This window comes from Trichosurus vulpecula, chromosome 2 (assembly GCF_011100635.1).
Source record: "Trichosurus vulpecula isolate mTriVul1 chromosome 2, mTriVul1.pri, whole genome shotgun sequence".
NCBI classification, from domain to species: domain Eukaryota; kingdom Metazoa; phylum Chordata; class Mammalia; order Diprotodontia; family Phalangeridae; genus Trichosurus; species Trichosurus vulpecula.
The window spans coordinates 402,374,107-402,446,195 of record NC_050574.1 but is presented as its reverse complement, the minus strand read 5'-3'; positions in this window follow the sequence as shown (position 1 = coordinate 402,446,195).

The window sequence follows — 72,089 nt, the reverse complement described above, 5'->3', positions numbered from 1 at the left end:
AAGACCCTCAGGGTTTCTGGGCAAAAGAGAAACAGTTTCTACCTACATTCACTCTGAGCCTTCGAGGGCCCAAAAATTAACCATTAAGGGGTGCTTGGGCAGGGACCTAAATATGCTCTCTTTCAATCAAGTTTCTCTAATCCTGAGTGGATGGAGAATTTTTTTTAAAAGGCAGAGGAAAGGAATAATCCTATAGTCACTGGAAGGGTATATGACTACCAAAAAAAGGAGGTATCCTGTTTCATGATAAGCTCACTATATATCCTCATTGCCCTCTTTCATTGTTCCATCTTGGGTCACTCTACTATTCAGGATTTACACAGCAATAGAGGGAGAACTCATCTTTTTCAGGGTATTTTGTCCTTCCACACTGATCTGTTTGATCAAATATCTAGAACTGAGTTTAATGTCCAAAAATGGTTTGTAATGTACGAACTCTCATTTATATTTTTTAAAATGACACATGAAATATAAAGGAGAATTACCCATGGGAATAATACTAACAGCATTAATGAAACAGTCAATTAAAATTTGAGGGGCAAAAAATCTACATAAGCACCTTTCCATTCTGCATTAAAACTATATAGCCTATCACTTATAAAAGTCATTCATTCTTAATGCATGCTGATGAAACTGCATACTAATTTCATAAATGCACTAGAGTAAAGCAAGCACATATAGATCTGTAGTCATTTTCCTTTAGGCAATGTTTTTATTAAAAATTCTTGTATATGTGAATACGTATGTGTACATATATACACCTAGTATGTTGTTATAGGACCAGGCATTCCTTGACAAACTTATTTCTTCCTATTCCTAACATGAGAATGCTTCATCGAGAGGAAGAAAAAGTTACCTCTAAGACCTGAGCAGCCTACAGAATTGGTGCTAGATTTTCTTACAGTTTTCCCCCCTCTTCTTTCCTGCTTTCTTCTCTCCTCCTGCCCCCAGTCAATAGGAGATAGACCCAGGACAATGCTGTCTCTAAGAACTGGTGGACCCAGCTCCCCTGACCATCTTCTTGGTCAACTAGGCTTTAAAATTCTCAGACTTGGTGGGTTTCTAAGACTATGTCAGTTACCATACTCTGAAGATCTATTGACCAGAAACTGGCCCATATCCAGAGAAGCTAAGTGTCACTGTGTCCTTGTTATATGTCCTTGCTGTGTTAGGGTAAAAATCAACATTCTTTTTGTAGTGGCAGATGAGTGAGTGCCTCATTTCATCCCAGCAGTGAACGTGCACTAAGAGAGTACTAATGTTAGAGTTTCACCTCCAACAATATATGAGCTGTAGATCCAGAGGAATAGGTTTAATTTCTGCTTCTAATGATTATACTTGTATAGCTTTAAGCAAATCATTTAAGCTCCATGGCACTCACATTCTTCATTTGTAAAATGAGACTTTACTAGATGGCTTCTGTGATTCCTTACATCTCTAGGTTGTTACTCCTAGGATGAGAGAGAGAGAGAGAGAGAGAGAGAGAGAGAGAGAGAGAGAGAGAGACAGAGAGAGAGAGAGACAGAGAGACAGAGAGAGAGAGAGAAGAGAGAGAGAGAGAGAGAGAGAGAGAGAGAGAGAGAGAGAGAGAGAGAGAGAGAGAAAGAGAGAGAGAGAAAGAGAGAGAGAGAGAGAGAATAGATATAGATAGAAAGATAACTGGATATAGATAGGAAGACAGACTCATTAAGAGAGATAGATAAGTGTATATCTTAAGCAATTCTTTTAAATTAAAATTCTTTTTGGAGGGAGGAATTATCCCATGTATATTATAATAGAATGATTGTATTTTGGTGGTTCTTTTAGGTTCAAAAGACTAAGGAGGGGATTCAATATCAGACAAAAATATTGATTTTGACTGGAATTGAAATTAACTTTTTAAGACAGAGTGAGCCATTGGTTATTATTTTTTCTCTGATTAGATCTATTAAGTGTCACTATGTATTGTTACCATGGCAGTGAGACATCATAGAGTAGTTAGCAGAAGTCCAGACTTTGAGTCAGGAAAATAAACCTGGCAGCATTTTGTAGGGTGGTTTTATGGGTATAGAGAATGGTGGTGGGATATACATAGAATATATTACATAATGCAGAGGTCTTGTTTTTTGAGGTTTGATCATTGTGATTTAACTGATACTTAAGGTATTAAAGCTTAAAACTTCACTAAGACTTTTCGAGCATGTGGTATATGTGGCAATGAACCTTTCCACAATACTGCTGACAGTGAGGATATAGAAGAAAGTGCAAGTTCAAGAGTTGTGGGGGACAGAAGGTACAGGATCATTGGGGGAGAAATTGAGTGAAATGGTAGAGAAAAAAATCAAGTTTCAAAAATAGCAGAGAGACAGAATTAATAAAATCAAAAGGAAAAAGAAGATGCAGACGGTTGAGATTGAGGTAGTTGAATAGAACTATGAATATGGAATGAGCAAGTGTTACAGGAAGAATAACTTGAACCTGGAACCCAAATCTTCTTCATTCACAGAAAGACCGAAAGATAGACAGACGGACCAAAAAAACCCTGCAAAAATATGCAGTCAAGAAAAAATGCTGCACTTAGGAATACTGAAAAAATGTGCCTTATTCTGCATCCTGAATTCATCACTTCTAAAGGAAAGAGTGATATTGATATGATTTATAACCTGTAGTCTGAAATCAGGTTTGGTCTTTCTATTGTTCACAGTTTCTCATACTTTATAAATTGTTCTCCTCCTAACATTCTGCATCAGTTTATATAAACTTCTCATGTTTTTTCTGAAGCCATCCCTTTCACTATTTCTTATTATAAAAGAGTATTACATTATATTCATGAATAATTTTAGCCATTTCTCAAAAGATGGGTTCTTTGCCACCATACACACACAAAAGTATCCTTTAAATATTTTGTATATATTGATATTTTTCTTCTTTCTTTGAGCTTTTGGAAGTATGGACTTAATAAAGGATCTTCTGAGTTAAATGGTATTCACAATTTAGTAAATTTGGAGGCTTAATTCCCAATTTCATTTCCAGAATGGCTGGACCATTTCATCGCTACACCAGTAGTGAATTAATGTGATTGTTTACCTAAAAGTGTTCCAACATATCATTTTGTTTTATGTTTTTCAGTTTTGCTAATCCACTGACATTCCATTTTCCTTAACAGGAAATACATATCTATTAACAAAAGACAAGAATGTTAGTAATCTCTCCAAAAACAGGAAAAAAATGTGCTTGTTCACTTTATAAATATCTTTCCCAACACTTACAAGAAAACAAACAATTAAGAAGAATGGGTCAAAAAGTCCCAGAGTTGAAAGAAAAACATGTTCTATTTCAGAGGTCAGCAACTATAACCCACAGGCCATTGGCTGTTGTACAGCCTGGATCTAAATAAGTATTAAAAATAATTGTATCTACAATGTAAAAAGCATTCATGACTCTCAGACCATACCAAGAGAGGTGAAAAAAAACATTTTTAGCTGGCTAGTCATATAAAAAAACAGGCTGAAGACAAATTTAGTACTTGGGCCTCAATTCTCCTACCCCTGGTCTATTTTATAATTACCAAACAAGCTAAAATTGCTATAATATTTATAATTCATTTATTGATTTTCACTCAGTTCTTAATGGATTATTCTCAGTTCTTAAATGGATTATTAATGTCCTATAGGTACATAAAATATACCCAATTATAGTGAAAAAGCTAGATAATTTGATGTCCACATAGAAAACTATTTTCTAAAACATGCTTACAGCATCATAACTTCATGAACAACTTAGAGAAAACACTGCTTATTTCAGGAAACTGTATGAGCTCTTGTTATTTTTGGCTAGCCTTAAAATTTATCACCTCTCTTATTTATTTGTATGCTTGTTTATTTTTATTTTCAACATCCACTTCCATAAGATTTTGCATTCTAAATTTTCTCCATCTCCCTCCCCTCGCCCATCCCCAAGACAGTATGCAATCTGATATAGGCTCTATGTATGCATTCACATTAAACATATTTTCACAGTAGTCATGTTATAAGGAGGAATTAGAACCAATGGGAGAAAACACGAGAAACAAGAAAAGAAAAAATGGAGAGAGCAAATATTATGCTTCAATCTGCATTCAGACTCTGTAGTTCTATTTTTCTGGATGTGGATAGCATTTTCCACCACGAGTCTTTTGGACATATCTTAGATACTTGCGTTGCTTAGGACAGGTAAGTCTATCTAAGTTAATCACTGCAGAGTGTTGCTATTACTGAATTCCATGCTCTCCTGGGTCTAGTCACTTCACTCAGCATCAGTTCATATATGCCTTTCCAGGTTTTTCTGAAGTCTGACTGCTCATCATTTCTTATCTATGTTATTGCTTTTCTAATAAAACCAGCTCTTAGTTTTATTAAGGAGTTCAATAGTTTTCTTAATTTCAATATTATTAGTATCTCATTTAGCTTTCAGAATTTCTAATTTCTTATTTAATTGATGATTTTAATTTGTTTTGCTTATACCTTTTTTATTTGCATGCCCAAATCACTGATCTCTTTCTCTATTTCATTCATGTAAGCATTTAGAGATATAAACTTTCCTCTGAGAACTGCATTCACTGCATCCTATAAGTTTTGGTATGTTGTCTCACTATTGTCATTCTCTTGGATGAAGTTATATATTGTCTCTATGATTCGTTGTTTGATTTTAGGATTAGATTACTAGGATTAGATTATTTAGTTTCCAATGAATTTTTAGTCTATCTTTCTGTGGCCCTTTATTACATGCAATTTTTATTGCATCATGACCTGAAAAGAATGCATTTAATATTTCCACATTTTTGCGTTAGATTGTGAGGTTTTTATGCCCTAATACATGGGAATATTTTGTGTAGGTGCCATGTACTGCTGAGAAAAAGGTATATTCCTTTCTATCAATATTCAATTTTCTCCAGAGGTCTACCATATCTAACTTTTCTAAGATTCTACTTACCTCCCTAGCTTCTTTCTTCTCTATGTTGTGGTTAGATTTATCTAGTTCTGAGAGGGTGAGGTTGAGCTTCCCTATTAGTATAGTTTTGTCATCTATGCCTTCCGGCAACTCACTTCATTTCTCCTCTGAGAATCTGGATGCTATACCACTTGGTGCAATGCCACATAATGTTATTTCATTGTCTACGGTGCCTTTACCAGGATGTAGTTTCCTTCCTTATCTCTTTTCATGAGATGTAATTATGTTTGTGCTTTGTCTGAGATCAGTATTACTTCTCCTTGGTTTGTTGCTGTTGCTGTTGTTGTTGTTGTTATTTATACTTCAACTGAAGCATAATGTATTCTACTCCAGCCTTTTACCTTTCCTCTGTGTGCATCCCTCTGCTTCAAATGTGTTTCTTGTAAACAACATATTATAGAATCCTGGCTTCTAATCCATTCTGCTATCCACTTTTGTTTTATGAGAGAGTTCATCCTATTCACATTCACAGTTATTATTACTGTGTCTTTCTCTCCTTCATATTATCTTCCCTAATGTTTATGCTTTTCTCTTTCCTTTCTCCCTTTTGCTCCTCACTAGAGTTTTGCTTTTGACCATTGCCTCCTTCAATCTTCCCTCCCTTCTATCACTCCCTCCATTTTCTTCCTCCTTTCACATATTACTTTTCCCCTGCCTTCTATCCACCCTCTCTCTTTTCTTTCCCCTTTCCCTTTTTACTTCTTATAGAGTAAGTTGCATTTATATACTTAACTGAATATGTTATTCCCTCTTTGAGCCAAATCTCATGAGAGTAAGGTTCAAATAATGCTCATCTCCCTCCCTTCTTTCCTTCTACTGCAATAAGTCTTTTTGCCTCTTCATGTTATGTCATCTACCCTTTTCTGCCTCCTCCTTTCTGCTTCTCTCAGTACAATCCCTTTTCACCTCTTAATTAGTTGTTTTATCATCGCATCAAAGTAAACTTGCACCAGTGCTCTTTGTCTATGTATGCCCTTCTAAATATCAAAATGAAGATACAGATCTCAGGAGTTAGAAGGATCATCTTCCCAAGTAGGGATGTAAACAGTTTAAACTTATGGAATAACATTTTTTTTTCTTTCCTGTTCACCTTTTTATGCCTCTCTTGAGTCTTCTATTTGAAGATCGAATTTTCTGTTTTGCTCAGGCCTTTTCATCAGGAAGGTCTGGAAGTCCCCTGTTGCATTGAATGTCCATCTCCAACCCAAAAGATTGTCCTCAATTTTGCTGAGTAGTTGATAAGGTCTTTGCCTTAGGAAATGTCATGTTCTAAGCACTCTGATCTTTTTTTATTTAATTAATTTAATATATTTAGTTTTCAGCATTGATTTTCACAATAGTTTGTATTACAAATTTTCTCCCTGGTTCTACCCTCCTGCCCACTCCAAGATGGTGCATATTCTGGTTGCCCTGTTCCCCAGTCAGCCCTCCCTTCTGTCACCAAACTTCCCATCCCATCCCCCTTTCCCTTCTTCTCTTGTAGGGCAAGATAAATTTCTATGCCCCATTGCCTGTATATCTTATTTCCTAGTTGCATGCAAAAACTTTTTATTTGTTTTTGAACGTCTGTTTTTAAAACTTTGAGTTCCAAATTCTCTCCTCTCTTCCCTCCCCACCCACCCTCCCTAAGAAGGCAAGCAATTCAACATAAGCCACATGTGTGTCATTATGTAAATCCCTTCCATATTACTCATGTTTTGAAAGATTAACTATGTTTTGCTCCTTCCTAACCTATCCGCCTTTATTGAATTTACTCCCTTGACCCTGTCCTTTTTCTCAAGTATTTGTTTTTGATTACCTCCTCCCCCTGTCTGCCCTCCTTTCTATCTTCCCCCTTTTTTATCTTCTTCCTCCTTCTTTCCTTTGGGTTAAGATACCACATTAAGTGTGTATGGTATTCTCTCCTCAGGTCAAATCCAATGAGAGCAAGATTTACTCATTCCTCCTCACCTGCCCCCTCTTCCCTTCCTACAGAACCACTTTTTCTTGCCACTTTTATGCGAGATAATTTACTTCATTCTATCTCTTCCTTTCTCCCTCTATCAATATATTCCTCTCTTATCCCTTATCCCTTAATTTGATTTTATTTTTTTAGATATCATCCCTTCATATTCAACTCACCCTGTGCCCTCTGTGTGTGTGTGTGTGTGTGTGTGTGTGTGTGTGTGTGTGTATATACATACATATGTATATGTATATGTGTATATATATATATATACATATATATATATACTCAGTTTTGCTGGGTAGATGATTCTTGGTTTTAATCCTAGCTCCATTGACCTCCAGAATATCATATTTCAAGCCCTTCAGTCCCTTAATGTGGAAGCTGCCAGATCCTGTATTATCCTTATTGTTTTCCCACAGTACTCAAATTGTTTCTTTCTGGCTACTTGCAGTATTTTCTCCTTGACCTGGGAGCTCTGGAATTTGGCGACAATATTCCTAGGAATTTTCTTTTTGGGATCTTTTTGAGGAGGTGATCTGTGGATTCTTTCAATTTCTATTTTGCCCTGTGGCTCTAGAATATTAGTGCAGTTCTCCTTGATAATTTCTTGAAAGATGGTATCTAGGCTCTTTTTTTGATCATGGTTTTCAGGTAGTCCAATAATTTTTAAATTCTCTCTCCTGGATCTATTTTCCAGGTCAGTGGTTTTTTCAATGAGATATTTCACATTGTTTTCCACTTTTTCTTTCCTTTGATTCTGTTTTATAATATCTTGATTTCTCATAAAGTCACTAGCTTCCACTTGCTCCAATATCATTTTTCAGGTGGCATTTTCTTCAGTGGTCTTTTCGACCTCCTTTTCCATTTGGCTAATTCTGCCTTTCAAGACATTCTTCTCCTCATTGGCTTTATGGAGCTCTTTTGCCATTTTAGTTAATCTATTTTTTAAGGTGTTGTTTTCTTCAATATTTTTTTCAGTATTTTTTTAGTTCTCCTTTAGCAAGACATTGACTTGTTTTTCATGGTTTTCTTGCATCATTCTCATTTCTCCTCCTAATTTTTCCTCTACTTCTCTAACTTACTTCTCCAAATCCTTTTTGAGCTCTTCCATGGTCTGAGACCAGTTCATGTTTTTCTTGGAGGCTTTTGATTTAGGTTCTTTGACTTTGTTGACTTCTTCTTGCTGTATGTTTTGGTCTTCTTTGTCACCAAAGAAAGATTCAAAGTCCAAGACTGACTCTGGGTGCGTTTTCGCTGCCTGGCCATATTCCCAGCCAACTTACTTGACTCGAGTTTTTCAATGGGATATGACTGCTTGTAGAGTAAAGAGTACTTTGTTCCAAGTTTGAAGGATGCGCCATTAATTTCAGAGCTATTTCTATACAGCCAGCTCTGCCACAGCAACATTCCTCCTTCCTCAAGAACCGCCAACCTGGACCTGACGAAAATCTTAAGCAGGCTCTGCACTCCTGCTCTGATCCACCACTTAATTCCCCCACCAGCTGGGCCTGGGGCCGGAAGCAACTGCTGCTCTAGTTCTGTAGCTGCACCTCCCCCTGCTGCCCCCAGGGCAGTGGCCCAATCACAAACTCTTTTCACTCTGTTCCCTACAGCTTTTCCCACTAACCTTCTCTTTTGTCTTTGGTGTTTGTGGGTTGAGAAGTCTGGTAACTGCCACAGCGCACTGATTCAGGGTGCTAGGACTTGTTCCCCCTGGCTCCTGGTCTGGTTGGTCCTGACACCGCCAGCACTGGGCTCCACTCCCCTCTGCTCCGTGTGCGATAGACCTCATCCAGTGACCATCCAGGCTGTCCTGGGCTGGATCCCTGCTTTCCTCTGCTATTTTGTGGGTTCTGCAGTTCTACAATTTGTTCAGAGCCATTTTTTATAGGTTTTTGGAGGGACCTGGCAGGGAGCTCACACAAGTCCCTGCTTTCCAGCCGTCATCTTGGCTCCTGACACTGCACTCTGATCTTTTAATGTAGAATCTGCAAGTTCCTGTATAATTTTGATTGTGGTTCCATGATATTTAAATTACTTCTTTCTGAGCTTGCAGTATTTTCTCACTGACCTGATAATTTTGGAATTTGGCTTCAATATTCCCTGGTGTTTTCAATTTGGGATCTCTTTCAGGAGGTGATCAACAGATTCTTTCTATGGATATTTTGCCCGCTGATTCTGGGACCTAAGGGCAGTTTTCCTTAATGATTTCTTGAAAGATACTATCCTAGTTCTTTTTTTGATCATAGCTTTCAAGTCAACCAATAGTTCTTAAATTATCTTTCTTGGATGTATTTTCCAAGTCTGTTGTTTTTCCAATGAGGTATTTTACATTTTCTTCTATTCTTTTCCTTCTTTAATTTTATTTATTAGATTCTTCATGTCTCATAAAATCATAAGCTTCCACTTGCCAAATTCAAATTTTTAATGAACTGTTTTCTTCAGTAAGCTTTTGTGCCTCTTTTTTAATTTGGCCAATTCTACTTTTTAAAGAGTATTTTTTTTCCTCTTCAGTGAGTTTTTGTGCCTCCTTTTCCATTTTGATAGTTATACTTTTAAAAGCCTTTTTTTCTTTAGTGAACTTTTCTTCCTTTTGGCCAATTATAGTTTTTAAAAATTTGTTTTCTACATTCAATTTTTCCAAGCTGTTGACTCTCTCTTGCATACCTCTTATTTTTTCTCAGTTTTTCTTCTACCTCTCTTATTTGACTTTTAAAATCCTCCTTGAGCTCTTCCAAGAAGGCTTTTGGTCTTGAGACTAATTCATATTTCCCTTTGAGGTTTCAGATGTAGGTATATTGACAATTTCATCCTCCTCTGAGTTTGTGTTTTGATCTCCCATGTCACCGTAATAATTCTCTGTTGTCAGTGTTCTTTTCTGCTTTTTGTTCATTTTATTTTTGTTTTTCCTCTCTTTTAAAGTTGAACTCTCCTCCTAGAGTACAGCAGGCACTGTTCCAAGTTTCTTGTGCTGAGGGTGAGTGGCCTGTTCACTGCATTTGTGTGCTTTGGCCTCAGGTGTTGGCAACTGGAGGCTGTAGAAGTCTGGCAGCTTACCAGATGCTCAGCTGTGCTGGGGCCAGGTGTGAATTTTCTACATTTCCCCAGGGCTAGACTCAAGCTGGGATGGGGGTAGGGAGCAAGCTCTGGCTGCTGGATTATGCCTATTCACCAGTGCTGATCTGAAGCATAGGGTGTTTTTGGCTGCTAGAGGACACCTGCCCACCAGTTCATGTGGTGGTTCTCTGAGCTGGAGTCTGCAGGTTCCCCTGGCTCTGCTGTAGCACATGAGGTCTTGGTATTGGTATTTGTATACTCCACCCCCTTGGGGTTCAGCTGGTTTGCCAAAGTGGGGCTTGTCTCTGGTTTGCTTGGCCACCTCCTGTCCGGGACTGCTCCCCATCCACAAGAATGAGAAGGACCTTTCCATTAATCCATCAAACCTCTCAATCTAAAATACTGCTGCACCCAGTCTTTCTGCTTGCTCTGCTCTTCCAGGATTTTTCCTGTGGTAATGTTTTCTGGGTTTTTAGTGGTCAATAAGGGAGAGTGCGAGTGATTTACTGCTTACTCTGCCATCTTGGTTTCCAGAAGTCTATCATGTCTCTTGAACATCACTGCGAGGTATCCAATTTAATGAGTGAGTCCTATCAAAATGTCTTATTATTAACTTTAATGCACATGCATGGCATCAAGTTACATGGCTATACTGAGAAAACTTATTTAACAGCTTTTCTATCTCATGAAAACTGTCTTCATTTACATTAAAATTTCATTGTTAGTAAGAAGAAAATTCTTAGTGTACAAGGAAGGAGAGAAAAGAAGCCTTGAACTTTAATATAGAGGTAAAAATTGAATCAACATTTGAAGGCAATAATTATAAGTACCTTGGTCTCCATCAAACATCAAGGCATTGAAAAGAAAGCTGTAGTTTTGCATGTGTAGTCTTTTATTTTTATTGTTGTTGTTGTTATTTTTTTAAAGACTGAATCTCCCTTTCATATCCATCCTAAAATTACAGATGCCACTCAAGGTCCTTATCCCACTATTGATTGGCATCTATTCTTTGATCTGCCTCATTTCAAGACTGACCAAGTTTAACCCTCCTTAGCCTGTCTGGTGGCTCTTGGTCCCAGGACATTATCATTAGTGACAGGCTTAGGGTAGACACCAGATCAACTTAGTCCAATGCAGCTCAGTACTTCTGATCTCAAGAAATCTTCCCACTTAAGGCTCCCCAGTTACAGCAATTATAAGTGTGTGCCACCATGCAAATTCATCAAAAATATCTTAATGAAATCTTGAAATAAAAGTTGAATTGAAACAACACACTTAAAATAACACCTACATATATGGAATACTGGTCTAACATTCTCTTTTTGATTTATAAAATGGAACATGGGGGGCGGAGCCAAGATGGCGGCGGGTAAGCAGGAACTAGAGTGAGCTCTGTACCGAGTCCCTCCAAAAACCTATAAAAATGGCTCTGAACCAATTCTAGAATGGCAGAACCCACAGAACAGCAGAGGGAAGCAGGACTCCAGCCCAGGACAGTCTGGATGGTCTCTGGGTGAGGTCTATTCCACATGGAGGTGGGAGCTGGGAGCTGGGAGCTGGGAGCTGGAAATGGAGTGGAGCAGAACCCAGCCTGAGCGGCGTGGAACAACCAAACTTGGAGTCGGGCAGATGGGGCCACTAGCGCCCTGAATATGTGAACTGTGGCAGTTACCAGACCCTTCCACACACAAACACCAAAGAATGCGGAGAAGGTTAGTGGGAAAAGCTGCAGGAGTGGAAGGAGTTCCCGGTTTGGCTTCCAGCCCTGGGGGCAGCGGAGGTGGGGCAGCTACAGCTGTTGTTACTTCTGGCTCCAGGCCCACCTGGTGGGAGGAATTAAGTGGCAGATCAGAGCAGGGGTGCACAGCCTGCCGAAGATCTAAGCCCAGTTTGGGTTGGGGGTTGGGGAAGGAGCAGTGCTGGTGTGGCAGAGCTGGCACCTCCCCCCCAAAAGTGGAACATAGAACTCTGTAGTCTACAAGCAGTCATACCCCACTGAAAAACTCAAAGGTCAAGTTAGTTGGCTGGGAATATGGCCAGGCAGCGAAAACGCACCCAGAGTCAGTCTCAGACTTTGCATTCTTTCATTGCTGACAAAGAACACCAAAACATACAGCCTAAAGAAGTCAATAAAGTGCAAGAGCCTACACCAAAAGCCTCCAAGAAAAACATGAACTGGCCCCAGGCCATAGAAGAACTCAAAAAGGAGTTGGAAAAGCAAGTCAGAGAAGTAGAGGAAAAATTGGGAAGAGAAATGAGGATGGGAGAAAACCATGAAAAACAAGTCAATGACTTGCTAAAGGAGACTGCCAAAATACTGAAAAATATGCTGAAGAAAACAGCACCTTAAAAAACAGACTAACTCAAATGGCAAAAGAGCTCCAAAAAACCAATGAGGAGAAGAATGCCTTGAAAGGCAGAATTAGCCAAATGGAAAAGGAGGTCCAAAAGACCACTGAAGAAAATACTACCTTAAAAATTAGATTGGAGCAAGTGGAAGCTAGTTACTTTATAAGAAATCAGGATATTATAAAACAGAACCAAAGGAATGAAAAAATGGAAGACAATGTGAAATATCTCCTTGGAAAAACCACTGACCTGGAAAATAGATCCAGGAGAGAGAATTTAAAAATTATTGGACTACCTGAAAGCCGTGATCAAAAAAAGAGCCTAGATACCATCTTTCAAGAAATTATCAAGGACAACTGCACTAATATTCTAGAGCCACAGGGCAAAATAGAAATTGAAAGAATCCATCGATCGCCTCCTCAAATAGATTCAAAAAAGAAATCTCCTAGGAATATTGTGGCCAAATTCCAGAGCTCCCAGATCAAGGAGAAAATACTGCAAGCAGCCAGAAAGAAACAATTTGAGTATTGTGGAAACCCAATCAGAATAAACCAAGATCTGGCAGCTTCTACATTAAAAGATCGAAGGGGTTGGAATGCGATATTCCGGAGGTCAATGGTGCTAGGATTAAAACCTAGAATCACCTACCCAGCAAAACTGAGTATCATGTTCCAAGGCAAAATATGGATTTTCAGTAAAATAGAGGACTTTCAAGCTTTCTCAGTGAAAAGACCAGAACTGAACAGAAAATTTGACTTTCAAACACAAGAATCAAGAGAAGCATGAAAAGGTAATCAAGAAATGGAAATCCCAAAGGACTTACTAAAGTTGAACTGTTTTGTTTACATTCTTACATGGAAAGATGATGTGTATGATTCATGAGACCTCAGTATTAGGGTAGTTGAAGGGAATATGCATATATACATGTTTATGTGTATATATGTATATGTATATGTATATATATATGTATATGTATATATATATAGGTGAATGTGTATGTATGTATATATCTATGTGTATGTGTATGTATGTATATATGTATATGTGTGTGTTTATATATATATGTATATATATATATATATATATATATATATATATATATATATATGTAAAAGAGAGCAGACACAGGGTGAGTTGAAGATGAAGGGAAGATATCTAAAAGAAAGAAAATGAAATTAAGAGATGAGAGAGTAACATACTGAGAGAGGGAGATAGGGAGAGATAGAATGGGGTGGATTATCTCCCATAAAGGTGGCAAGAGGAAGCAGTTCTGTGGGAGGAGGGGAGAGGGCAGGTGAGGGGGGAATGAGTGAACCTTGCTCTCATTGGATTTGGCCTGAGGAGGGAATACCATACATACTCAGTTGGGTGTCTTACCCCACAGGAAAGAAGAGGGAAGAAGATAAAAAAAAAATAAAAAGGGGGGATGATGGAAGGGAGGGCAGATGGGGGTGGAGGTAATCAAAGCAAACACTTTGGAAGGGGGACAGGGTCAAGGGAGAAAATTCAATAAAGCAGAATGGGTTGGGAGGGAGCAAAATGTAGTTAGCCTTTCACAGCATGAGTATTATGGAAGGGTTATACATAATGATACATGTGTGGCCTAGGTTGAATTGCTCGACTTCTTGGGGAGGGTGGGTGGGAAGGGAAGAGGGGAGAGAATTTGGAACTCAAAGTTTTAAAAACAGATGTTCAAAAACAAAAAAAAAAAGTTTTTGCATGCAATTGAAAAATAAGATACACAGGCAATGGGGCGTAGAAATTTATCTTCTCCTACAAGAAAGGAAGGGAAAAGGGGATGAGAGGGGAGGGGGGTGATAGAGGGGAGGGCTGACTGGGGAACAGGGCAACCAGAATATATGCCATCTTGGAGTGGGGGGGAGGGTGGAAATGGGGGGAAAATTTGTAATTCAACTGTTGTGAAAATCAATACTGAAAACCAAATATGTTAAACAAATAAATTTAAATTAAAATAAAATAAAATAAAATGGAACATGACCCATTGGGAAAGTATACTAATATAGATAATATTGATGAAATAAAGGGTCCCAATGAAATTAAGGCAAGGCTAGTGCTTCCTTGTCAAAAAGGAGAAAATTTGATAATTTTCAGAGAATATGATAAACAATTTAAAAACTTCCCAAAAATACTTTTGGCAAAAGAAGATATCAATTCACTGACAAATAGGAAAGACTGACAAAGTGTACAATCCATGACATTTGTAAAATAAAATCATAAATGGCTTACCTGCATATGGAGCCAATGGAATGACAAAGATTCAAGAGCATAACCAGAAAATTCTCCATGGGTGACATCACATGAACTCAAAACAACATTATGTCAACAAAGAAGCATCGGACAAATGGCTCCATCATGCAGATTTGAATGCAAAAGGGAAATGTTTAAAAAGGTAATACAGGACCAACTTGCTGCCACCATATATCGCTAACAGGTCATCTTTAAGAAGCCTAGACTTATTGAACAAAGCTAATTATGCAAGGAAATTATAGATGCTGTGCATCATAGCAGATTGTTAAATTTTAATTGATGTTTCAATAATACATACTTATGATTTCCAAACTACATGGGATGAAAAATTTACAAAATATAATGACCTGATGAAATAAATCAAAATTGAACCTATCACTCTGTCCAACACTCAAGTTTTCCAAATGATGGTTTCAAAGGACCTGAGTTCACATCCCAATACTTGTGTAAAGTTTAAAAAGAAACACAACTCCATTATTTTGACTCTATCAAGTAGTGCACTGATCAACAATCTACATGTGTACAAAAGCAGATACATATAGTCATGTTTTGAAAATGACCTTGCAAACTACATAAGTAAAAGATTAAACTTGAATTTTTCAGTGTACTCTGTGTGTGTGTGGTGGGGTGTTTAATATTACAAAATTGGGCTACTAGTATTTTGCGGTTGTTATGAATACAAATTAAATATTACATATTTGATATATTACTTTAAGTGTTACATGTATGTATATATGTTACAAATATATAATGCTTGATAGATATAATGAATTGTAAATACATTATCTAATTTCATCCTTCCTACATCCACATCAAATATTACTATCCCTATTTTGCAGGTGAGTAAAGGAATTTGAATCTTAAGGAGTTTAAGTAAATTACTAACACAATTGGCACATGGCAGAGCTAGGACTCAGACCTTGGTCTTCTAATCAAATTCTATGCAAAAACTACATGTAATGAAGTCAGTGTAGCTTAGTCTTACTAATGTTTGTTCTGATAATCTTGTGGTCTCTTAGTGAGCCTGCTCCTGAGAAGTCATCTTTGAACGATTTGGAATTGAAGAATCTGGCTGTACACTTTAGAGTATTCAACATTTGTTTCCTCTCTCCATAAAGTATTGTTAAGAAAAGCCTTTTAATACGTTGCTGAGAAATGAGCCTGCATAATCTAGACATTAAGTAATTAAACCATTCTTTCCTGTAGGAGGTGTAGGCAAGATTTGCTCTAGATTTCTGAATGGGGAGAGAGAGAGATGTCGTGCCGATGACCTGCTCTTCCCCATTTGTCCCAGAATGAAGATTTTTTTTTTCTTGGTTGTATTTCATTCTTGCTTAAGGGATTAATTTTTGAGAGAAACTAATTTGGCTACCATCTTATGAGTTTTGATAAGTTAGAAGTACTACCAGTGGTTGAGAAGCTGGAGTGGATAGCAGAGTTTGTCAGTAGCTGAGCCTACCAAGGAGTATTGTGCCAAAGACTAATCTTGAGTGATCCAGCTCATCTGTAGATTGACTTGGTAACAGACCTTTGGGACACACTGTATATAGATAGTAATTCCCAGACAATACTATATTAGTATGGGGAAATTGTTCTTTTGCTATCAGATAGAGTTTGGAAAGAAAATTTTGTAACAAAGGTTTTTCTTTCAACCTAATTTTTTCCATAATTAATTAAAATTTATGCCACCTCTTCAAGGCAGAAACAGGGAGAAAAAGGAAATAGGAAAAAAAGAGAGAAAAGAATGAGAAATTTGAATCAAGAGAATTTAAATTTCAAATATGATTGAATTTGTCATTGATTTCAAATAAAGTACCAGTAAGGATAGATAAAAAGAATTTAGCTATCCATATGGTCATATTTACTCTACTTTGTGTTTAGAAAACTTATTATTTCTAATTCTTTCTCAATATCTCCTATATACTTCTTTCTTTCCTTTGATCTATCACTTTTCTTTGACATAGTTCTTCCTTCATACATTTTCAACAATGTTCTAATCAGTGACTAAAATGTCACTATATGCCTTTTGACAGTATTTCTGAAAATTTCCATATGTAACTATCCCATTCATTTTCTAGTCCCACTTTTCTGAATAAAAGTTCAAAATCTGACACATATATACAAAAATTGTTGGCACCCTATTCAGATTTAAATTTCTTCCAAATATCACATCTGCATTATACTCAAATCAAGTATGAAAAAAAAAGTTACAATGTGACTTCCTTGTAGATTTCCTCCATAAAAGTAAAGTGCTACACCTTTCTTTTCTATTCAAAAGGAAGGATTTATTTTACTGAAAAATAATACAATGTAGCCAATTTTAAATAGGCTTTCCCACCAAAGGTAGGATTATGTATATTTTTTAGTGACCAAAAGCATTAACTGTATAAAAGTCAAAGATACTACAGGTCAGGTATCTCCTAGTTCAAAATAATTCTGATTGTAAGCCTTCTCATTATTTCTAAATGTACTTTGTATGTAAGACATGATAAAAATACAAATCATTGTGTGGCTGGGCAGACACATCCCAACAAGGAACTTATTTTGATTGATTTGCCTATTTTGTGTATACATTTTGCACTGGCCAGATGCTTTTATGATTAGGAAAAGTATGTCAAGAAATTTTGTAGTTAAAAGGGGGATGTCCAAACTATCTGTTCTATCTTTTCTACTGAGGTAATAAACATTGATCTCATCCAGATTTATAACTCTACACAAACCAGCTTCCTTCTATGGAGAAACTATGACCCTGAGACCTCACTCCCCTGACTGGTGCCTCCCTTTCCTGAACTACCATTTGAAAAGTGCAGTCAATCATTCTCATTTTCTGTTGACTCAATTCCTTTTCCAGACACTTGCTTCCTTTTTTTCAACTTACCTTTATGTTTTGTCTTCTCATATTGTAATATAAGTGTCTTGAATATAGGAGCTGTCTTGTTTGCTTATGTCTGTACCTCTTGTGCTTAGCACAGTTTGTAATACAGTAGACAACCTATTGAAACATAACTTTTTTAAGTACTGAATGATCACTGCTCAATAGACTACATGATCTTATAGAGGACACTTTATCTGGAACCTACTTTTTCTCCCTAGAAATGGATTGCTTTTTCCTTACCTTAGCATCTTTTTGCTAACTAGTATAGTATGGTCCTTTCCATTTGGGAATATGAAAATGTTGTTTAATTCCTCAAATAGGTGACTGGTAGCTAAGCACACAATCCCATTCAATAAGGAAGTATCTGAAAAGTTTCCTTTACTCTAAGTAAGGAATTAATGATCCTGTCATCTCTACCTACTTCCAGGACAAACATTTGTCCTCATAACCCACGTATTTCTAATCCTCAGCATGGTTTAGTGGAAAAGTGTGAGATCTGGTATGAAGGAAAATGGGTAAAAGTTCTAGTTCTATCAGTAACTGTGAGACCCCAATTAAATTTAAGTGTCTTCCAAAAAGGTTATTGACTTCCTCTTGTCCTAATGTTTGACAATGAAGGCACCCTGGAAAGGCTTGGCAGCCTGGAAACAAAACATGTTAAAAAGAAAGGAGCAATTTGAAACTACAAAAGGCTATAAAACTCTGCATACACTTTGACCCAGCAATATCACTTCTAGGGCTGTATCCCAAAGAGATCATAAAAATGGGGAAAGGACCAACATGTGCAAAAATATTTATAGCAGCTCTTTTTATGGTTGTCAAAAACTGTAAATTGAGGTGGTGCCCATCAACTGGAAAATGGCTGAACAAGTTGTGGTATATGAATATAATGGAATACTATTGTGGTATAAGAAATGAGGAGCAAGTAGACATCAGAAAAACCTGGAAAGACTTATATGAACTGATGCTGAGTGAAATTAGCAGAACCAGGAGAACATCATATACAGTAACAGCCATACTATATGATGAATAACTTTGATAGAATTATCTCTTCTTAATAATTCAATAATCTAAGACAATTCCAAAAACTCATGATGGAAAATGTTGTGCATATCCAGAAAAAAGAACTATGGAATCTGAATGCAGATGGAAGCATATTATTTGTACTCTCTCCTTTCTCATGGCTTCTCCCATTGGTTCTAATTCTTCTGTACAACATGACTAGTGTGAAAATAAATTTAATATGAAAGTACATGTTGAACCAATATCAATTTACAGGCTGTCTTGGGGTTGAGTGGAGGGGAGAAATGGGGAGAAAATTTGGAACTCAAAATCTTATGGAAGTGAATGTTGAAAACTAAAAATAAATAAATTAAATTTTAAGAAAAAAAGGAAAGTGGGTCAGAGCCAGGAGAACACTATACACAATAACAGCAATATTGTATGTGAGTGACTTAGTTATTCTTAGCAATAAAACGATCCAACACAATCCGAAAAGACTAATAATGAAGTATACTATTTGCCTACAGAGAAAGAATTGATAATGTCTGAATACAGAGTGATGCATGCTATTTTTCACTTTCTTTGTTTCTTCTTTCTTCCTTCCTTTCTTTCATTCCTTTTTTATTTGAGTCTTCTTGTACAAAATGACTCATATGGAAATTTTTACATGATTGCACATGTATAAACTATATTGGATTCCTTGCCATCTCATGGAGGGGGGATAGGATGGAGGGATGGAAAGATAGAATTTGGAACTCAATTTTTTTTTAAATTGATAAAAATTGTTTTAACATATAATTGATAAAAAATTAAACAAATATGTGTATATATGTATATATGTGTATATATATGTATATGTATATATACATATATGTATATAAATTTTGGAGTGGTTATAAGTTAAGTACTATGCAGTGAAAACTTCTGGAATATTACTTAAAGGACTGAACAGTAGATCCAAGAGCAAAAGTGAAGCAAGTGGGGAGAGGTAAGAAGATTGGAGGATAGAGGTGATGCTCTGGAGAGAAAGGGAGAAATTAAAGGATTGAAAATTAAGAAGAGGATGGATTATAAATTCAAAATCAGTGAGAAAGATGGAAAGGAAGAAGATTTTGCTTAGCTAAGAGAATTCCATATGTGAAGTTGAGCATTTTAGATTATTGACCAAGACTAATATTTGACCAACAAGTATAAAGGTCAGTGATATGAGTAGTCAGGTATCTCTTGGTTCAATAACATTCTTATTATAAGCATTCTCATTGTTTCTAAATGTACTTTGAATGTAAGGTGTGACACACATACAAATGATCATTAAACAGCTAAGTGGTAGAGCCCTGGGCCTGGGCAGGAGGACATGAGTTCAAATGTGGCCTAAGACACAGTACTGTGTGACCCTTAATCCTGTGACCCTGTTTACCTCAGTTTCCTCATCCATAAAATGGACTAGAGAAGGAAATGTCAAACAACTTCAGTATCTTTTCCAAGAAAACACCAAATGGGTTCACAAAGAGTCAGACACAGATGAAATGACTGTACAACAACAAAATATTTGGCCACATGCTTTGGCGCTTGAAATGTACAGAAGATTTTGAGAAATAATGAAATCGAGTCATTCTGAGGACAAAGTGTTAGAAGGACACTTATAAGGATGTTGAAGACAGTGAGAATTATGACAATGAATAGAGTAGATAATACCATGAACCAGGTACTGAAGTCATTGAGAAAAGTTGGAGGTTGACCTGAAGATTTATAGATTACAATGAAGTTCATGAATAAAGGGTAGATAGTGGTATCAAAATTAGGCTGCTTTATTAACAGAATAAGAAAGAAATCATGTAATGGAAGTCAAGATGAAAATAGAGAACAATTTCAATGAGAAGGTGAGAGTGGGCTAGGCAAAAATTGTAATGATTGTAAATTTAGAGTTGATGAAAAAGATTGTTGAGCAATGAAAGCCTTCTATACTCTGTCTCTTTCCTGTTATTGCAGTAGTTTTATACCATATGTACCACCCCGAAACCCCTACCATGTACACTGAAGTCTAGTGACACCGGCCTCCTTGCTGTTTCATTGAAGAAGACATCACATCTCTCGACTATGGTCATTTTACTTAGTCATTCATGACTGGAAATTTCTCCCTCTTCTTCAATTCCTTCATTTCTCAGCTAAAATTCTACCTTCTTCAAAAAACCTTTCCCAGGCTCCTTACTGTTAGTACTCTCCTTCTGATTTCAACTCCAATTTATGCTCTATGAATCTCACCTGTATATGGTTGTTTGTATGCTGTTTCCACGATTAGAATGTGAGCTTCTTATGAGCAGGGGTATTTTGGTTTGGGATTTTCTTTTTTTTTCTTTTTGCCTTTCTTAGAATTTCGAGCACTTAGCACTGTGCCTGGTACATAGTAATAATTTAATATATTCTTGTTGAGAATGAGGACATATTCCTTCTTTAACCAAAGGATATAAGCCAAGGACCAATCACCATTAAACACATTTTTAAGGAAAATTGTGTCATCTTGTTAAAAAATAAGGTGGTCGATGATGGAATTTTTAAAAGGAAAAGATGCAGAGTTACCCAAATTCTAATAAAACAAATATTCCAAAGGATAATATGGAGAAGAGAGGTGAGGTGGAATTGGGCTGTTACATAGTAATAGAAAGATGGGGTACAAGAGAACTCTCATTTTACTATTATTCTCATCTCATATTAAACAATATCTGCTAGTTCCAAATGCTTAAAAAAAGACACTTTGATATATACAGATGGGTCTTTAAATTGATCGATCAATTACAGCACTCCACTTAAAATAAGTAACAATATGCTACAATTTCATACCTTAAGCCTGTGAGAACACCTAAATCAATGAATAAAACACATAATAATAAATGTGAAAAGCCCTTAAAATCATTGGATGAACTGGAATTATGTAATGATGACTAGTCTCTTCTGAATGGTTGAGGTAATTAAGTCATGCTCTATGGATCATTTATAAAATACTATGCTAGTACTGGAATTTGAGCATCTGGGAAAACAAAGTTCAGAAAGTCCCCTTTAAGAGGAAATCATATAAAGTCTAAGAGAGCTTCTCTGACTCCATTTTGACCACATGCCGGTGTAGCAAATTTTGGAGGGTCAGAGAATTTGGACTTATTTGTTAGTTTCCTAGTAGCACCCCTGGTACAAGAGAGTCTGGCAGCAGTGTCTTCTTTGGGAGCCAATAATATACTGGCCAAGATTAGGAAAAAAAGAATCAAGGACATACAAAAGAGCACCTAAGATCTAAACCATGCCAAAGAACAGCATGTTGAAGACTTGATTAAAATATATTGCAGGTCCTGTGAATTCCCTCTTTAGGGCCTGTGATTTCTATGTTTTGGTCCACTTTTTTCTGGACTCTTTGAATTGGTGAGAAAGTGAGGCTCCATCACAAGCTTTTTTGGGGGGGGAGGAAGAGGGCAGGAGATGGAGAGAGAAAAAAGTTTATATCAAGCATATCACCATAAACATATTAATATCAACATATTCATGGCAAGAAGCACATCAATGAGAGCTTGAATATTATAGCATTAGAAAAAGAAGTTCATAAATCCTTAATCCTATCCCTAGGTTATGAGGGCACAAGTAGCATTTAAGATGTTACAAACTGACCTGACAATGAAAATAGGAGTTAGATGTAATTATCAAAACAATCCAGTACTGGCTAAAAAACAGAGTGGTAGATTAGTGGAATAGATTAGGCACACAGGACACAGTTGTAAATTACCATAGTGATCTAGCATATAACAAATGCCAAATCCAAGGTTTTGGAACAAAAACTCATTATTTGACAAAAAAACTGCTGAGGAAATTGTAAAACAGTATGGTAGCAACTAAGTATATATAGACCAACATCTTACCCTGTATACTAAGATAAGGTCAAAATGGATATGTAATTTTCAGATAAAGGGTGATACCATAAGTAAATTAGGAGACCATGGAATAGTTTATCTGTCACATCTATGGATAAGGGAAGAATTTAGGACCAAAAAAAATATAGGGAGCATTAAACTGTAAAATAGATAATTTTGATTATATAAAATTGAAAAGTTTTTACACAAACAGAACCAATGTAACTGAAATTATAAACAAAGCAGAAAACTGGGAAAATATTTTTGCAACAAACAACTCTAACAAAGGCCTCATTTCTCAAATATATAGAGAACTGAGTCAAATTTGTAAAAAGACAAGTCATCCCCCAATTAATATTGGTCAAAGCATGTGAACTGGCAGTTTTCAGAAGAAGAAATCAAAGCTATCTATAAATATATGAAAAAAATGCTTTAAATCACCACTGATTAGAGAAATGCAATTTAAAACAACTTTGAGGTAACATCTCACACCTCTCAGATTGGCTTATATGAAAAAGAAGGAAAATGATGGATATTTTAGGGAAGGGGGAAAGGGAGGGATAGAATTTGGAATTCAAAACTTTAAAAACAAACAAATGTTAAAAAAATTTTAACATGTAATTGAGGAAAAATAAAATATATTAGAAAAAATCAAATTGGGATTGGGAGACAACTTAAATTCCTTGCTCCCTGAACCCAATGCATGTCATAGAACAGTCATACACAGTGGAGAAAGAAAAAATAAAACTACCTAAAAATAGAAACTTCCTTGTAGAACATTCAATGGATAATGATGTGCATGATTTGACAGAAAAAGAATGGTAAGGCAAAAGAAAGAGGATAATACAGTGTCACAAAAACACAATAGGAGAGGGTGGTCAGCAGTGTAAATGCAATTAATAAGTTTGAAACAAAGGGAGGGGTGAGAAAAGAGAAAAAAGAGCCTCCAATTTGGTAGTTAGGTGATCATTGCTTTCTTTGGAGAGAGCAGTTTCAGTTGACTGAAGAGTTCAGAAACTGATGACAATAGTGTAGGAATGGGACAAGAAGTACTGGAGTTAGTGAAAGTAGATAGCTTTTTCAAGAAGTTTTGATGACCAAGGGAGAAGAGATCTAGGATACCAGCTTGAAGAGATGATAGAATCTAGGAAATTTTGTTTAAGGTTTGTGAAGACTTGGACATGTTTATTTTTAGATATATTTTTATTTTATATTTTTTTCCAATTCCATGTAAATAACTTAACTTCAAATTCTCTCCCTCCCTTACCACTCCCACCTCTTGAGAAGACAAACCACATAATGTCAATTATACATGTGAAGCCATGCAGAACCTATTTCCATGTTAGCCATGTTGCAAAAGAAAACACACAAAACCAAGAAAAATAAAGTTAAAAGAGTATGCTTCAATCTGCACTCAGGGTTCATCGGTTCTCTCTCTGACAATGGATAGCATTTTTTATCATAGGTCCTTTCAATTGCTTGGATCAGGGCTGTCCAACCTTAGGTTTTTATTGAAACAACATATTTTGATTTGCCATTTTAGTGAGAGCTCTGTGGTAGCTTGGCTTCATTTACTAAAGCATTTATGTAAATGTCTATGCTTGTAGGCAGGCGGCATATACCACACTGCCTGTGGGCCTGCATGCAGCCCGTGGGCCACATTTTGGACAGGCCTGACTTGGATCGTTGTCTTGGTAAGAGTACAAAGACATTTACAGTTGATCATCATACAACATTGCTGTTACTGTGTACAATATTCCCCTAGTTCTGCTCATTTCACATCGCATCAGTTCATATAAGTCGTAGACAATTCGATAGAGGCGAGGTTATATCTCAAAGTTGCTATAATTTGCATTTCTGTAATTAATAATGATTAAAAACATTTTTCATGTGGCTTGATAGCTTTATTTTTTTTTCCCTGAAAACTGCCCGTTCATACACTTTGACCATTTATCAACTGGAGATCTGCCCTTGATTTTATAAATTTGGCCCAGTTCCATACACACACACACACACACACACACACACACACACACACACACACGTATATTTTTGAAAAATGAGGGCTTTATCAGACAAATTTGCTGTTAAAGCTCCCCAATTTCCTGCCTTTCTTCTAATTTTAGAAGCATTAGTTTTGTTTATGCAAAACCTTTTTTTTTTAATTTTAGGTATTCAGAATTTTCTATTTTACTTCCTATAATCTGTCTCTTGTTGTGGCTTAAACTCTTCCCTTATCCATAGATTTGTCAGGTACATTTTCCCATACTTCCTTAATTTATTTAAGATATCATCCTTTATTCTAAAGCATTTATCCATTCTGACTTTATCTTGGTATATCATGTAAGATGTTGGTCTATGGCTGGTTTCTTCCAAACTGCTTTCCAATTTTCACAATAATTTTTGTCAAATGATGAGTTCTGATCTCAAAACTTTGGTGCTTTATAAACACTAGATTACTATGATCAGCAGCTGGGTAACTCAGTTGGTAGCGTGCTGGGCTTTGAGGCAGGAAGATCCCAGTTTAAATAACCAGCTGCATGACCCTGGGTGAGGCACTTGACTTCTGTTTGCCTTAATCTACTGGAGAAGGAAATGGCAAATCACTCCGATATCTTTGCCAAGACAACTCCAAAATGGGGCCACAAAAAGTCAGACATGACTGAACAACTCAACAACAACAACATTGTTTACTTAATCTATTCCATTGATCAACCATTCCATTTCTTAGCTAGTACCATATTATTTTCATGATTACTACTTTGTAATGTAGTTTAAAATCAGCTGCTGCTAGGCCTTTTTTCCTTTGCATCTTTTTTCATTGATTTCTTTGATATTCTTGACCTTTTGTTCTTCCACATGAATTTTATTATTTCTTCTAGCTCTATAAAATAATTTTTTCATAGTTTGATTTATAGGGCACTGAATGAGTAAATTAACTTAGATATATTGATACTTGGGCATGTTTAAAGGCACAAGGGAAGGTACTAGTATATGGGCAGAGTTTGAAAATTTGAGAAAGAGGGTATTATTAGGTTAAAGAGGGTATTGTTAGGTTGCATCTCTCTAGAGAATGTAGGAAGGGATGATATCAAGTGAGTCTACAGGGACTGGTCTCAACAATGTAAAGAGCCACTTCTTTCAGAAACTGCAGGAAAGAAGAGGAGATTACTATCTTGGTATCAAGGGGTTTAGGACTAAGAAATGGGGAATAATAGGGATCTCACTTCCAACATTTTCAGTTTTCTCAGAAAAGTAAGAAGCAGACCAGGATATGGTGAAAGTAATGCAAGACTAAAATTTGGTAAGGGATGAGCAGAGTTTGGACAAGGCAATGAGATATTAAAGAAGAAAGAACAGTGCAAAGTTGAAATAACTAACAATAGGATTGAGATTGAAAAATACACAAATGCAAAGGCATAGCAGAGATAATAGCCTGAAAAAAAATGTGAAAGGCGGAGGGATTTGAGGTCATAATGAGGCCACATAATTGTTTTAAAGGAGATAGAAAATTATGGTCATATAGCGAAATGGCAGACTTTCCTTAGTACATTTTTGGACAGTGATAAAATGCAGCATATGACCATCCCTATATGTGGCTGAGGTATAACAAAGGAATGGTTGATGGTTTTAAAGAAATCGAGAAGTTAGAAGCTTAAGGAGTCAATTTCTCTTTCTTCAGCCCCACCTCATTACTACCAGGGGGAATGATTGACAAGGATAGGTAACCAATGGTTATAACAGTGTGATGCAATTTAGTGATTAAAGAACTTTCCTGCCCACTTAATAGGCCTCAGGTAGGGCTACTTAAGGGAAGCTTGATTAGAGGTTTGTTTGTAGGCAGGCCTACACTCTTTACTTACTAAGCACTAAGCCCCAGGCCTATACCTTTTCACTGATTGGGCGTAAAGTCCACAGGCCATAAAAAGAGTACGTATAGCCAGAAGGTAGCCATTGTGAAGTCAGAATTCAACCCAAGGAGGAGAAGTAAGAACTCCAAGTCAACAGAGCTGCAGAGAGAGTGCAGAGCAGAGAGTGGAAACCAGGGAGCTGAGAAAACCAAAGAACTGAGAGGGGAGAGAATACAGGCAAGCAGATAGTTGGGATTTGTGAGTGTTTATGGGAAGGCTCCAGCAAGGGGGAAGGTTACAGGATGACTTGGCTCTTTGCTGTAATACTGTGTTATAATTTCCTGGTTGTTACATTGAGGTGGAATGACTGGTTTTGTAACACAATTGCTGCTATGTCGGGTTGGAGTTAATGGTCTTGGGGTTTGCCCCTCTGGTTTCTAAATATATGTTATGCTTCCTCTGCCTTCTACCTAGAGAATCTCTTATACTTTGCAATTCTGAATTATACAGGCATGTTCTTGGTCTTCCTCAAGGTCATTAATCTTGCCTTACTGATACAAATAGGTAGCTAAGAAAAGAAAGAAAAGGAAAAAAAATCCCTCTCCTAGTGAATCTAGACTGTTAATATAAAGGTTACAGCAGTTGTCTACAAATTTAACTAAATATTACGAGGACTTAAATGCCCATGAATAATCTGATGTGAAAAACAATTCATGAAAGGATAATTGGGAGTAGATTGTAGTTCAAATCTAATATTTCTTGTTTCCCTTATCAAATTCTACTATCTAGCCAAAATCAGGTTTCTTACTGTTCACCTCATACAACTCATTTACTATATCTGCACATTTTTGCTTACTATCCTTCACACTTGAAATACATGTCTGCTTCAATTGACTTCTTCTAATGCTCATTTCTTCTGAAACTCTTCTCAATTAACACCTTCTAGAGAAAACCTTTTTTTCTGTCATCTGCAGGTGATAGGGCTTGAAATTAGGACTTGCTGACTTTGAATTCTGATTCATGAACTTATTAGTTATAAGACCCTGGGCAAGTCACATACCTCTAAGCCCTAGTTACTTCATCTATAAAGTGAGGATGACAATTGTCTAACTCTGAGGGCTGTCATGAACATGATTTTAAAGTAATTCAATGATTCTTTATTCATATCCCATTAAGCTGTTTGCTGGGACAGTTGATTTTCATGTTATTTATATCAAACACATAAATGTGTGTATATATATATATATATATATATATATATATATATATATATATATATGGCTACACACATATACACACACACATAGATATAAACATATATACGCACATACATATATACACATATACACATACATACACACACATATATATATATACACACACATATGTGTGTATTGTGTGTGTTTGTGTGTGTGTGTGCAATTTATCTCATTGAGTTGCTGATTTCTATTGTTTATTCCAAATAATTTTTAGGGTATTCAGTTCTTGCATAAAGATTATTACCACCTGTCCTAAGATATTAATTACCCTTGTCATTCTTTATTCTTTGGCAGTTCAGTTTTCTATAACTTGTTTAATTTCTTCCAGGTACTGCTTGTGACCATGAGATTCTTTCCCTGATGGTTTTCTTTGGCTTATTATGGAGTTACTTTCTTCTTCTGGGTTTAATTACATCTTGAATATCTCAGTCTAATACAATTCTTCATTGTATTTGAGCATTTTCTACCATTTACTCACATCTTCAGCCTCAATTTATCTGATGGGTGCTTATGACCAGGTCAAATTCTGCCCTCATACACTTGAATAGTATAGGCAGGCTTTGATTCATCCTGAATGTGTTGTCTAACACTAGGCCATACTTTCTGCAGGAATTTTCTAGCGTTGTCTCCTTCCATTCAAGCCTAAGCTTCCTAGATGTTAGAATTCAATGGGACTGCTTGGGTGGTGGCTTAGGCAAAGGTTTCCTTTACAATGCTAGGGACCTGCCTCCTTCTACAACTATGGTCCTTCCTCTAGGCCTATCAAGCTTTTAGAGCAGAATGCATCACAATGTATCTTCTACAAGTCCTGGCTTGTTTTTGTTCAAGGTTCCTATAATATTCTGACAGTTTTTTAGAACAGCTCTAGACTGTCTAGAGGAGCTTATTTTTTTATTCTCTTTGCTTTTCTTTATCACTGTTATTTCTTAGACCTCTTTAAAACTTAGTAAGATGTTTGTGAGGTATGTAGCCTCTTCAGTTGCCTAACATGACTCTATTTCCCCACTGGATTACTGTGAGGATCAAATGAAATAAAATATTTAAGTACTTTACTGATGTAAAAGCACTATATAAATGTTAGCTAACTAGTAGTAGCAGTAGGAAGAGGAGGAGGAGGAGGACTAGTAGTAGCAGTAGTAGCAGTAGTAGTAAAAGGATCAGGATGAGGAAGAGGAGGAAAAAGGAGAAAAGGAGGAGGTAGAGGAAAAGGAGGAGGAGTATTTTGCATAGAGTTGTATATGTATGAGGATTCAGACACTCTGTACCAAATCACCCATTCAGAGTTCCAAGGTACCCTGAGGAGATGGAATTACTCTCTTCTCTACTAATATTGGTTCAAACCCCATTGGCTGTGTTATACCCATTTTTGGTTATCTGTAGATAGCACTCCACTACCATTTCACTACTTAATATCAATTTGCTTTTACAAAGAAATATTTACTTCAAGTATGTAGCAAAAACAAATGTACTAACATTTCCCCTCCATACCATGAAGGCATTCTTCCCCCCCAAAAAAACCTTGTTATTTTCAGGGAACAAGGGAGTAGGCTAGAAACTTAGCTCAGCTCTTACATACTATTGGTCCTACCAAAATGATGGCCATAAATTGCATGATCACTATATGCATCCTCTTCTCAGCTTCCTCTGGCCTGGGTCCAGAATTTCACTTCTGGAAGTTTTGCCTTGGTCTTATAAGCATTAATGCTACACTGTCTCCAAATCCAGGCTCTAAAATGCCAGAATTTTACCATGCTTTCCAGACCTTTATATTTCAAAAAGCTCTAAGCTCCATTACTTTCACCTAAAATAGAAAAGAACAAATAGAAAGGCAAATTACCAGTACCCTTTTCTGAGGTCACATTTCCCCAGAAGGAAGACAATTACACCATTATCCCTTACCAGACACCATGGAAACAAAGCAACCAAAAGTGACTAAGGAAAGAGAGACATAGCAAAAGCCAGCTAAGACCTTCTGAATGTATTCACAGTCAAAGAGCTTTCCCTTCACTACCACCTGCTTTGCCAACCAGAACCAGTTACAGAAAATCTCTATATGCCCCACAGTCTCCCCAAGATATTTCATTTACATATCATTACTATTCTCCTGGAAATAAACTGCTCAGCTTCTCTATATGAAGGAGTTTGATCTGCAGAGTGAGCCGATACAGTTTGCATATGCAACAGACCCCGTTCAGCTAATTCATGGAATAAGCTTGTTCTATCAGCTTGGTGAATCAATGATTAATTTTTCAGTATGAGCATTTATTTCTTGGAGATCAGCAAATGCTACAAATAGGAGTTTGATTTATTCTTTTCTTGATATCAAGACTTGAAAAATAATAGGGGAAATGTTAATTATGCAGTTTAAACATAAAATATTATATATTTTTTTTCAGAAAGCCAGTTGTTAAAAACATTTCTCAGCATACCTCTGCTCCTTTTACAGATACATATTTTCTACCCAAATAAAGCACAAGTTTCTTGAGGACAAGGACAGAGCCATTATTTAGTTTGATTTCCTGTATATATCAGAGTGCCTGGCTGTTATGGTAACTATGGTGGGACTTTTTTGTTTTCTGCTTTAGAATGCTAAGGTAATCAAGCACCTTTGATGAGTCTTGCCTTTCGAATGTAATGGCAAACAAAGTGGACTTTTTGTTGTCTTTTCTTTCTTTGATTGAATAAAGAGTCTTTGACCTGCTTAAGAAACAAGAAAGCACCAGGCCTGAGGCCTCACGTCTTTTTGCTAAGTAGGCCCTGAGTCCTCAGAGCCTTGAACAGGGTATAAGAGCTCTGAAGTTGGTGTTTTGTTTTGGGGGCCTTGCTCACTGGAAGAGTGTCCTGTGATTTGACCAGATGATACTCTGGGTAGCTTCAGGAGCCCCCCAGCTTTAAACACCCAGGTGTTGGTGCCTCTTTCTCTGGTAACAATGTAATTCTTTGGTCAGGCAGCTAGAGGCATGTCTGTTGATAACTGTATATGTTTGCTCTGTTTATACTGTTTCTGTTTGTAATTTCTGTTTGTATTTTTTCTGAAGTTCAGGGTGTTTCCCATGAACTAAATGAATGATAAATGTATGTTTCATTAAAGAGAGATTGTTAACCCATTAAGGTTGCTTTCCTTAGAAAAGCAGTTCAAAGAACCTGTGCTTGAAGCTCTTTTGCGTGCTGGTGTTGGTTTTACACAGCCATAGTGGCAGCAAGCCACATTGTTGTTACACTGGCACATATAGGTAGCTAATAAATACTGGTTGATTAGTTGATGGATTCAAAATATAAAGTTGGAATCGTGTCTTTTCCCTTATCTTGCTTCACAAATTCATAAGGCCAAGAACAGTTTTGTACTGCTTCCAAGTAATATCCACAATGTTTTGGTCAATATAATAGTGACTCACTAATTCCTCTGAGATTTGCATATCCAAATGAAAACTCCCATGCAATTACTCCATTAACAAAATGCATACCAAAATTCTGTCAAGCATAGCAATAACTACCTTCTTTGTGTGATCGTCAATTACTGGGGAAGAACTGAGTAATCCAAGCTGCTCAGTTGCCTAAAGCTTTTGGAGGATAATTTACTGAAATATATAATTATTTTTCATTCTATTATTTGGGGAGTAACAGTAATGTTAACTATTAATATATACAATTTAGACATCCATAATGTAGTTATTATCTAATAACTAAACAAAACCAAGGTTACTGCCTAAGAGCTAATATTGTTCCCCACATATTAGCTCCCAAATCACTGAAGTCTAAAGCTTTTAATAAAGGAGCAACTTTTAAATCTTTATAGGAAATTTTAAACCTCATCCCTTCCTATATTTTTTAAACACTAATGAATCTTATACCTAAAAAGGCATCCTTTTTTCATCAGTTTCTTAAATATCTAGCTTTTATGTTCTCTACTTCACAGAATTCTTTTTAAGAATGCATTTTGTAAATATATAAATGTGTTATCATCATTTTCATCATCATCATCATCATCACCATGTACACTAGTGGGAAATAGAAGATGGGATAAAATTATAAATTAGAATTTATCTATTGGTTTCTTTTGGCTGAAGTTATTTCAGCAGGAAGGGAGACACTTGTTTTGAAGCTACTGCTTCATTCCAAACAAGTTTCCAGCCAAAATGTTCGCTATAACAGAAATCCTAAAGGGCCTTTCATTTGTTATATAGTCCATCCTCTCTCTAGCTGATTATCTTACTGTCCTGGAGGCATGAAGTTGCCCATTGCTGGTCCAATAATAACTACATATGAATTGCAACAAATAAATAAATGTACTTCTTTCCTATGCATATTTGGAGGCTGGCTATGGGGGTGGAAATTCAGGAATACTGCCCATGCCCCTTATGCCTAACCAATTTGCTCACCAATATCAGAATGTCTTTTAATGGGATACATCAACCTGTATTCCAAACTTAAAGGTAAAACTAAAACTGCAAAAAACAAAAAGCCTTGAAAGGATGTATATTTTTTTAAATGTCAGTAGGGGCTTACCATGCTTTGAGGACTGTGCTAAATACTGGGGACATAAAGAGAAAAAATGAGAAAATTCTGGTTCTAAAGGAGCTCACATTCTAACTGGATAAGAAACATGCCCATGAAACTTTAGTGTCATCCTTTATGTAAAAGCCTAGAAGTCTCATAAGGGCACAGCTAAAGGGAGGTTAAAACGCAGGGTTCTTAGGCTATATCAATAAGACAGTTAAAAATGTCAGGGCTCAACAGGGCACCAAGGCAAGAGAGACAGTAAAGCCTAGGACCTTAGGTAATGATTACTTTTAAATTATTTATCACTCACTGTTCCTGGATACTCTCTCTTTTCAAGACTTCTAAACATTCTTCAGGCTTTTTACTCTTAGACCAGGTCATGAAGACCAAACATTAAAGCTGTTCCTGGACACCCTTCTTTTCTCCTTCTATACTATCTTTTCTCCAACTTCCTTTTGGACAACTTAAACTGCATGTTCCATATTCATCTTAAAAGCAACATATTAAAACCAGAATTCATTATCTTTCTTCATAAACCTTCTGCTTCTCCCAACTTTTCTGTTAGTTTCAAGAGTGCAACCATTCTCCCAGTCAACTGGACTTGCAACCTTGCTGTTATCCTCAATTCTTCACTCAAACACATCCCACATACCTGATCTGTTTTCAAGTAATGTCACTTCCATATTCACATCTTTCCTAGTTCCACTCAAACAGTTACCAACCTACTGCAAGCTCTTATCATTTCATTCCGGGCCTACCCTTCTGGTTAATCTTAAACAGCTCAAGGTCCTCTCAACTCAAGTCTCTCCTCTACTCAGCTAACAAAGTCTTTTTTTCCTCTTAAAATGTAGATTGCACCCTGTCACTACACTACACAATAAATTCCAGTGACTTACTATTATCTCTAGGTATAAATATAGGGCATCTCAAAAGATTTAGTGTAGTTTTACACTATTTTAAAATTTTAGCAGCTTAAAACTGCACTTAAACTTTAGGGGTAATTCAGTTGTTTGGAATTTAAAGACTTTGCAACTGAAACTCTGCCTACTTTCCTAGTCTTTTTATACTTTGCTCACCTCCACATAATCTTTACAATCCAACTACATGGATTACTTACTGTTCCTCTCATAAACTCTCCATTTCCTCACTCAGTGCCTTTTCATTGGCTGTTCTCCATGCCTGGAATGTTCTCCCTTCTTACTTCTGCCTCCTGGCTTTGCTGAACTCTTAAGTTCTCAGCTCAAATTTAACTTTCTGTAGAAGAAAAAAGAGAAGAGAACTGCAAATAAAGAGATTAAGAATGAATCCTTACTGGTTGTCAGTGGCAACAAAATGTAGTTGTTGTTTTTCTAAGATCTAGCCTTTTACACTAGGTTCAAAGGTTGTGTATGCTTTAACGATATCTGTGACACTTTTATTGTGTACTCAAGAGATTTGCATTTGTGAATGCCGAATCTATAAGGAGAAAGCATTTATACAGAGAATTTTTAAAATACAGGACTAACCAATAGCCGCTGATGAAAAATTGGCATAAATATCAATTCACTTAATTTTGTGAGTTGATTCCCACCTCTCACAATGGGTCAGCATACGGTGTTGGGTTATTCTCCTTCTCTTCAATCCAATAATTTAATGAGTTTGTATGATTCTGTGATACAATTAAAGTTGTTCCCAGAAATACTATTATCTTTAAGCACTAGTCTCATACTCAAGTAGAAATGGATCATTGTGGGCCACATACTGACTTAGAAAACCACAAATTAACATTGTTTTATTGTATCTTTATTCACTTTATTAAACATTTTCCAACTACATTTTAATCTGGTTATAGGTAGCACTTAGGACATACAGGGCCTCAAATATGATACCTCTGTCTGAAGAAATTCTATGAAGGGTGACCAGGTAGAAAGAAAAGCTTACTTAGGTAAAGGGATAAGAATCATAGAGGAGGAATGAGGAGGTAAAAAAAATATAGAGAAAGATTTCATTGTTAGAATTTTTTGAGACAAAACTATTTGCCCTGTTTATAGTTTCAAAGTATTCTTCTTTGGTTACTGAAACAATATTACAAATGTTTGTTCTTGTTAACTTAGTGACTCAATTTAAACTTTGGTTTGGCTATATAGTATCTACATGATCTTGGCAAGTCACTTAAACTTCTGACAATCTTTCTTTATCTATAAAATAAGGAGGTTATACTAAATGAACTCTAAGCTCTTCTTCTAAATATAGACCCATGATTCTAGTAAATTGTATGGACATCTGAATAGAGTCAGAGTTTCAGGTCAGTGATCATGGTATATTAGGTTCAATATAGTAGAATTCAGTTTTGTAGCCATATTACCTTGGTAGGTACTGTTCTTATCCCCATTTTACAGTTGAGGAAACAAACAGAGGTTAATTGGCCTGTCCAGGTTCATATAGCTATGTCTGAGGCTGGATTTAAACTCAGGTCTTCTTAACTGCAAGCCTAGATCTCCACGCACTGTGAGACTCTTCTTCCAACGCATTGGCTTCAACTTTATTTTTTTTTACATTTTAAAAAAAATTATCTATTTTTAGTTTTTAACATTCACTTCCATAAGTATTAAATTTTTCCCCCTCCCTCCCCATTACCTCCCTCCTGAAGATGGCATGCAATCTGATATGGTCTCTACAGGTACATTCCTATTAAACATATTTTCACATTAGTCGTGTTGCATAGAAGAATTATGAAGAATGTTGGAAACCATGGGAAAGAAAAAAAAAGAAAATAGTCTGTTTCACTCTGCATTCTGACTCCATGGTTCTTTCTCTGCATGTCGATGGCATTTTCCATCGTGAGTCATTTGGAAGTGTTTTAGGTCCTTGTATGTCTGAGAAGAGCTAAGTCTATTAAAATCAGTCCTCACACAGTGTGGCTGTTACTGTGCACAATGGTCTACCCATTCTGCTCACTTCACTCAGCACCAGTTCATATAAGACTGTTCATCAATTTTTATAGCACAATAGTATTCCATTACATTCATATACCACAATTTATTCAGCCATTCCCCAATTGATGGGCATCCCCTCAATTTCCAGTTCTTGGTCACCACAAAAAGAGCTGCTATAAATATTTTTGTATATATGCGTCATTTTCCCATTTTTATGATATCTTTGGGATACAGCCCTAGAAGTGTATCATTGATTCAAAGGGTATACATATTTTTACAACAATTTGGGCATAGTTCCAAATAGCTCTCCACAATGGTTAGATCATCTCATAGCTACACCAACAATGAATTAGTGTTCCAACTTTCCAACATCTTTTCCAACATTTATCATTATCATGTTTTTTTTCATGTTAACCAATGTGATGGGTGTGGTGTGGTACCTCAGAGGTGTTTTGATTTGCATTTCTCTAATCAATAGGGATTTAGAGCATTTTTTCATATGACTATAGATAGTTTTAATTTCTTCCCCTGAAAACTGCCTGTTTATATCCTTTGATCATTTATCATTTGGGGAATGACATATTCTTATAAATTTGATTCGGTTCTCCATATATTTTAGAAATGAGGCCTTTATCAGGGACATTAGCTATAAAAATTCTTTTCCAGTTTTCTGCTTCCCGCCTAATCTTGGTTGCATTGACTTTGTGCAAAAACTTTTCAAATTAATGTAATCAAAATTATCCATTTTGTATTTTATAATGTTCTATATCTCTTGTTTGGTCATAAATTCCTCCATTCTCCATAAATTTGACAGGTAAACTATACCTTAATCCCCTAATTTTTTATAGTATTAGCCTTTATACCTAATTGTCTACTCATTTGGACTTTATTTTGGTATGTGGTATCAGTTGTTGATCTACCCCCAGTTTCTGCCATACTATTTTCCAGTTTTCCCAGCAGTTTTTGTCAAATAGCAAGTTTTTATCCCAGAAACTGGGGTCTTTGGATTTATGAAACAGTAGATTGTTATAATCATTGACTACTGTGTCTTGTGTACCTAACCTGTTCCTCTAATCTACCCCTCTATTTTTTAGCCAATGCCAAGTAGTTTTGATTATTGCTGCATTGTAATATTATTTGTGATCTGGTGTGGCTAGGCCACCTTCCTTAGCATTTATTTTCCATAATTCCCTTGATATTTTGGACTTTTGTTGTTGCAGACGAATTTTTTCTAGCTCTATAAAATAGCTTTTTTTTCTAGTTTGATTGGTATGGCACTAAGTAAATAAATTAATTTAGGTAGAATTGTCATTTTTATTATATTATCTCAATCTACCAACAAGCAAATGACGTTTTCCAATCATTTAGATCTGACTTTATTTGTATGAAAAGTGTTTTGTAACTGTGTTCATGTAGTTCCCGGGTTTGTTTTGGCTATCAGACTCACAAATGTAACTGTAAATGGAATTTCTTTTTTCTATCTCTTACCATTGGGCTTTGTTAGTAATATATAGAAATGCCAATGATTTATGCAGTTTATTTTATCTCCTGCAACTTTGCTAAAATTGTTTATCATGTCAAGTAGTTTTTTTCTTACTTGATTCTCTAGGATTCTCTAAGTATATCATCATATAATATCTAGGATTATTTAAGTATATCATCATATCATCAAATCATATCATCTGCAAAATGTGAAAATTTAGTTTCTTCTTTGCCTATTCTACTTCTTTGATTTCTTTTTTCTTCCTTTACAGATAAAGCTAACATTTCTAGTACCACATTGAATAACAGTGGTGATAATGGAAATCCTTGTGTCACCCCCAATCTTATTGAAAATGCATCTAGCTTATCCCCATTACATATAATGCTTGCTGAAGATTTCAGGAAGATGTTACTTATCATTTTAAAGAAGGATCCATTTATTCCTATGCTCTCTACTGTTTTGTTTTTGTTTTTGCTTTCAATAGGAATGGGTGTTGTATTTTGTAAAAAAAAAAAAAAAAAGCTTTTTCTGTATCTATTGAGATAATCATCTGTTTTCTGCTGATTTTGTTGTCGATATGATCAATTATGCTGATAGTTTTCCTCATATTGAACCAGGCTTGTATTCCTGGAATAAATCCTACCTGCTCATAGCATATTTTTGTCATGATAAGTTGCTGTAATATTTTTGCTACTATTGTCTTTAAAAATTTTGTGTCTGTATTCATTAGGGAAATTGGTCTATGATTGTCTTTCTCTGTTTTGGCTCATCCCAGTTTAGGTATCAGTACTATATTTGTACCATGATTAGAATTTGGTAGGACTCCTTCTTCACCAATTTTCTCAAATAGTCCATGTAGTATTGGAATTTATGGTTCTTTAAATGTTTAATAGAATTTGCTTGTACATCCATCTGGCAATGGAAAAATTTTTTAACGGAGTTCATTGACGGCTTGTTCATTTTTTTTTTCTGAGATGGAGTTATTTAAGTATTTTATTTCCTCTTCTGTTAATCTGGGCAATTTATATTCTTGTAAATATTTGTCCATTTCACTAAAATTGTCAAATTTATAGGCATACAATTGAGTAAAGTAATTCCTAAATATTGTTTTAATTTCCTCTTCATTGGTGGTGAATTCACCTTTTTCAATTTTGATATGGGTAATTTGGTTTTCTTTTTTTAATCAAATTAACAAAAAGTTTATCAATTTTATTGTTATTTTTCATTAAACCAGCTTTCCTTTTATTTATTAGTTCAAGGGTTTCCTTAATTTCAATTTTATCAATCTCTCCTTTGATTCTCAGTATTTTTAATTTGGTATTTAATTGAGAATTTTTAAGTTGTTCTTTTTCTAATTTTTTTCGGTTGCATGCCCAATTCATTGATCTCGTCTTTCTCTATTCTATTCATGTAAGCATTTAGTGAAATAAAACTTCCCCTAAGAACCACTTTCACTGCATCCCATGAGTTTTGGTATATTGTCACATTATTGTCATTCTCTTGAATGAAATCATTGATTGTTTCTATGATTTCTTGTTTGACTCACTTATTTTTTAGGATTAGATTATTTAGTTTCCAACTAATTTTTAATCTATTATTCCATGGCCTTTATTATAAATAATTTTTATTGCATCATGATCTGAAAAAATACATTTAATAATTCTACCTTTGTGCGTGCCTTAGTACATGGTCAATTTTTGTTCATGCACCATGTACCACTGAGAAGAAGGTATATTCCTTTCCCTCCCCACTCAGTTTTCTCCAGAGGTCTAACATATCTACCTTTTACAAAATTCTATTCACCTACTTAACTTCTTCCTTGTTTATTTTGAGGGTTAAATTTATCATGTTCAGAGAGAGGGAGGTTGAGGTCGCCCACTAGTGTAGTTTTAATGTCTGTTTCTTCTGTAACTCCCTCCATTTCTCCTCTAAGAATTTGGATGCAATACCACTTGGTGTATATATGTTTAATAGTGATATTACTTCATTTTCTATCATGCCTTTTAGCAGGATCTATTATCCTTCCTTACCTTTTCTGATTAGATCTATTTTTACTTTAGCTTTGTCTGAGATTAGGACTGCTACCTAGTTTTTTTTTTCTTTCTTTTTCTTACTTCAGCTGAAGTATAATATTCCATTCCAGCCTTTTACCATTATCCTGTGTATGTCCCCCTGTTTTAAATTTGTTTCTTGTAAATTAAATACTATAGGATTAAGGTTTTTAATTGATTCTGCTATCTGCTTCCATTTTATGGGAGCATTCATCCCATTCACATTCACGGACATGATTACTGTCTGCATCTTTCTCTCCATCATATTCCCCTCCATTTATGCATTTTTTCTCCTTTCTCCTTTCCCCTTCTCAAAAGTTTTACTTCTCACAAGTACCTCCCTCAGTCTTACCTCCCTTCTATAAGCCCCCCTCAGCTGGCTTGCTGGGACACCTCCCATCCCATACTTGTCCTCTTCAGCCACAGCAAAAGGACCTTTCCCTTAATCCCCATAATCTCCAAAACTAAAAGACCGCTACACCCTTTCTGCTGGTTCCACTATTCTAGGATTTTTCCTGGAGCAATATTCTCTAGGCTTTTCAAAGTCAACAAGGCAGGGTGAGAACTCTGCTGTCTTGGGTCTCAGAAGTTTAAATAGTTGCCTTTCAAACTTTTCCAGCCTCTCTATGATTGGGTCTATGCAGGTTCATCCTACAGGCTAGACTGTGCTCCTCTCCCAGACCGGTGCAACTGATCCTTCCTGTCAAACTTCCAGGTAATGTTGGGCTGGAAATCTACCACACTCTGTCTCTTTGTGGATTTCAGCACTCTAAAATTTGTTCAGGTTTACTTTTAGAGGTATCTGAAGAAATTTTTGGGAAAGCTCAGGTGAGTCCCTGCTTTCACTCCACCATCTTAGCCCCTCCCCCTGGTTTCACCTTTATTCTACTATCACCAGTTATTCTTCCTCTTTTCAGCTCTAAAATTCTTGATTTTATTTCATCACAGCTGTCAGCAATACAAAAGCTTTGCCTTCTCTGAGCTTCAGGGATCTCTCTAAAACTGTAGGTTTCAGAAGTTGCTGTTCTTCATCAGAGGAGGTGATTTTCATACTCGGGAATCCCATAAAATAATGCTATCACAAGTTTGGACCAAAGCTATGGCAACAGAAGTGGGTAGCAAAAGGGAAGGAGGGGAGATGGGGAGAAGAAGAAAGAAAGGAAGGAAGAAAGGAAGGAAGAAAGAAAGGAAGAAAGAAAGGAAGAAAGAAAGAAAGAGGGAGGAAGGAGGGAGGAAGGAATGAGAGAAGAAATCTAGATAGACAATAGTTAAGACTTCTCAGGCAGGGACAAAAAGATTTAAATAGGCCCTGTGAAGCCTCCCACTATGTCAGAGTAATGGTGAGAGGAATTCATAGCAAGAGACAGCCAGAAAACACATTGAATACATTTTAATTTGTACTGCTGGAATTAGTTTAATCTGAAAAATGATGCAGGCACTGAAATCAATATCTTTCTTTAAAAGTATATCAGGTGAACATCTTTTTTTTTCTGAACTTTAATTTTGACTTTTTGGTCACAGTGAATAAATGATTTTTTTTCTGGGATTTTGGTGCAGTCATCACCTTGCGAGAATGAGTTCCTATACGTCAAGGTTTCAGGCACAAGAGAGTGTACTTACATAACAGGTCTATGGTGAATTGTCATGCATTTTCATGTGCTATTTATAGGATACTGCAATATGGTAGGGAGGAAGTTTGGGGCAAGCAATAGTAAACGCCCTCCAACTATGTCCATGATTCATTGCAATGACAGGCTGGGTTATGGTGCTATTGAATTAGTACAAAGAGAAGCAAATCCCAAGCACTGAGTTACTCTCTTTCATGTATTTTATTGGAATTCACATCAGAGTCATCACAATGGTAATCCATAACACACAATGTAGTGAGAATGCTGCCCATGCCATGGAAGCTACATCAATAGCTTGTTACATGAGACTGCAATACTCACTTACTCTGTGAGTGGGGAAAATGAGAGCTGTGGGGTGAATTCTAATAGCTTCTGTCAGACCTTTCTGGATGAGTGTTTGTCCAAAAGTATTGGCTTCTCATTTATCCTGCTATCAGCAGCTATTCATCTCCTTTTCAGTTTTGAAGGTGAAATCCTTGATTCTCCTTCATCATAGCTGACAGCCAAACCAAAGCTTTGCTGCTATGCTACAAAACTCCCCTTTCTGAGGTTTAAAAGATTTCATTGCACCAATGGTATTTTATTGACTCCTCTTTTGGCAATTCCATTATCTTAAAAGTAGCATCTTTATTGTGGACAAATAATTTCCTATCTTGTTTGTGACTTGTATTTTTAGTTTTATTAAGTCCTTTTCAACATCATTTATTTTCAATGTATATATCTGCCCCTCAGTACCATTTCCTCATTGGAAAAGGAGTAATAAGAATGACATTAAATTCAAATGTATAATGTTGTTCACTATATCCAATATATTTGAATGTGTTCCTTAGAAACTTTTCTTTTGTAGACTAATATTCTTAAAACCTCAACTTTGAAGAGGAGAATTTGGAATAAGCAAATGTCATTTAAGAAATTATTTAATCATCTAATTCTCCACTAGAACTGTCCTCCCAATATTTTTGCACAAATAGGTCAGAGAATAAATCCATAGATATAAAGAGAAAGGCTAGATCTAATAAAGATATCTGATAAGAAGCAAGTGAAAAATAATCAAAAGATAGAGTATTCTTCAACATAGTTAATACATTAGTTTTCCGAAGAACAACAAAAAGGTAGGCATTAGAGGATAGCTACTTTTCCAATAACTGCTAACACTCCTGAAGCAATGACTATTCTTTTCCTCCATGGTAAACCTTTGCCAAAAAGCTTGAGGATTAGAATCATAGCTGCACAAGGTTTTCTTTTCTTTGCTTTGTTTTCTTTGTTAACTGCCTTTTTTGTTCAACAAGATGAGAACGAGTTGAAATTTAGGTTCAACCTGTACAGAGGTATTGAATATGTTCTCATACAGAATTCTTTCAATTTAGATCACTTTTCTATTAAATATTCATTAAGCAAAATAAAAGTGTGTTTAATCTCCATTAACTTGGGAGAAATGGCCCTTTAACTTTAGTGTAGGTTTTTCAGTTTTTTCATACAAAGATTTTGATAATTATGGTCCTGGCTATTACTGTTGGATACTTTTATACTCTAGTGGATTGGTGTTTTCATCAAAGAGAGTAGCCTCTCCACAGGTAGAAATGACCACATATGAATCACATCTGAAGTAATTCTTATTCATAGGTTGGCCTACAGAGTCCACCAATGTGTAAAAGAACTCCTCTAGTTCTTTTGATATTTCATGAATATTGTTGCAATGCTTGGACCATATATCTGATGCCCACTGTACTCAATATAACTATATCCTGAATCTTTTTCTCATCATAAATGTTCTTGTCAAGTCCTTGATCTTATGCATCTGTAACAGAGAAGCTCTCATTATCCAATATTAGTTGTAGTTCATTTACACATGCAGCTTCCCATTGCTTCTTTAATCAACAGCAATTTTTATTCCTTTTTTGCTTGCTTATTATTTATTTAATTAGTATGTTCTTTTTTAATTAATTTATTTATATATTTTGGTTTGCAACACTCAATTCCAGAAGTTTTTGAGTTCGAGTTTTTCTCCACTTTGCCCTCCTCCCCCTGCTGCCCAAGACGGCATGTAATCTGATATCGGTTCTACATATACCTTCACATTAAACTTATTTTCACAATAATTAAGGTGTAAAGAAGAATTATAACAATAAATGAACCATCAGAAAGACTTAACAAAACCAAAGATAAAATAAAATAAAATAATAAAGAAAAGAGAGAGAGAGCAAATACGTTGCTTCAATCTGCATTCAGATTTCATAATTCTTTCTCTGGATGGGGATAGCCTTTTCCATCATGAGTCTTTTGGAGCTCTCTTGGAATGTTGCATTGTTGAGTTAGTGAAAGTTAGTCATCACTGAAGCAATGTGTCTGTGGTTGTGTGCAAAGGTTCTGCTCCCTTCATTCATCAACAGATCATACAAGACTCTCCAGGTTTTTATGAAGTCCATCTGTTCTTCATTTCTTAGAGAACAATAGTATTCCATTACATTCATATACCACAATTTGTTTAGCCATTCCCCAATTGATGGGCATCTGCTTGATTTCCCATTCTTTGCCATGACAGAAAGAGCTGCTACAAATATTTTTGTATATATGGGTCCATTTCCCATTCGTGTGAACTCTTTGGGATACAGCCCTAGAAGTGACATTGCTGGATCAAAGGCTATGCACATTTTTATAACCTTTGGGCATAGCTCCAAATTGCTTTCCAGAATGGTTGGATCAGTTCACAACTCCACCAACTATGCAATAGTGTTCCAATTTTCCCACATTTTCTCTAGCATTTATCATTTTCCTGTTCTGACATATTAGTCAATCTGACAGGAGAGATGTGCTATCTGAGGGTTGTTTTGATGTACATTTCTCTAATCAATAGTGATTTAGAGCATTTTTCACATGACTATAGATATTTTAATTTCTTTCTCTGAAAACAGTCCTCTTCTTATCCATTGTCCATTTATCAATTGGGAAATGAATTGTGTTCTTATAAATTTGATTCAGTTCCCTGTACGCTTTAGATATAAAGCCTTTGTCAGAGACACTAGTTGTAAAAATTCTTACCCAATTTTCTGTTCCCCTCCTAATCTTGGTTGCATTGACTTTGTACAAAAGCTTTTCAATTTGACATAATCAAAATCATCCATTTTGCATTTTGTAATGCTCTCTCTATCTTTTGTTTAGTCATAAATTCTTCCCTTCTCCATAAGTCTGACAGGTAAACTATTCTCTTCTCTCCCATATTGCTTATAGTATCAGCCTTTAAATCTATGTCATGAATCCATTTTGACTTTATTTTGGTATATGGAGTAAGATACTGGTCTATGCCCAATATCTGCCATTCTTTTTTCCAGTTTTCCCAGCAGTTTTTGTCAAACAATGAGTTCTTATCACAAAAGCTTGACTCTTTGGGTTTATCAAAGAGTACATTACTATATTCATTGACTACTGCACCTTATGTACCTAACCTATTCCACTGATCCACCACTTTATTTCTTAGCCAGTACCAAAGAGTTTTCATGATTGCTGTTTTATAATATAGTTTAACATCCAGTATGCCTAGGCCACCTTCTCTAGCACATCCAATTTGCAAAACATTTAACATAACATCTCATCGCCAGAGTGGCCACATGGCTCACTGTCAGTCTCTAGATCTTTGTGTCCATTACACAGGTCGATTGGAAACTGGTGGCAATAATACCATCAGAGTATGATGAGGATAATACACAAGAAAGTATACAGAACTATATCATCATTCCCTACTTGATACAATGGGGTGCAAAATCTTGGGGTAAAGGGCAAAGTCCTGGTCCTCCATAGCTTCCTCTTCCTGAAATTGCCCCAAGAGGTCAAGAGTCCCATTTCAGAGGTCAGTTATTTAGCAAGCTGGCACTTGGAACTCAATTGACACCAGGCCCAGGGATGACACAGGACAGTCATGGACAGTGGATGATGTCCAGCTTAAGTAATCAGTCCACCACAGACATAGGGTACCTAATCCTGCAGGAGAGAGAAATATCAAAAATGTTAAACAAAACAAAGGCCCAAAAGAGTGGGCAAATATGGGCTATTATCCTTCAAAGAAGGTCATGTCCATCTTTATTGAGACTCCAACTATGCAATGTCAATCAAGCTCACAGCCAAACTCAGGTGGGAAATGTTTCTTTTCAAAGGAATACAATGAGGAAACTAAGTCAGGAGGATTCCATCCTAGATAGAGACTAAGATTGTCCTCACAGCCTTTCCCCAGATGTACAAGGGAACACAATGGGAAAACTAAACCAGGAGGATCCCATCCTAGATAGAGACTAGGATTGTCCTCACAGCTTTGTTTTTCCCCCAGAATTTCCCCCCAGATTTCCCCCAGATTTCCACCTGTTAATAGTACAAGATCACATTCCCTGAGTAGCTTGTGGCATTTATTGGCATTAGCCATGCTTCTGGAGTCCATGAGCCCAGTACCATAGCCCTCTTCATGGTAAAATATATGATTAAAGGGCACAATTTGGTAATTATCTTCTCCTGAATAAACAGCTGTTACAGTATTGGCCTTCCCATGGACTATGACATCTGCTGTCTTTGGAACAACATCTGGCTTCTGTTTTACCCATACCTTAACTCCCAATTTTATTCTATCAATAGGACCAAACCCTTCTGTTCCTCTATGAGTTATTTTGGAAGGAGGGTCAGTTTTCAAAATGAATATTTTTTGTAGGGAATAATGATCACTTGAACTATTCTATCATTTCTAGAAAACTGTACAGGTTCTACACCCAAATTCTGGAGTGTCACAACAATTTCTCTTTGATAATTAGAATCTATCACTCCAGCCAATACATGTATCCATTGAACTGCTAATCATGGTTTAGGTAATATCCATCCAAAGTGATTCCTAGGGATTCTCATACACGTCCCAGTAGAGGTTTTTTTTTTTTAATCTCTTTTCTATTCAATGTAAAGTTCTCTATACAATGTAAATCATAACCTGCCAAACTAGGTGTTCCTGGACATGGTGGTGGCACATCTTCCTTAACAGTCCAAATTTCAATATTTTGGATCTCATGTGTTTGCTATTTTCTAATCTGCAAATTTGGGCTCATCATTCTGGATAGTGGTGTACTTCCTCCTAAGGGCCTATTATTTAAGTTATGTAGAGCAGTAAATAAATTATCCCTCCAATGTTGGTACAAATTATTAGAGCTTAACTTTCTCAACTATTCTTCCAACAATTTATTCATTCTTTCAATTGATCCAGATGCTTGTGGATAATATGGAATATGATATACCCACTCTATATTGTTCAATACACAATATCTCTTCATTTCATTACCCTTGAAATGTGACCCATGGTCACTTTGAATCTGCATCGGCATTCCATAGCATAGACTTACGACATCTAGGGTTTTACAGGTGTTTTTCTGAGTTGCATTCTTATAAGGACAAGCCACTAGCACACCTAAATAGGTGTCAACAGATGTATATATACAAACATATATCTTGGGGTAGTGGTCCAATATAATCTATCTGCCATATTTGGGCTATAACTTTTCCCCTTGCTATTTTTCCAAGTACTACTCTGGGAACAGTTCATTCTCTTTCCAATTGACATATACAACATTCATCTGTTATTTGCTTTAACAATTCATGAGAGATACTAATACCTTGATCCTGTGCCCACCAATGTGTGGCCTAAACCCCTAAATATCCAGCCATCTGGTGGACCCATTTTGTTAATACTGGATCATTGGTGGGGGTCGGAGTACGGACAATACATTCAGTAGAAATCTTTGCTAGTTGACTGGCATGGGCATTGTACTCACACTCTGGTGGGGTGAGGGTCACAGGAGCATCAATGTGAAAAACTGACAAATTTATAACCAGAGACATATCCCATGCATCTTCCCATAATTCTTTACCCCAAACTTGTTTTCCATGAATCTCTCAATTCTGATTTTTCCACATAGGCATCCACATAGCTAAACCATTAGTTACCACCCATGAATCAGTAAATATGTGACACTGTCCTCCTTTCTCTGCTTTGATGGCTTGATGTACTACCATCAGTTCAGCATATTGACTACTTCCACCTATGCCAGTACTTTCCAAAGTTCATCTAACATAGGTTATAGGCTACTGATTTCCAATGTCTCTTGTGTCCCAGATATTTTGCTGTCCCATCAGTAAACCAAGCATGTTTCTTCTGTTCCACAGTTAGTCCATCATATCCATTATCCCATTTCACCAAGGATTCTTTGGTTCGGGGGGTTTTTCATTCCCTTCAGTGTCAATGCTAGCACAAATTCATGTAGAGTAGAAACCCTACTTTTTCCTGCTCTCATTCTATTTGGAATATACCACTTCCATTTGATTAAACTTACCTCTTGCGCATGTCCAATTCTGTGGGAAGCTGGGATACTCATTACCCAAATCATATTCAGAATTCCAGGTCTTAATACCACTTCATGGCCCAGAGTCAGTGGCTCAGTTTCTGCCAAAGCCCAATATGCTGCTGACAACTGCTTCTCAAAAGGTATATATTACATCCCAGATGAAGATAGTTTCCTTGACCAGAATCCTAAAGGTACATTTCAGCTTTGTTGTTTTTGCCGTCAACTCCAATTCGCCTAGCCATTTTGCACAGGCACTTGTAATTCCACTGGTCCATTTTGCATAGGCCATAAATCTACTGCTAATTGTATAGCAGCCTTTGCTTCTTCAAAACTTCTACTTTGCTCAGGTCCCCAATCAAATTCATATTTCTTCCTGGTAACTTTATACAAAGATTTCAAACTATGTCCCAAGTGTGGGATGTGCTGTCTCCAATAACAAAATAAACCTATGAACTTTGGGGCTTTGTTCTTATTAGTAGGGGTGGGAAAATACTGGATTTTTTGTCAAGCTTGTGGAAGAATTTCTGATAGTCCTTTATTCCATTGTAAACCCCAAAACTTTACAGTTTGTGCTGGCCCTCAAACCTTTGCAAGTTTAATTTCCCATCCTTTCCTTTTCCTATGGTCAATTAACAGGGTCAAAATATTATCCACTTCTTTTACATTTTCTCCCTGTATCATGATTTCATCTATGTAGTGGGTAATCTGTACACCAGGTAACTTCAATTCATCTAAATGTTCAGCTACAATCCTGTGACAAAAAGTTGGGCTATGAAGATATCCTTGCAGCTGGCATGTAAACATATACTGTAGGCCTTGCCAAGTGAAAACAAACTGGTCCCAATCCTTGGAGTCTATTGGGATCATAAAGAAGGCATTGGCCAAATCAATAACTGCATACTAAGTGCCCTTATGTTTCTGGAGGATTCTTTCTATTAAAATAACAGTATCTGGAACAGGAACATGGAGAGGAAGAGGCATTTTGTTCAACTGTCTATAGTCCACTGTTATCTTCCACATTCCATTTGACTTTTATTTAAATTATTTTTTATTTATTTAATATTTTTCTTTTAAGCATTGATTTCCACAAGAGTTTGAACTACAAATTTTCTCCCCATTTCTACACTTCCTCCCACTCCAAGATGGCATATATTCTGATTGCCCCATTCCCCAGTCAGCCCTCCCTTCTGTCACCCCACTCCTCCCATTCCCTTTTCCCTTACTTTCTTATAGGATAAAAAAGATTTCTATGCCCCATTGCCTGAAAATCTTATTTCCAAGTTGCATGCAAAAACTTTTATTTGAATATCTGATTTTAAAACTTTTAGTTCCAAATTCTCTCCCCTCTTCTCACCCCACCCACCCTCCCTAAGAAGGCAAGTAATTCAACATAGGCAACATGTGTATCATTATGCAAAACACTTCCACAATACTCATGTTGTAAAAGACTAACTATATGTTCCTCATTCCCATCCAATCCTCCTTTATTCAATTTTCTCCCTTGACCCTGTCGCTTTTCAAAAGTGTTTGTTTTTGATTACTTCCTCCCCCTATATGCCCTCCCTTCTATCATCCCCCCTTTTTATCTTCTTCCTCCTTCTTTCCTGTGGGGTAAGATGCCCAATTGAGTGTGTATGGCATTCCCTCCTCAGGTCAAATCCGATGAGAGCAAGATTCACTCATTCCCCCTCACCTACCCCCTCTTCCCTTCCAACAGAACTGCTTTTTCTTGCCACTTTTGCATGAGATAATTTACCTCATTTTATCTCTCCCTTTCCCCCTCTCTCAATATATTCCTCTCTCATCTTTTAATTTGATTTTTTTTAGATATCGTCCATTCATGTTCAACTCACCCTGTGCCCTCTCTCTCTCTCTCTCTCTCTCTCTCTCTCTCTCTCTCTCTTTGTCTCTCCATATGTATGTGTGTGTGTCTGTATATATATAATATACATGTATGTATATATACACATACATATAAATGTGCATAAGTATATACATATATGTACACAGACATCTATAATGTATATGTATATGTATATGTATATGTATATGTATATGTATATGTATATGTATATGTATATGTATATGTATATGTATATGTATATGCATATGTATATGTATATTCCCTTCAGCTACCCTAATACTGAGGTCTCATGAATTATGAACATCATCTTTCCATGTAGGAATGTAAACAAAACAGTTCAACTTTAGTAAGTCCCTTGCAATTTCCGTTTCTTGATTACCTTTTCATGCTTCTCTTGATTCTTGTGTTTGAAAGTCAAATTTTCTATTCAGCTCTGGTCTTTTCACTGAGAAAGCTTGAAAGTCCTCTATTTTCTTGAAAATCCATATTTTGCCTTGGAGCATGATACTCAGTTTTGCTGGGTAGGTGATTCTTGGTTTTAATCCTAGCTCCTTTGACCTCCGGAATATCCAAGCCCTTCGATCCCTTAATGCTGAAGCTGCTAAATCTTCTGTTATTCTAATTGTGTTTCCACAATACTCAATTTTTTTTTCTTTCTGGCTGCTTGAAATAGTTTCTTCTTCACCTGGGAGCTCTGGAATTTGGCAACAATATTCCAGTAGAGTTCTTTTGGGGATCTTTTGTAGGAGGTGATCAGTAGATTCTTTCAATTTCTATTTTATCCTCTGGCTCTAGAATATCAGGGCAGTTCTCCTTGATAATTTCTTGAAAGATGATATCTAGGCTCTTTTTTAGATCATGACTTTCAGGTAGTCAAATAATTTTTAAATTATCTCTCCCAGATCTATTCTCCAGGTCAGTGGTTTTTCCAATAAGATATTTGACATTGTCTTCCATTTTTTCATTTCTTTGGTTCTGTATTATAATATCTTGATTTGTTATAAAGTCACTAGCTTCCACTTGCTCCAATCTAATTTTTAAGATGATATTTTCTCCAGTGGTCTTTTGGACCTCCTTTTCCATTTGGCTAATTCTGCCTTTCAAGGCCTTCTTTTCCTCATTGGCTTTTTGGAATTCTTTTGCCATTTCAGTTAGTCTATCTTTTAATGTGTTATTTTCTTTAGTATTTTTGGGTCTCCTTTAGCAAGTCATTAACTTGTTTTTCATAGTTTTCTCACATCACTTTCATTTCTCTTCCCAATTTTTCCTCTACTTCTCTAACTTGCTTTTCCAAATCCTTTTTGAGCTCTTCCAAGGCTTCAGACAAGTTCATGTTTTGGGGACGCTTTTGATGTAGGCTCTTTGACTTTGTTGACTTCTTCTGGCTGTATGTTTTGGTCTTCTTTGTCATCAAAGAAAGATTCGAAAGTCTGAGTCTGAATCTGAGTCCATTTTCACTGCCTGGCCATGTTGCCAGCCAACTACTTGACCTTTGAGCTTTTTGTTGGGGTATGACTGCTTGTAGAGTAGAGAGTACTTTGTCCCAAGCTTGAGGGGCTGTGCTGTTGTTTTAAGAAGTATTTCTACACAGCAAGCTCTGCCACACCAGCACTCCTTCTCCCCAAACAACTACCAACCCAGACTGCTACTCAGCTCTAAGTATGCTCTGCACTCTTGCTCTGATCCCCCACTTAATTTCTGCCACCAGGTGTGCCTGTGGCTGGAACAACTGCAGCTGTAGCTCTGTTATCAGCCTCAGAGCTGCACCACCTCTGCTTCCCCCAGGGCAGTGGCCAACTGCAAACTCCTTTCACTCTGTCCCTGCAGTTTTTCCCACTAACCTTCTCTGTTGTCTTTGGTTTTTGTAGTTTGAGAATTCTGGTAACTGCCACAGCTCACTGATTCAAGGCCCTATGGCCTGTTCCACCCAGCTCCCAGTCTGGTTGGTCTGGGCATGGCCCACACTGGGCTCTCCTCCACTCTGCTCCCAGTATGGTGCTGTAGACTTTAACCAGCAACCATCCAGGGAGTCCTGGGCTGAAGCCCTGCTTCCCTCTGCTATTTCATGGGTTCTGCAGTTCTAGAATTTTTTCAGAGCCATTTTTATAGGTGTTTGGAGGGTCCTGGGGGAGAGCTTTAGGCAAGTCCCTGCTTTCCAGCAGCCATCTTGGCTCTACCCCTCCATCTGACTTTCAAAATGGCCATACAGGGTTGTTCCATTGAGTGGTTGTAGGGACTAACACTCCTGCTTCAACGTACTCTTTTATAGTACTAGCAATTTCACCTTGCCCACCTAGGACACAGTACTACCTCCGAGTAACTATTTAAGAAGGTTCAAGCAAAATGATTGGATCCATCTTTATTTTTTCCACTAAAACTGCATTAACTCAAGTTTTTCTCATGGCAAATTGATATTTCCCTTCAGGTCAATTCAAGGTCATACCCTTCAGTATGTCTATTCCAACGATGTATTCGATAATAGGCACAATAACCATCGTATATTATTTCTTGAACAATTGTCCAATTTTCATCATCAGTTTGTCTGGCTGATATTCAAGCCCCTCCTAATCTTGTGATGGCAACAGCAGTTCCATGCTTGAACTAGTCAGGATTTCCATAGATAAAGTTGTCCTCTACCTGTGTCTATTAATGCCCTAGTTACTGTACTTGAAACATTTTTGCAATATATGGTCTGATTAATTTGGGGTCTGTAATCCAGCCTGTGTATTTCTTTAATTTGGACTGGGGCTTGACCAATTTCCTAGTCTTCCTGAAGATGTGACTCACTTTGGTATGAGGGTTCAGGATCTGTAGCAACCACAGGTGCAGTTCTTACTTCTCTATTCCATCTGTTATCAAGCCCCTTATCTCAGTACATTCTGTACAATTCATTGGTTAGAATACCATCCATCATTTCAAAATCTACCCCTGCTCACTCACAATACAGCAGTGAACATTTCTTTTCACTTTATTTTGATTCTGAATCTGCTGGTTATTCACTCTCCTCTCTCGAGGAGATCTATCTCTTCCCCAGTCTCTGAAGTCATTTAACAGTGAAATCTTATCTATCACCTCTGAAAGAGGCTTCCCCACTTCTTCAAGCAGCAGAATCAACATCAGGTGTTTGTAAGCAGGAGGAGCTGTCTTAACTATTAAATTTCTATGAGAAACTCCCAAGAGAGCTACATAGTTTGTATCCACGATTCCTGGCATAATTACAGTCTTCATTACTTCCTCCTTTAACTTGCTGATACAGTCTGTAAGTGAATACCAAGGTTTATTCCCAGTGGGCAACATAGAATCAACAGGATATTTTTATTACATCCCTCACCTAGAGACTAGTTGTACTGTTGCCATCTCCTTGCAGATGAAAATCCCTCAAAGCTTGGCGAACAAAAGGATTCTGGCTAATACCTATGAATCTCATACAATCTATATAATCAACAGATACTCCAGTGGCTTCTTGATCACTGATTCTCACTATACAAGATATTAATGATTTTCCCGTTCTTTGGGTGAATCTAATCAAAATATCTGTGATTTCTTGCTGTGAAAAATCTTCCAAAACTTCCCTCGTAACTGAATTACCATCTTGGATTTCTCTCCTCCTTAACAGTATGGGACACACTCATTAAATACTCATTCTGAGTATTTAACCATCTCTCATTCTCTGTGTGAGGAACATCTGGCAACATAGTAGTGTTTCATGCCTCAGCCCCTGACATTTTTTCATTTTCTAACGACTGTCTTCCCCTGCCATCATGGCAAGGACAAAACCGGCAGTCAGACTTGATCTGGGCTGAGTTGAGGTGCACTTTTGACCTCTTTGGCTTCCTGTTTCTCCTAGACACATTAATGGCAAAATTCTCATTTGAGTCAGTAGATTCCTGAGCAATAACTTGTTCCCCTGCTACCTAAGATTTCACATCTTGCTATGGCATAGGAGTATCCACATTTCTTTCTCTCAGTTTCAATCTTTCATATATTAGCTGGTAGGCTGATAACATTATCAACTTTGGCTAGACTGTGCTGTTGACAGTTCTTCCCCTGGCTCAATTTCAATCTCTCACAAACATTTTTTCCTAATCCCTAGATTCTCCCCTCTGTAGCTTTTATTCCCAGCTTTCACAGAGTCCAGCTCCTTTAGCCCATTACTTTGCTAGGGAGGAATAAGATAAATCTTCGCACCCTGAGATGTTCTTCTCTTCCTCTGAAATCCTTCTGCTTCTAAATAGAGATCTTATACTCTGCAGTCCTTTTGTGGTCACCAAATGTATCGGTAAGGCAAGATTCATGACCTCGAAGATGACCATGAACATGCCTGTTTGGTTCAGAATCACAGATATGAAAAACTCTCTAGGTAGAAGACAGAGGAAGTATAACATTTATTTAGGCACCAAAGAATCAAATCTCAGAAACAGTAATTCCAATTCAATATAGCAGCAATTGTATTCCAAAACCGATAAGCCCACCTCAATGTAGCAACAAGGAGATTAAAACACAGTATTACAGCAAAGAACCAGGTCACCCTGCAACCTCCCTGCCCCACCACCAGGGCCTTCCCATAAACAACCCCTCAGGAATACTAGCAGTTTGCTTGCCTGTGTCCTCTCCCCCCTCAGTCCTCTGGTCTGCAGCTCTGTTTTCCACTCTCTCCTCAGCACTCTCTTCTGCAGCTCTGTGGATTCTGAGTTCTTACTCCCCCTCCCTGGGTTGAATTCTGAATTCTGGCTTCTCTTCTGACTTCTCATTTCTCAATGGCTACTTTCTGGGTGTATATGTTCTTTTTAGGGCCCAACGGCTTCACTCCCAATCAGCAAAAGAGTGTGGGAAAGATCTTCAATCATTGATTGGCATCACAAAGATATGGGCCTGCCTGTCTTAACTGGCCCCAAATGAGGCCTATTGAATGGGTGGGAAAGATCTTCAATCACATTATCACCATACGATCTATAGGCCAAGATCTCCAGAAGCAGCTCTAGCAGTGGTGGCGGCTGCTGCAGCCCTGGGACTGGACCATGCTCCTCTCTCATCCAGGTTAGAGACCTTTCCCACTGACCCTTGAAGCCCTCTTTGGTGTTTGTTGGTTGAGGAGTCTGGAAACCACCTCTACTGTCAGTGATTCAGTGCTCTGAGGCCTGCTCTTGCCCTGTCTGTGCTGGAAAAGCCCAAGCTGGGCTCAACTCTGCTCTGAGCCCTTTGTAATAGACCCTTCCTATTGGCCTTCCAGATTATCTTGCACTGGAAATCTGTTTCATTCTGTCATTTTGTGTCTTCTGCTGCTCTAGAATTTACTTAGAGGCATTTTTACAGGTATTTTGAGGGTTGGTGGGGGAGAGCTCAAGCAGATACCTGCTTCTACTCTGCCATCTTGGCTCAACCCTTTCATGGACTGCTTTTAAATATAAATGTGATTCCTCTTCTACTTGGACTTTGCATAAGATATCTCCCTTGAAAGTGTCAAAAACCTCTGTAGAAGAGGTGTCCACCTAATCTATATTTTGCTTAATGTTGATACTCTGGGATTTTTTTAAAAGCTTATTGAAGGATAATGTTGGAAAGGAAGGGAGAGAGAAGGGAGAGGGAGAGGAAAGGGAAGGGAAGGGGTAGAGGAGTCTCCATGTTTCCAAGAGATTAAAAATAACCAACAGGCATAGTGTGGTGGAGAAAAGGTTTGTTGTTTGAAGACTAAAAAACTAAAGAAAAATAAAAATAAACAAATAAGAATAAAGAACCAAAAAGAAATTTACTCAAAGATAAACCTGGAGAGCACAAAATATATGAAGAAAAAAATAACTTTGGTGCACACATACAGAGCCAAGTTATGGGAATTTTGAAATTAAAAACTGTCCCCAGTTCCTTCAATCACTTGGGATATACTTTCTTTCCTTTAAAACTGACGATGAAATTGTGATTTGTTTATTTTAAAGTTGACATTTTTTTTTTGATCCTAACAGAAACCCTCAGATAACTCACATTATGGTGAATAAGTTGACAGAGACCTTAAATTATATAACAAATATAGCTGAGTCATTTCTCATCTCACAGTTTAGTCCTTTAGGTCAAACCTAGAGGAAACTTCAGTTTGGGATCACAGTATGGTTGCTTTGGAGCAGACTTAAAATTTTACATTAGTCCAAAATAATCACAGCCTCCAGGTTTAGTTCTGTAATTTTCTCAAGTCTTGTTTATACAAGAGTTTATTCAATCTGATTGGCTTAAGCCTCTGGGGTGTGGTGAGAGAACAATCATTTCAAAACGTTTTAGGGTTTTCAAACCCAAATGCAAGGTTTGGGTAAGGTGTTTTGATTGGTCCTGTTGATTATGGTTCTGTTTTAGTTACCTGATTTCCACGATCTGAGGCCCTTATAACACAAACAAAGTATTAACAAGAATTCTTGGCTTAAACAAAACTACCTTCTTATGTAAACATTCTAGCTAATTTTATTTTATCTCTCAAATGATAGTTGGAAAGCATTTTACTCCTTATTAAAAGAGCATTTTAATATATATTTTGTCTTTAAATCACCTACACTTCCTTGTTTATCCTTCCCTCTCCTCATTCACATATAGTTATTCTAACAAAAAAAATTCTAAAAAGGGCAATAAAGGAAAATACAAATTAAATCAATGAACATACTTTGAAATATTATACTAAATATTCCACACATATGGACCACTACTTCTGCCAAAAAAAGGCAGAGGTGTTCTCTTATGTCTCTTTTTTTAGAGCCAACCCTATTCTTTTTAACTTCACATTTAGTTTTGAGAGTTTTTTTTTTTGTTCTTTATCTTTATGCATTATAGTCACCGTATATGCTTTTACTGGTTCTGCTTTTCCTTGTGTCATCTCACGTAAGTATTTCCATGTTTCTCTGTATTCATCATTTTTGCTATTTCTTGCAATACAGCAACATAATATTACATTCACGTTCAAAGATGTCTTTATCCATTTCCTAGTAGATGATAAGATATTTTGCTGCCAGTTCTTTAGTACCACAAAATTACTCATACAGATACATTATATAATACACATATATGTATGCATATGTGTGTATATATATGTATATGTGTATATGTTTGTATGTGTTTAAGTATGTATATATGTATGCATACATGCATGTATATTATTGACAAGAAGGATTCTGCATGTGTGTGTAGGTACATATGCCTACACACATACACATGGAAATTTTCTTTTTTGTCAATAATTTCATCATATATGCCTAGAAATAGAAACACTAGGTATTAGAAGGAAAAGAGGAAGAAGAAGAGGAAGAAAAAGAAGAAGATAATATTTATATAGTGTTTACAATGTGCCAGGTACTGTACTAAGCACTTTGCAAATATTGTCTCATTTCAATCTCACACAGGTAAAGAGGCCAAATTTGAACTTAGGTCTTCCTGACTTCAGGCCAACTCCTGTATTGCCTATGGATATTTTTGTCATTTATTTGCATATTACCAAATTGCTTCTCAGAATGAATTAATTACTAATTCACAAGTTTGATAACCATGCCAAAATTTCTTCATGTGCAAGCCTTCCAGCTTATCTTGTCTTGCCTCTCTATTAAGACGTCAAAAAAACATTTTGTCTCTTCAGCATAAAAAGAAATCCCTTTCTTCCTGTTCTAAACATCTTTGTGGTCAACAATTGGCAGTCTATTGTTAATTTTTATTATGTATCTGTCACAAAATTTTGGTTAGAAGCTGCTGTTGTGGTGTAAGACCCAACAGGATCAGCAACAAGAGCTATCAGCACAGGTTCTTTTGATCTGCTTTACTAAGGAAAGTCACTTTAAGGGGTTAACAATCTCTCTTTAATCAAACATACATATATAACTCACTTAGTTCAGGAGGATAAGCCAGCACCCTGAACTTCAGAGCAAATACAAATAAATTACAAACAGAGACAATATAAACAGACCAAGTCACAATTCATAGTTACTGAAGAACCAATGGGTCTGGATTAGTAAAGCCAGGGGGTAGTTACAATTGCTTGTCCAGGGTAACACACCAGTCTGCCAGTGAATGAGAGCCCCCAAAGGAAAAACACCAACCTCTGAGTTTATATACCCTTTTCAAGGTCAAAGGGCATCACAAAGTACGACAAACTGAAGTGACCTAAAACTGTCACAAACATGGGACTCAAACTCAGGTGGCCTAAAAGGTTCTGGTGTTACAAACATGTGACTCAAATCCATGTAAACTAGGTTTTCCCTTGAGGCAAGGAGGGCATCAAAGACTCCTGATTTAATCAAAGAAACAAAGGCTAGACTCATCAAGGACACTTGATTAAGTAAGTGCTCCAAAAGAGAAAACAGTAAAAAAGTCTGAACCTTAATTACTGATGCAGCATCTGAGAGTATAATATATAAATACCATTGTGTACATTTGAAACAATTTACAATTAAAAAAATTATTAATTCCTAATTATATTATATTATATTACATTACATTTTATTATATTTTATTGCATTTTATTATATCATTATATCATATATCATATATTATATCATATTATATTACATTACTAATATTTTTTCAAATTACATTTAAAGAACCATTAACATTCTTTTTTTCATTATATTTTGTTTCCAAATTTTCTCTTCCTCTTTCTTCCCTCTACACTCATTGAAAAAACAAGCAATTTAATATATATTATGCATGCAAAGTCAGTAAATTTATTTTAGAGAAAGAGCAATATCATTTGATGATCAATAAGTCAAACAAGCTTTCCTTAAGCTATATTAGCCTGTTATGATGTAATAAAATCTCATATTTCTTAGTTACCATTTTATACTATAGCAACCTTATAAACTTCCAAATGATATATTTTTATATTTTATTCTTCATGTGATATTTATGTTCTTTATTTCCCGTCATGATACATAAAATCTAATTCAATAAGATGATAAATAAAAGCTTGGTTAGGTGCTAAAACAGTAGCTGTGATTTAATGTTATTTCATATTGATGTTTTTAAAATCTGTGTCAAGAAATGAGGCCATATATGTCACAGTAATATTTGTAAAAGGTTAAACCTCAATAGAATTACCTAAAATAAAAATAAATAGAAATATCAATTAATTGGTCATTTTTGACAAAGATGGAGGGCAAACAGGAAGAGGAGGAAAAAGAGAAGGAGAAGGAGAAGTTTCAATTCAAAAATAATTAACTTCCAGGATATGTCCTTATATTAGATGTGAGAGAGGACATTCACACACCCAAGGCTAAAAAGGCTAAAAAAGTTGACCTTTTTATTTGAGTCTTTTCCTGTAAATACAAAAAGCATCACAAAATAACAAGAAAAGTAGCTTTGAATTTTATAGCATTATGCACAATTTTAAAAATACATCTTTAAAATATCTCCTATTGCTCCATACTAAATGTCCTATACTAGATGGGGGACAAGGGTTATGTCTCATACTACTTGGACCATCTTTACCTAGACTCATAACCCATTAAGTCACACTTATTTTACATCTAATATCTACAATACTGTACAAGTAGAATAGTGTTTCAGAATGATGACATTGAAGAACTATAAGAAATTTAAGATATATATAGTCATGTTCATAATGAAATAATTAATTTTAAAATTTTATTTATTTTTAGGTGCAAATTTTCTCCTTCCTCCACCCATTGAGAAGGCAAGAAAAGCAAAGCTTATTATAAATACATATAGTACTACAAAATAAATTCCCACATTGTCAAAGGGAGGAAGGGAAGGAGGGAAGGAGAAAGAAAGGAAGGAAAGAAGGAAGGAAGGAAGGAAGGAAGGAAGGAAGGAAGGAAGGAAGGCAGGCAGGCTGTGGTCTGTGTTCTGAGACCAACACTTCTCTATCTAGAAATAGATAGTATGTTTTACCATGTGTATTCTGGAACTGTAGTTCATCAATTTATTCATCAATGTTCTTAACTCTTTCCCAATTTATTATCTTTTATAATATTAACTATTGCTCAGTTGTTCAGTCACATCTGACTTTTTTGTAACCCTGTGGACCATATCATGTCAGGCCCTTCTGCCTTCCTTACCATTCATGGAGTTTTATTGGCAACAATGCTGGAATGGTTTGTTATTTCCTTCTCCACTGGGATCACCTCCTATCAGAACTCTTTCACTGAGTTATTCAAACTCCTCCACCAAGTAAAGGCAGTGATCCTGGAGGGGATGGTATTAGTATTACTGTGTAAATTATGTTCCTGCTTCTGCTCACTTTAATATGAATCAGTTCATACAAGTCTTTCCAAGTTTTTTCTGAAATCTATCACTTTATTATTTCTTTCAACACAGTAGTATTCCACCACATTCATATGCCATAACTTGTTCAGCCATTCCATAATTAATGGATATATGCTTAGTTTCCAATCTTTTGCTACCACAAAAAGAGCTGCTATAAACATTTTTATTTATATGTTATTTTTCTTTGTTCTTTTAAGGAATAGTCCTAGAAATGGTGCCTTTGTATCAAAGGGTATGCACAGAGTAATAGCTTTGTTGGTATAGTTACAAGTTTCTTTCCTGATTGGTTGGATTAATAAAAAACTTCATCAACAATGCATTAAAATAGCTGTTTCCCACAGCCCCTAGCATTTGTCATTTTCCTTATTTGTCAATTTACCTAGACTGATGAGTGTGAGGTAGTTCAAATTTATTTTGATCTGAATTTTTCTTACTAGTAATTTAGAGCATTTTATATGCTATTGATAACTTGGATTTCTTCCTCTTAAAACTGCCTACTAATATATTTTGACCATTTATCAATTGTGAAATTATTCTTATTCTTGCAAATTTGACTCAATTTCCTATATATCTTAGAAATTAGACCTATATTACAGCAAATTCCCGTGAACATTAACCCAACATCCTATTTGTCTTCTGATTTTACCTATATTGGCTTTGTTTGGGTAAAAACTTTTAAAAAACATTTAATCAAAATTGCTTATTTTACCTCCTATGAACTACTCTCTTGTTTTGTCATAAACTCATTCTTAGATCTAACAGGTAATTTCTTCTGTGATTTTCTAATTTGTTTATGATGTTACTCTCTGTATCTAAATCATGTTACCACTTGGATTTTATCTTGGCATATTGCATGAGATGTTGGTCTACACTTATATTCTGACAAACTATTTGCCAGTTTTCCTAAAGTTATTTTCGTTGTTGTTATTTTAGAGCAATTACAACTTTATAGTATGGCTTGAGATTAGGGAGTGCTAGGTAACCTTACTTTCAAGTTTATTTTAATTGAATACTTTGATATTCTTAATTATTTCTTCCTTCAGATGAATTTTATTTTTTTAGTTCTATGAAATAGTCCTTTCTTAGTCTGATTAGTATTGAAAAAGTAAATTAATTTAGGTAGTATTGATTTTTTTAGTAAATTGGCTTATCCTATCCATGAGCAATTACTACTTCTGAAATTACTTAAATCTGCAATTATTTAGATTTATTTTTGTAAATAGTGTTTTGTAATTGTGCTCATAAAAATCCTGTGTGTATCTTGACAGGTAAATTCTCAAGTACTTTATACTGGCTGATAGTTATTCAAATTAAATTTCTCTATCTCCTTTTACTAGATTTTGTTATTAATACATAGAAATGTGTATGATTAGTGTGTGTGTAGTTTATATTCTACAACTTTTCTAAAGTTGTGAATTATTTCAGTTAGCTTTGTTTTTTCTCTCTACTATTCTGTTTGGCATTTAAATATCTTCACAATCTAGCCCTATCTCCTTTCACATTAGTCTCCTCTACATACTCTACAATCTACCTATTCACCTGCTTTCTCTTTTTCACACATGATTCTCCATCTCTACTCTTATGTATTTTCACTGCCTGGAACACTCTTCCTGCTCACCTCCATCTACTAGGATGCCTGGTATCCTTTACTTCTCAGCTCAAGTACCACCTTCTACATAAAGCGTTTTTGAATTTCATGTGTCCTAGTTCCCTATGTCCCAAACTGCTTCTGAATAAGATGTATATTTGTATATATTATTCACATGCTTGTATATGTACCCATTGTTTACCTATTAGAATTCAAGGTCCTAGAAGTCAGAAACTATTTCATTTTCTTCCTGTTACCCCCAGAACTTCGTATAGCTCCTGGCACATAATAGTTATATGTTACAACTAGAATGATTAACAGAATAACATGTAAGAGATGAAGTGCTGTCTAAACTCAAGCATAAAATTATAAGGTTATCCCCAAAGTCTTTCAACTTTAATAGCTCAAAACTAAACAAAGAGTCTTTGGATATCCTATGTTGTTACCAAACGAATGTTTTGCTTTGTATTGTTTTTTTCACAAAAGCAACTTGGCAATGTGAAGGTTAGGATCTGTACCGCTGGAGTGTTGTTGGTTATAATACCTTAATGACACCACTGTGAAAGATTATTCATTGTGACAATGTTATATGAAACTGCCTGTAAAATATGCCACAGAGAATAGAACCTGAAGCTCTGTGAAAAGATGATGTTTGCCAAAGATCACTTAGAAAACTCCCTCACTCCCCTGTGGGCACCAAATCATATTCTCTTTCCATATGTGTATGTGTTTTATTTCTATAAGTGTTTTGATTATCATATGCTTTTTTTACAAAACCATTTAAAAACATATTCTGCATTTTGATTGACTCTGCCAGATTTATGATACAAGTAATGTAAAAGGGAAAAAATAATCTGCTTATGTAATGGGTTTCATCATAAAATGTAATGTCACTGTACAAGTTCAGTACGTTATATAGTTATAGAGTTTATCTTATTTCTCTGAATTGGTTCGAATATAATATCATAACAGTGCAGTAGTCAGCTAAGTATTTGAATTTGGAAAAATTTCTATGCTTTTCTTGTTTAGAATTTGCAATGCTACCTAGTTTGAATACCAATGTAAATAGGACAAAACTCATACTTCTATATATGATATAGTAGTGATTGTATGTAGGCCTACTTCTACATGTCTTATCTGGAAAAAAATGGTTTTTGAGAGCTTTATCTGAGCAAAGGCTAAAAAATTATTTGCACTTAATTTTTCACAAATAGTCTACACAGTGATTATATATCTTTAAAAAAACAACATGACATTCTTGAGTTCTCTAAGTCCACAAAGGTTTGATATAATTAAAAGAGCAGTGCAATTGAAGTTTGATGATCTAGGTTTGAATCTCATTCTTACCACGTATTATTTCTAAGCAAGGCACCCTGAGGGAAAAATGAAGTGGAATGGGCCGAAAGAGTCAAATCACACTGCCATCATCTTGATCATCAACTTCCCTCACACACAGATTGAGGTAATCTAGGACACTGAGCCCAAGAGCAGTAGAAAGAGCAGCACCCATTATATGTTTCAAGACTTGAAATGATCCTTGGAGGGCCTAATCTCTCTGAATAAGCACCTCAACTTTTTCACCAACACTACCATCAACAGCTGACTACCATTAATGGGGAGGTAAGCCCAAGAGCCCTCAAAGGGGCTTTCTAGACCGTCCTCCATAGCCATCATCAACCCCTACCAAATTATTTTTTTCAAATATTAAACTTAGTATCTATTCAGCTACTTACAACCTACAAAAGAAAGCACTTGCCGCCAAAGTACATGACACTATCAAGTGGTTTAATCTGAGAAATGAATATTTTAGCAATGAACATAATATTAAGGAAGATTAATTGCTATCTGCTTTGCCACTGTGCCTCAAAGTCTACTGAGCTTTCCTATCTGACTTGTTCACTGAAACTTCCTATATGTGTTTTTATTCAATATGAGCTCCTTCACCATAGTCTTTTTCTATTCGTATCCCCAGTATATAACACATGTGACTTGCACAAATAAGGGTAATATACATTTATTTTTCATTTATTCATTCATTCCCCTCACTATTCATATATACAATGAAGGAGTACAACTACATGACTTCTATGAGTTCATCTGCCTTTATATCTATGGCCCTATAATCCAACCAAATAAAACTTTTGCATTCAATTAAATTCAGCAAGTGTCTATAGATTACCCCCATCATCATCATGGAACCATGCTATGCATTTCAAAACTAAAGACAGTTATCAAACTCCCTGTTTTCAGGGAACTTGTATTCTACTGGAGACATACACAGAGAACATAGAGTCTGAGGGAGTAATTTCAAGTCAGCTTGAAAAGTACTAGATACTGATTGTTATAGAAATTAAATCTCATACCTAATGATATGTGCTTTGAGAAAAAAAGAGAGCTACCAAAGGTTTTTTTTTGAGGAAAATACATCAGCTTTAGAAATATTACTTTATCAACTATTTAAAAGTAGATTGGAGAGGCAAGAGACCGGAGTCTGCCAAACTAATTAAGAGGATATGGAATTAATCCATGAAAAATGTGATTGTGTCCAGTACCAGAATGGTATTCTAATGAACAGAGATAGTGGGAAAGATACAGAAGATGTGGAAATCAAGATTTGGCAATTTAGTGAAGAGTCAAGATGACTCTGAGATTGCAAAACCAGGTGACTGAAAGAATGATTAAACCATTGAAAGGAATAAAAATATTGTGAATGAAAATAATATAGGGGAAAAGATAATGAGGTCCACTTCAGACATGTTGAGATTGAGATGTCCATAAAAAAATATCAGAGGCATATATATCGCCAGAATACATCTGGGAAAATAGAACTTAACCTCAGAATAAAAATGTTGGCTAGATTTTTTAGATTGGGACTATGTGCATAGATATCAGAATTAAACCCTTGGTTATTAAAAAGATAATCAACCAAAAAGTACTGTAGCAAATTGGCCCAGAACAGAGTCCTGGGAGTTTATCCACACATAAAGAACAAGAAATAGATAATTAGCCTCAAAATAACATAGAAATTGTGGTCTAAAAAGCATAAGGAGGGGATAGTAAATGGTGACAAAAGACACAGAGAAGGACTGATACATGTACCTGTCCTTTTTTTTGGAAACTCTCTTGACTCATACTTATGGCTTGCTAAAGTGGCATGCTGCCTAATTTCCAAACATGTACAGAATTTACTTATTATGGACTCACACATTTTCTGTCTCATAGGATGATAAAAGTTAATCAACTCTCTCTAATATGGCTCTACAACATTTGCAGTAATAATTCAAATCTAATCCATGAAAACTCAAAATATCTAATTAGATCTCAATTTCTATCAACTCGAAATGTTTCAATATTTTCCTTTTCTCCTGGGCTCCCTGGTGTATCACTTCTATATAAATGACACTAAAATTCCCATATGCAGCTCTTAATTCTCAGCTAAAATCAACACCCACGCTTTCAAATTCCAGCTGAATATTTCCACCTGGCTAACCTTTGTGAATTTAAACTCAAAATAGATAACACTGTTTTCATCTCACCATCCCACCTTGATGTCTGCTCCTCTTTCTTCTTTGACATCAGTTATGACTCTTTCTATTATTGTTGTTGCCAAAGCTAATACTACTGCAACATTATGAAGAAGATGGTGCCAAATAGATGAATTCATAGATTGAAAAGATTTATGTGTGTATGCACGTGTGATGTATGAAGAGATACATGTGTGTACGTGTGTATTTATACATATATAGGATATGATGATATGATAAATTAAAAATTTCCCCAAGCAAGGGATATCCCATAGTGTGTCACATATTTACTATAACACAATTTACTGAAAGATGTAGAAAATATAAGCTTTCGCTATGTTTATTTTTTCTTCCCTTTGAAAAAACAGTAGATTTTGGTAGAGAATATCCTTCAGAAAGGTATCTCTCAATCATATATTTTATTATAAAATGTTCTTTGTACAATACTGGAACCATGACCTTCTTTTTAGAAAAGTAGAAGATTATTAATATGAAGCTAGGCATAGAACAGGAAGATAGCCAACATGCCTCAAACCCATCACTGAATTATGGGAATTCCTACCCAAGAACGTGAAGACTTCTCCCAGCAGAATGGACAGACAAGGACAATTTTGTTTCAACAGTCATGAAGACAGGTGAAGGTGCTGTGGAGTGTTCAGAGCTTATAGGAGAAGCCAAGGTCATCTGCTATACACCAGGCCATTGCCAGTTATATTGACTTCAGTCTTGCCACTGGACATTGACAGCTTGGGAAGACAGAATGAGACTGATGACTGCACAACTCTGCCTCAGTTAAATCAAATTCACACATAAGTTAATATGTCACTTATTATCCACTACTTCATATACAATACATTGAAGTTCTGTGGCAACACATGAGTGAGGAAATAGCAGGCATGGTTACACTGAAGCTGTAGTCACAACTCTACACACAGGTAGCCCAGAGCACAGGATCCTAATGTTACTGAACCAAAGTAACCGTAAAATTTGGCAGCCCCCTAGGTCTTTGAGCAGCCCTTTCAAGGACTGCACTTCTCATGTCCTGGAGGGAGGAAGGAATTAGAAAAGATTCCCTAAAATCTGTATTATCTAAAACCTGACCTGCTTACTGTGGCAGGCAGTGATTCCACCCTGCAGTCAAAATTCGCACAAAAAATAAACAAAACACCATATCCGGACTCCAATATAGTTAAGTCATTGGTCTTCTTTGAACATGAAGGATGAAAAACAATATGGAGGAAATGCTTGGCAGAGTAAAAGTAAAAAAGGAATCCTCCGTAGATGATGAGGTCTCCCAGATGTTAAATTTATAGATGACAACATTACAGTTATATTAAATCCTAGGACATCTAGAGATTATTAGATGAGGGATAAAAGTCCTTTAAAGAGTTTGTTCTAGTAATCCTGCCAAGAAAAATCTAGTGGATGAAAAATGCTTATTTTTTTTTTGGATTTCAATATGCAGTTAGATGAACAACCCATAGAGCCTCTCTATCAGTACATATATCTTGGAGAAAAAAAAAACAAAGGAACAGTGACCTTGTCCCTGAATTGAGCCAAAGGAAGAGAGCAAGCTAAATTGTCTTTGTAAGACTGAAAAAAGGATTTCTCTAATGATTTTGAACTTATTCCTGAAAAATATTCTTTTTACTTTCCTTTTCATTTTCTTTCAAAATCTCTAAACTTGGCTTAAGTTTTGGTATATATTCTCATTTAAAACTATCGATGACCTACTTAAAATACTTTCTGATTATGGTCACGAGTGAACAGGAGTTTTTGTATTATTTTGTCAAGATTCTTTTTTTTGATCATAGCTTACAGGTAGTCTGATTATTCTTATGTTTTCTCTTCTTGATCTGTTCTTCAGAGGAATTGTTTTTTTTTCTTATGAAATGTTTCATATTCTGTTCTATTTTTCATTCTTTTTATGTTGTTGTTTTTTTATTTCTTGATATCCTATAACTTCACTAACTTCCCCTTGCCCAATTATGATTTTCAAGGAGTCATTTTATTCCTTAAGATTCTGGATCTCCTTTTCTAATTCATTTACTTTTTTTTAATTTATAGCTGCACTTTTTACTGTAGTAAAGTACTGGATACAAAGTAGATATCCATTGATTGAGGAATGATTAAACAAATGGTAGTCCATGAATGAAATGGAATGTTACCATACCATAAGGAACAAATGAGTATGAAGAATACAGAGAGGTTTGGGAAGACATATCAAGTGATGCATAATGTAACAAGCAATGATCCACAGTAATACAAATGGAAAGAACATGTTGAAGCCAAACCAAAACTCAAAACTGCTTATACTATGAAGCCTGGCCTCAAAAGGGAGAAATTTTACTTCCCTCCTTTCTCTGAAGGGTGTGTGTGTGTGTGTGTGTGTGGGTGGGTGGGTGGGTGTGTTTGGGAGGTAGGAAATCAGGGCAGTGATTGGGGTGAGGAATATTACCTATATTGTTAGACTTGATTAAAGTATTATTTAGTTTTCTTCTGAATTTTTTTGCAAACTTTTCTCTTTTTATTTTTCATTACAAAGATGAGTTCTTTGAGTAGGGGGAAGGGATAAATTTAGAAAATTATGTGATATAAAAACAAAAGGTACCCATAAAGAGAGAAAGAGAGGGAGGGAGGGAGGGGGAGGAAGAGAGACAGAGAAAGAGAGACAGAGAGAGAGAGACAGAGAAAGATAGAGAGACAGAGAGAGATACACACAGAGAGAGAGACAGAGACAGAGAGAGACAAAGAAGGAGAGAAGGAGGGGAGAGAGAGAGAGAACTTGGGTACTGGCATCTAGTTGGAGCCAGGAGCCAGCCTTAAGGAGACTCTTTTTGCTCACATTTTATTATTTAATATTTTTAGTTTTCAGCATTGATTTCCACAAGATTTTTTTTAATTTCTTTTTTTAAATTTTTTTTAATTTTTTAAATTTATTTATTTAACATATTTGGTTTTCAGCATTGATTTTCACAACAGTTTGAATTACAAATTTTCTCCCCATTTCTACCCTCCCCCCCACTCCAAGATGGCATATATTCTGGTTGCCCCGTTCCCCAGTCAGCCCTCCCCTCTATCACCCCCTCCCCTCTCATCCCCTTTTCCCTTCCTTTCTTGTAGGGCAAGATAAATTTCTAGCACCCAATTGCCTGTGTATCTTATTTTTTAGTTGCATGCAAAAACTTTTTTTTTTGTTTTTGAACATCTGTTTCTAAAACTTTGAGTTCCAAATTCTCTCCCCTCTTCCCTTCCCACCCACCCTCCCTAAGAAGTCGAGCACTTCAACCTAGACCACGCATGTATCATTATGTATAACCCTTCCACAACACTCATGTTGTGAAAGGCTAACTACATTTTGCTCCTTCCCAACCCATTCTGCTTTATTGAATTTTCTCCCTTGACCCTGTCCCCTTTCCAAAGAGTTTGTTTTGATTACCTCCACCCCCATCTGCCCTCCCCTCCATCATCCACCCCCCTTTTATTTTTTTTTTATCTTCCTCCCTCTTCTTTCCTGTGGGGTAAGATACCCAACTGAGTATGTATGGTATTCCCTCCTCAGGCCAAATCTGATGAGAGCAAGGTTCACTCATTCCCCCCTCACCTGCCCTCTCCCCTCCTCCCACAGAACTGCTTCCTCTTGCCACCTTTATGCGAGATAATCCACCCCATTCTATCTCTCCCTATCTCCCTCTCTCAGTATGTTCTCTCTCATCCCTTAATTTCATTTTATTTCTTTTACATATCTTCCCTTCAGTCTTCAACTCACCCTGTGTTCTGCTCTCTCTTTTACATATATATACATACATACACATACATATATATATATATATATATGTATGTATGTATATACATATATAAAAGCACACATATATATACCTACATACACATGCATACATATACACATAGATACATACCTACATACACATTCACTTATATATATACATAAACATATATATATGCATATTCCCTTCAACTACTCTAATACTGAGGTCTCATGAATCATACACATCATCTTTCCATGTAGGAATGTAAACAAAACAGTTCAACTTTAGGAAGTCCCTTGCAATTTCTGTTTCTTGATTACCTTTTCATGATTCTCTTGATTCTTGTGTTTGAAAGTCAAATTTTCTATTCAGTTCTGGTTTTTTCACTGAGAAAGCTTGAAAGTCCTCTATTTGATTGAAAATCCATATTTTGCCTTGGAAGATGATACTCAGTTTTGCTGGGTAGGTGATTCTAGGTTTTAATCCTAGCTCCATTGACGTCCGGAATATCGCATTCCAAGCCCTTCGATCTCTTAATGTAGAAGCTGCCAGATCTTGGGTTATTCTGATTGGGTTTCCACAATACTCAAATTTTTTCTTTCTGGCTGCTTGCAGTATTTTCTCCTTGATCTGGGAGCTCTGGAATTTGGTGACAATATTCCTAGGAGATTTCTTTTTGGGATCTATTTGAGGAGGTGATCGATGGATTCTTTCAATTTCTATTTTGCCCTGTGGCTCTAGAATATCAGGGCAGTTCTCCTTGATAATTTCTTGAAAGATGGTATCTAGGCTCTTTTTTTGATCATGGCTTTCAGGTAGTCCAATAATTTTTAAATTCTCTCTCCTGCATCTATTTTCCAGGTCAGTGGTGTTTCCCATGAGATATTTCACATTGTCTTCCATTTTTTCATTCCTTTGGTTCTGTTTTATAATATCCTGATTTCTCATAAAGTCACTAGCTTCCACTTGCTCCAATCTAATTTTTAAAGTAGTATTTTCTTCAGTGGTCTTTTGGACCTCCTTTTCCATTTGGCTAATTCTGCCTTTCAAGGCATTCTTCTCCTCATTGGCTTTTTGGAGCTCTTTTGCCATTTGAAGTCTGTTTTTTAAGGTGTTGTTTTCTTCAGTGTATTTTTCAGTATTTTTTTGGGTCTCCTTTAGCAAGTCATTGACTTGTTTTTCATGGTTTTCTCGCATCATTCTCATTTCTCTTCCTAATTTTTCCTCTACTTCTCTAACTTGCTTTTCCAACTCCTTTTTCAGCTCTTCCATGGCCTGGGACCAGCTCCTGTTTTTCTTGGAGGTTTCTGTTGTAGGCTCTTTGACTTTAGTAATTTCTTCTGTCTGTATGTTTTGGTCTTCTTTGTCAGCAAAGAAAGAATGCAAAGTCTGAGACTGAATCTTGGTGTGTTTTCGCTGCCTGGCCATATTCCCAGCCAACTAACTTGACCCTTGAGTTTTTCAGTGGGGTACGACTGCTTGTAGATTACAGAGTTTTATGTTCCATGTTTGGGGGGGAGGTGCCAGCTCTGCCACACCAGCACTGCTCCTTCCCCAACCCCCAACCCGAACTGGGCTTAGATCTTCAGCAGGCTGTGCACCCCTGCTCTGATCCGCCACTCAATTCCTCCCACCAGGTGGGCCTGGAGCCGGAAGTAACAACAGCTGTAGCTGCCCCACCTCCGCTGCCCCCGGGGCTGGAAGCCGAACCGTGAACTCCTTCCAGTCCCGCAGCTTTTCCCACTAACCTTCTCGGCAGTCTTTGGTGTTTGTGGGTTGAGAAGTCTCGTAACTGCTGCAGCTCACATATTCAGGTCACTAGGGCCCCCTCCACCCGGCTTCTGGTCTGGATGGTCCACGCCGCTCAGGCTGGGCTCTGCTCCACTCTGTTCCCAGCTCCCAGCTTCCAGCTCCGAGCTCCGTGTGGGATAGACCTCACCCAGAGACCATCCAGGCTGTCCTGGGCTGGAGCCCTACTTCCCTCTGCTGTTTTGTGGGTTCAGCCGTTCTATAATTGGTTCAGAGCCATTTTTTATAAGTTTTTGGAGGGTCTCCGTAGGGAGCTCACATTATTCCCTGCTTACCAGCCGCCATCTTGGCTCCGCCCCCTCCACAAGATTTTGAGTTACAAATTTTCTCCCCATTTCTACTCTCCCCCCCACTCCAAGATGGCATATATTCTGATTGCACCATTCCCCAGTCAGCCCTCTCTTCTGTCACCCCACTCCACCCCATCCCGTTTCCCCTTACTTTTTTGTAGGGCAAGATGGATTTCTATGCCCCATTGCCTGCATATCTTATTTCCCAGTTGCATGCTAAAACAACTTTTTTGAGCATCTGTTTTTAAAACTTTGAATTCCAAATTCTCTCACCTCTTCCCTTCCCACCCACCCTCCCTAAGAAGGCAAGGCATTCAACATAGACAACACGTATCATTTTGCAAAACACTTCCACAATAATCATGTTGTGAAAGACTTAACTGTATTTACCTCCACCTTATCCTGTCACCCTTTATTCAATTCTCTCCCTTGACCCTGTTCCTTTTCAAAAGTGTTTGTTTTTGATTATCTCTTCCCCTTACTGCCCGCCTTTCTATCATCCCACTTTTTTATCCTTAAATGTAGAAGCTGCTAGATCTTGTGTTGTCCTGCTTGTGTTTCCGCAATACTCAAATTGTTTCTTTCTGGCTGCTTGCAGTATTTTCTCATTGACCTGGGAACTCTGGAATTTGGCAACAATATTCCTAGGAGTTTTCTTTTTGACATCTTTTTAATAGGGTGATAAGTGGATTCTTTCATTTTCTATTTTAGCCTCTGGTTCTAGAATTTCAGGGCAGTTTTCCTTGATAATTTCTTGAAAGATGATGTCTAGGCTCTTTTTTTTGATCATGGCTTTCAGGTAGTTCAATAATTTTTAAATTATCTCTCCTGGATCTATTCTCCAGGTCACTGGTTTTTCCAGTGAGAGATTTCACATTATCGTCCATTTTTTTCATTCCTTTGGTTCTCTTTTATAATTTCTTGATTTCCCATAAAATCCCTAGCTTCTACTTGCTCCAAACTAACTTTTAGGGTGATATTTTCTTCAGTGGTCTTTTGGACCTCTTTTTCCATTGGCTAATTCTGCCTTTCAAGGCATTCTTCTCCTCATTGGCCTTTTGGAACACTTGCCATTTGGGTTAGTCTATTTTTAAAGTATTATTTTTTCAGTATTTTTTGGATCTCCTTTAACAAGTCATTGACTTGTTTTCCTTGATTTTCTTGAAGCACTCTCATTTCTCTTCCCAACTTTTCCTCTACTTCTCTTGCTTTTCCAAATCCTTTTTGAGCTCTTCCATGGCCTGAGACCAGTTCATATTTTTCCTGGAGTATTTTGATATAGGCACTTTGACCTTGTTAACTTCTTCTGGATATATGTTTTTATTTTGTTTGTTACCAAAAAAAAATTCAATAGTCTGCGTCCTTTTTTGCTGCCTGTTCATGTTTCCAGCCAACTACTTGACCCTTGAGCTTTTTGTCAGGGTATGACTGCTTGTACAGTAGAGAGTATTTTGTCCCAAGCTTTAGGGACTGTGCTTCTGTTTTCAGAGCTACTTCTACATAGCAAGCTCTGCCACACCAGTGCTCCTCCTCCCCCAGGATCTGCCAACCAGGACTGCGACCCAGATCCAAGCAGGGCAAAGCAAGTCCTGCACTCCTGCTCTGATCCGCTGGGCCTGGGGACAGAAGCGACTATACCTGGAACTCTGGAAACAGCAGCAGGAGCTTCCTGCTGCTGCCTCCCACCATACCACACCACCTCTCCCACCCCTGGGACTTGGGCCCACAGTTTTCACTCTGATCCAGCAGTTTTCTCACTAACCTGCTCTATTGTCTTTGGCATCTGTGGGATGAGAAATCTGGTAACTGCCACAGCTCGGTGATTCAGGGCCCTAAGGCCTGCTCTGCCCAACTCCTGGTTTGGTTGGTCCTGGCACAGTCCATGCTGGGCTGCACTCCCAGCATCATGTGATAGACCCTTCCCAGCAACCATCAAGCCTGTCCTGTGCTGGAGACCTGCTTCTCTCTGCTATTTCGTGCGTTCTGCAGCTCTAGAATTTGTTCAGAGCCATTTTTTACAGGTGTTTGGAGGGACCTGTGGGAAAGCTTAAGTGAGTCCCTGTTTTCCAGCCTCCATCTTGGCTCCGACCCCAGTTTACTTTCTTTTTATAATATTCTTGTCTTTCTCAGATTGTTCTTTTTTTTTTAGTTTTTCCTCAATCTCTCTCATTTGATTTTTAAAGTCTTTTTAAAGTTCTTCTATGAATCCTTTTCTGTATTTATTTAGTATTTAATTTTTCCCAGTTACATGTAAAAACAATTTTTAACATTTGTTTTTAAAACTGAAGTCCAAGTTCTCTCCTTCCTCCTTCCCCACCCCATCGCCATTGAGAAGGCAAGAAATTCTATATAGGTTATATATGTATGGTCATGCAAACCACATCCATAATAGTCATGTTGTGAAAGAAAATAGACCAAAAAACTCAAGAAAAATAAAGTAAAAAGAAAACAGAAAAGTTGCTTCAGTCTATATTCAGACACTATCAGTTCTTTCTCTGTGATTTGACAGCACTTTTCATCCTAAGTCCTTCAGAGTTGACATGGATCATTACATTGCTGAGAATAGCTAAGTCATTCATAGTTTATCATCTTA